A 71,613-nucleotide genomic window follows, 5' to 3' on the forward strand; every position below is an offset into this window, starting at 1 on the left:
CTCTCTATCCGGTTTCAAGAGTCTCCGGCGTCTGGGTCGAGGGTAAAATGAAAATCCTCGGTTTGAAGTTATGCCTTTGCACAATGAACAGGAATTCGTAGCAGAAAACCAGCATCAATAAATCAGTCCGGAAGTCCTGAGTTGTTGTATTTATGGTATTGGTAATGTACAAAAAGCTCAACTCCAGAGCCGAAAGCAACGAAAGAACACGTGTGGTCTGAATCCACTAAAATCTCAAGTGTGACTCATAAGGCCTTGGACGCTGCCAACGGTAAATATACATAACGAAGTCAGTTGATGAAATCTTATTTAAATTATATATATTTTTAATTTAACTGTAAACGTTACAACAAAAGCAACACAGGTGTATTTCTGTTTTCACATGCAGAAACTGGGTGCTGTTTTGAAAAGCCTGAGGGCAATCCTGTGTAGCAAACACTGATACATCACATCTTTTAAGAATGCCAGGCATTTGTGTGGGGTAAATAAACTGTGTATTACTGAAGCCCTGTCTCCAAAACACATATTCAAATTTAAAACTAATCTGTTCAAGAACAAAACATGCTTTTCAGATCTTATCATTATTTATATCTTCAAAAAACCTCCTGCCTGTTGGACCCTCTTTAACCTTCCTGAAATTTGAGTTTATGTAAATGTCCATGCAGTCACAGAGTAAGCCATTAGTAGCTACAACTGGGGAAGCCTGTAGCACAGGAGCAGGTCAGGGTGCGAGGGGTTTAGAAACACTCAGTGGGCATCATAATCCCTTTAAATGTGTTTAAACACGCAAAAATGACAAGACCAATCCAAACTGTCCATCACTGTCCATTGCACTCTAAATGATGAATATATTATTGATAAAAGTCTTAACAAACCTCATCTGCAACACAAAGTTTGAATAGAGATTAATTCATTGTAGAGGTTTAATATTTACAGTAGCGGGTTTAGAACAAACCCTTGCCAGAGTGTTTGAGGAACATCTAAAAAGCACACAGTGTCTTTTTGAGGTGCCAGTTAGAACTATCCCAACTGTTTGACTGGGGAAAAAACTTGCTTTCTCTTCTTCAGCAGTTTGACTAATGGGTGCTTTTCACATACTTTAAAGCCTAAATGTTTTTTTATACAACCAGAGTGTCAGGTTTTTCCTTTTTGTTGGATACTACCAGATGTATTTTAAATATTATAACTTCAGCCCTTGAGGTATTTACCAGTAGTCAGATGAAATAATATTGCATTCCTGAAGTACAGTCGGTTTCCAGGTGAAGCACAAAGCAGGGTGAGGTTGCCTGCAGTGGCTTGTTCTATTATCAGTCACTGATCTTCACACACCCTGCCTATTCAGAAGCTTCATATTCTCCTCCACATCTTCCCATAATACAATATACACTTTATTCTAACCGGCGCTGAGAATCAGCATAAACAAAGAGTAATCCAAAGAGGCTTTCCTCTTTTTCTTAAATGGCAGCTATTTCGGATGTGATCTTCAGTCATCACACACCCACAAACCTTATTTGCCAAATGACCACATAAAAAGAAAAGGATCATGTTTGTAATAAATTCATATTATAGCTCAATAAATGTAATTTGGGGGAGGGGGAGGGGTGAGGGGAGGGCAGAGCGAAACAGAATTTAGTCTGACAGGAAAAGCTACAAGAAGAGGAAGTGTAACACAAAAACCTGAGCTTGACTGGCAGAACTTGACAGCAAAGGGCCACTGTGGCCCTACATGCAGCAGCCATCTTGGTTTCCTTCCAAGCCACGCACAAGTGCCAAGAGATGAGGGCACAGGAGCCAGGATGTGGGCTGACTCAGCAGCATGGGTGGGCTGACCCAGCCTCTCCATATGCCTTGGCCCCTGTGGATAAATGTGCATCAGGGCATGTCTATCTTCATATATCCCCACTTAACCTCCATTGACTTACTGCAAGTTAGCCATTTTTAAATGAATCATTTCTTGTTAATTTTTGTTTATTATTCATTACTTGTGGTAATTAGATATGCACCATATGAAGTGTAATTCTTCAAAGTTAACTTCTTTAAATTCTGAAGAATAAAATGAAATTACCCATTATATTTCTGCATTTCAGCAACGTACTTGGCTGAGTAAGAAGTTTTCTTTCCAAACCTTGGGTTGAGTCAGGAATGAATTCCTTGAAATCCAATCCACGAAGAGCTAACTTGCTGAAATTTATCCCATTGAACTGCTTTCCTGGCAATACACACCATGCTACTTTCTCATGGCCAGGCAATTCAACAGCCAGATGCTACTCTTTTGCGCTAATCTCAGTGCGTGTTTTTAAACAGAAGAATAATTGGACCAAATTACAAGGCAAGTAGCGCGTTAATGCTCAGCTCAGTTGACCAGGAAGTTTACTGTCAGTTCAAGAACCTCTCATATCACACATTCTAGAGGCATTAGTTTCATGCCAGTCTAGTCAGTACAAGTACAGCACCAAATTAACTAGTACACATCTTACATAAAGAACCCTTACCAAAAAAGTAGAATACTTCAAAATGTATTTTTATTAAGTACACTTAAGTAAAGTTCAAGTAGATTTTTAGGTATACTTTACGTAGTAAGTATACAAACATCAGTGTACTAGTAGTATACTTTATACTAAAAGTGAACTTATAGGTATACTGATGATTTATTAATTAAATACTTGTAGTAGCATCTTTAGTACACCTTGAAGTATAGTCTCAGCAAACTACTAGTTTAGTAGATTTATACTGCAAGTATACTCGTAAGTTTTCTTTAAGTCAACTTTATATCATACTTTAAGTATACTACTATGTCCCTATTTAGGTATTAATGTGTATATATTTTGTTATATGAATATCTGAACATACAAAACATCAAAAGAAATAACAGGATATCTGCTTGTAAAAACAAACCAACAACAACAACAAAAAAATATTCTAGCTTCGTGTATTTTTTTTATAAACACTTGAAAATGAATAAGTTTCATAAATAAAAAATAAAGAAATAAACAACATTTTGAACAAAAAGCTGAAAAAAAGACGAATTGGATTCAGAATGAGTCGATCACCTCCACAAAGCTTGAAAGTCATTATTACCTCTTCATTGGTCGACATTTTATTCCATAACATTACACAGTTTTGATGCTGTTTTATGTTTGATGATCGTGTTAGATTACATGTGGAAGCATCTGTTGTTTCGGGTTCTTCTTCACTTGTGTGTTTTTTTTTTTTTTTTTTTTTGGAAATTCTGTACAGAAGATGTGTACTAGCGCCCCCTACCGCATAACAATGAAAACACAGATTCTAGGAGCACAATAGCTCAAATATAAGTAAAGTATACTATAATGTGATTTTAAGTATATTCCTGAGAGGTACATAAAGCCCATTTCTGAGAAGTACATAAAAAGTAGACTAAAAGTATACTTTCCTATTTTTTTCGTTTAAAAGAAGTATACTAATAGCACACTTGAATAAACGTATTTTTCATAAGTTAAACCCAAGACAATTTGACAAAAGTTAAAATGAAAACTGCTAAATCATAATTTAATTACAATAAAATGTTATAATTAGCAGTTAGAATAGAAACAGTGATAACTACATTCCTCTTTAGGTATGGATCTTTTGTTGTGTTCTGCTTGTTCAGAATATTAATAAAAATTTGATTACAAAAAAAAAATATATAATATATATATATATATTCCCTGCTGTGAGGTAAGAAGGAATGTTGGTATTTATCATTACCTGCCATTGCTTTATGCAAATCGCTTCTTTGCCTTTGGATTTTGAAAATGTTTTTCAGGGTCAGCAAGGTTTAGACACAGATCAGACACTTTGATTCAGTAGTTATTGTATAAAAAATCCCCAAAGAACGAATCCCCTCCTAAAATTATCAGGATCAAATGTAAAGTGTATAATATCAATTTTAAATGTTGATACACTCTCCTGTCCCAACTTTAAATGTGGAGAAAACTATAAATTAGCCTTACGTGAAAAAGTAATTGCCCCCTAAATTTTGCCACCCTTTGCAGCATCAACTGCAATCAAGCGTTTGTGATAACTGGCAATGAGTCTTTCACATCCGTGTGGAGGAATTTTGGCCCACTCTTATTTGCAGAATTGTTTTAATTCAGGGTTTTCAAACATGAAAGGACTGTTTAAGGTCATGCTACAGCATCTCAGTCAGATTTAAGTCCGGACTTTGACTTGGCCACTCCAAAACCTTAATTTTGCTTTTCTTGAGCCATTCAGAGGTGGACTTGCTGGTGTGTTTTGGATCATTGTCCTGCTGCATAACCCAAGTGCTCTTGAGCTTGAGGTCACAAACTGAGAGCAGGACATTATCCTTCAGGATTTTTTGATAGAGTGCAAAATTCATGGTTCCATCAATTATGGCAAGTCGTCCAGGTCCTGAAGCTGCAAATCAGCCCCAGACCATCACACAACCACCACCATGTTTGACTGTTGGTATAATGTTCTTTTTATGAAATGCTGTGTTGGTTTTACACCAGATGTAACAGGACACACACCTTCCAAAAAGTTAAACTTTTGTCTCAGAAGTCCACAGAATATTTGTCCAAAAGTCTTGGGGATAATCAAGATATTTTTTGGCAAATGTGAGACGAGCCTTTGTGTTCTTTTTGGTCAGCAGTGGCTTTTTGCTTGGAACTCTCCCATGGATCCCATTTTTGCCCAATCTCTTTCTTATTGTTGAAACGTGAACACTGACCTTAATTGAGGCAAGTGAGGCCTGCAGTTCTTTAAGGCCGGGACACACCAAGCCGATTTCAAAGAACTAGCGGCGACGAAAGCCGACGGTGTTGTCGCCTCGCGTTGGCAGTGTCGGACCAAAAAGCTGTGCTCGAACACACCGCACAGACTACAGCCGGGTTTGGGTTTTGCTAGTGAAATTTAACTCATCTTTCTAAGATAATGTGGTTAATCACAGTTCTTTCATGATTTAACAGGAGGGGCCAATTAATTTTTAGTGCCAGGTAGGTTTGGACAGCTTTTTTCCCTTAATAAATGAAATCATCATTTAAAAACTGCATTTTGTATTTAATTGCATTATCTTTGTGTAAAATTAAAATTAGTTTGATGATCTGAATCTTTTAAGTATGACAAATATGCAACAAAAAAAAAAAAACAGGAAGGGGTCAAAAACCTTTTCACGGCACTGTAGGTAAAATCAAACTTTTATTGAGTTACTGTTGTAAATGGAGCCTTCATTCAATATGAGTGTGCATGATTTTTTTTTTTTTTAATTCTAAAGTAGTGTTGATTTCTGTAGGGATAAAACATTTGCCTTTATGTACCCTAAAGGTACAATAACATGAATCTTTAGTACAAAGATTTTTGGGGTTCCAAAATAAATTTCTGAATCTTAATCATTTGAAGTCTTCATCTCACACTGATTGTACTTACTGTATTATGATTCCAAATCATCATTTCTTAATGCCTGCTGATCGATTTGTTTAAACCTACTGTAGGGATTGGCACTGAAAAAGGTTGGGGTTAAGGGTCTGTTTGTGCGAGAGGAGAGCCAGGAGGCGCGAGTGGGGGTTTTGGGGAAGCAAGGGTTATCGACAGGCAGGGCGCAACGAATAGCTGGCGCCAGACGAGCTCCACAAGCCTGGGGAAGATTTAGCACCAAAGAGAGCGGAGTGTCGCAGCGAGTGTGTGTGTGTTTGGGAGTGTGTGTGAGAGGGTCAGGCTCTGAATGCGGTTCTGTTCAGGGCAGATTTCACGGCTGGCTGATCACAGGCGTCCATGGCTCGACCCTCGCGACAGCTGCAAGGCCCTGCCGTCAGGCCCGCTCACCCCCTCCTCCCCGCTCCTGCACAAAGGGGGCCCTGCCTGGCCCAGAGCGGCCCAGCACGGCCCAGTACAACACAGCAGAGGCTGACAGGCTGCGGTCGCTAACGATGGCAACTGTGTGAGGTATGCATGTGTCGTGTCAGGGGGTTGCGGGGGGTGTCATGCTAATGGAGCAGGCAAGCAGGAAATAGAGTGGCCTCTCTCTCGCCCTGTCCAGTCCGAGGGGTTCCCATTCCTATGAGATTATTTGTCTTTCTTCTCTCTATTTACTTGGCCCATTTGTTTCACTAGCATTATCTTCTCTCCTTCTCAAATCTTTTCCTCAAAGACTTTACTCCATCTGCATCTCCTCGCGTCCATCCAAAAAAAAACTACTTATTCCCAATGCAAGGATGCTGTGGCCTCTACACAGGGGGGTTAAACTGTGTCAAAGTTCTCAGAAGACAGGCTGATGTCACGGACAGCTAGACTTATTGTGTCTCATTAATGGGGCACAGTACCGGTGAATGACAGGATGATAAAGATAGGGCATGAATGTCCAAAAGAATTGATAAATGACTCCGTGCAAACGAGTGGGAACCATCTGAAAACTGCTGACCATAAACTTTTGAACCTTAAAGATCTCATATCATATTTTTTGTGCACAAGGTGTATAAAGCTGAACTGTCATACACAAGAAACAAATAATTGTGATTAAAGTCTTCCTTTGAAAATTATTTAAAATATGAGTATTTCACATACAATTGCTGATCTTTCTTGCTTTGATAGCAGTTAAAAATTGAGTTTAAATTTTGCATCCCTTTGCTTTTTGACCTTGCATCTGGATGCTGTACATCTGGATTTGTTTGACTGTCAGTCACAATGCACTTGGATTCCAATCTTTTATCCTAAATGCATATTTTCTGTATTCATTTCTGCAGTTTTTTATTTACAGTTTTTTATTTATTTACTTATTTTAAACTGGAAGGCTTATCACCATTTGTCTGAACTACCTGAGGTGATATCAGCATCTGGAAAACAGCAAAGTACACATTTTCTACAAAGCAAAATTTGTTCCTGTGTGATCAGACAACCATCTCTTGTCTCGTGGTTATCACAGCAGCAAAGTTTTCCTCTGACCCAAAAGAATAACCCCTCTGACCCTTCAGGGTCACTAGGCTAGCCACCACAGTGTGCCTCAAAATACTGTAATGAGCTTAGACTGACCTGAGTTTACTGGAGCGCAACTAAACCACTAACAGCCTTAAACTGTTCTGATATTAGCATTACACTGAACAATCTCTTAGCAGGACGCAGACGGATTAACTGCAACAACCAGTATCAGCCCTGATAGCACTTTTTTGCATGAGCTAGCACATTTAATAACACCTCTTAAAGCACTTAGTCAACAATTAAGCTGCAGGGTGTGATTTAAACTGCTTATATATGCAATACATATTACATGCTGGTTTGGAAACCCATGATTGAGAGTTTCAGGAATAGTAACATTAGCCAACATGTTTCCAGAGCACACTTTAACAAACATACTCAATGTAGCAGCTTTATGCACCTCTGGATACAGCGCAAGTGGTTAAATTTGAGCTGACACATGCATTCCATACACCAGGACAGCCTAGATGGGCCGTGCAAGTGGAGAGAGGTGCAGGTAGCTGAGTTTCACTGCTCAAGACTGGGCTTATTGTCCTGTCTCTGTGGGAAAGCCACATTACTTCCTTCAAGGGCGATTAACAGGAAACTTAAGATGCTGTATCAATGACGCTTCTCATGTTTGCCGCAATAACACATAAATCTTCCTCTCATATCTACACACATGCACCGAAGGAGACATACACACACACCAGACGAAGACTAACTGTGATTTATCACTTGGCCTAGGTGTGAACATCAATTTTCTCAGCGCGGCCTACAGACGCGACCTGTTGCTTCTCAGCAGGGAGACAGATAATTAGCTCATTCTGATAGGGCCAAAGATGAGAAGATGCAAAGGCAAAAGGTCACCGCTGTGCATCTTTATCTCTCAAACAGACTGTATTTGCAGCATGGAATGGCTAAATGAGTTGTTTAGCCAGGATGCAAGAGTCAAATGTGAACTGCACCGGTAGGTTGTTACATAACAGAGTGCAAACTTGCAAAACAATGCAGAGAGAAGTCAAAGAGATTTTCTGTACTCTTTGGACACGTAGCTCTTGCTCAATTAATCAACTGCCGCCACACGCACCAAAACTTCTCAGTTTATTTAGAACAAAGGGAGCATGGACTGATTGGCGCACACTTGTTGCTCCGGGCACGGTGCATACCGACCTCTAGTGGTGGCCGAAGTAACTTAACTATGCTTGTGTGAGCCAGAACACTGTTGACAAGGACTAATGGCCCCCTTTGCAGCTAATGATGGAGCTATGTAGACAGCTGCTGCGCAGTCTCTTCAAATGCCAGCACTGACCCCGGCCTTTGAGGATGAGGGGGAAAAAAACTCTCTTTCTTATTTTTTCTTTCTCTCTCTCTCTCCCATCCCTGTGCATGAAAGTATCCCTCTTTTGCTATTCAAAGCTCATCACCCCATTCGCTTCCTTTATCTAGACCTGCTTCTTTTGGCTTTTTCTTCTTCTCACCTGTATGCAAATCGGCTAGCATTCTGTTTCATTAATCTGGGAGAGGTAGGGTGAGATAGCAGCAGATTGCTTCCGCTGCCGCAGAATGTTCAGCGCACTTTGGCCACAAGTTAATTTATTACTGGAGGGTTTGGAGCGCCTGGCGCACAGGGGATGTTTGTTAAAGATCCTTTTCACTCCATTCAGTCGGCCAGAGCACAGCGCTTTGAACCCCAGCTATTCCCCCTAAAGAGTGCCCATTCAGAGAGTGCAGGCAACCTGAGGAACGAAGCAAAGGGGCAGTTCTTGAGAAAGAGAGAGAGACATAGATGGAGTGGAAAGAAAGAAAGAAAGAAAGAAAGAAAGAAAGAAAGAAAGAAAGAAAGAAAGAAAGAAAGAAAGAAAGAAAGAAAGAAAGAAAGAAAGATGTATTTTATACAAAGGGTTATTAGGGCGACGCCAAGCGGAGGGGTCTTGTATTACCCTGAAGGGGGTTTATTTTGCAGTAATAACCAATGGGCTACACATTATCCTGGTTATTACATGGCTAAGAGACCACAAAATGAAACAAGACAGTCAACATCTTACAGTCACTAATACAGTTTAGTGGTTATTATGAAGAAAAAAATTTTTTAATGCAACAACTGACTAATCCATAGAGTCATACGAAAAATATAACTTACAAAATGGATTAACTGAAGTTGCAGTCCTGTCTTCTGATTGTTCAATGTGTTTCAGGAGTGCTGAAATCCAGTAAAACACCCGTTTACAGCATTGCTGTGTGGCACTCATAGCTGTTCGTTCTTGCACAGTACTGTTCTGTCTGGTCAGAGACTAACCCTGTAGCCGAATATGCCTATGTTATATAGTACGTTAAAAGCAGCACATCAAATGAGCAATATGTCATAATATGCAGTATTTATAAAACAATAGACGAAAAACATCTGAATGATCTACTGATTTGACCAAGATTCTAAATTGTGCATCCATTGGATACTTTACTGTACTATTTTTATCACATACTGTCTGAGTAGGTGCTACATTTGATGGACAACTTCGCAACCATTAAGAAAAGTAAGTTCTATAAAGTATGATTGCGAGTAATATAAAATAAATCTAGACATTCTACATCCCCCATGTTATCATTGTCATGTGACTCATAGCCTCAGTTGTGTCGTTTAACTCTTCTCTTGTGGCCTCATGGAATATTAAAGGTGGGGTAAGCCATTTCTGGTAGCCAATGTTGATATTTGAAATCACCTAAACAAACACGACCCTACCCCAAAAGGGTCTCGCTTGTATTTTTATAGCTCCGCCCCACACATACGTACGAACCCAGGCAATGATTAGTTCTGTGAAACAAAGACGGACGCAAGGGCACGACAAAATACTATAGAAGTCATTATAATCTGTGATGCTGTCTACTCTGGAAGCTGCGCGGTTCGGCATGCCAAATCCCAGACAGAAAACTGCTGCCGCATTCTATTTATGATGTGCTGACACATTTCAAATGATTTTCAACGATCGCTTTTCTTGTGTCCATTGTAGGCAGATTTTAGATGTTGCGGCGCAGCGTGTCCAGTGCTGGCACGGTGTTACTAACCTATCGAGAAGAACCAAAGCAACCTATGCATCCGATCACAGGCCTTCTCCTCCTTGAGTTCTCTCCAGCACTGGAAAGCTGATCCGATATTTATATAGGTATATAAATATAGGGTCCTACTTCTTTCCTTATCGTTCCGCAGACGTTTTCCTCTTTTGTTTTTTATCCGCCATCTCTATCTTTCTGTTGCTCAGCTCGGCTAATGTCCATCCTGTGCACTGAACGCTCTCTCCTCCACATGATGAGTAGACTCACCCCTTACTGCTGATTGGCTACAAGTCTGTTTTTGTACTTGGCCCCGACTAGGTTTTCTAAAGTGTTTTTGAAAAATTACATACCCCGCCTTTAAAGAGTCAATCAGATTTGCAATCACTGTGGAAATAGTAGGTCATCCAGGTACTTTTTGTGCACTGTTTTATAAATACTATGACTTTGGATATACACTCTTAAAAATAAAGGTACTTCACGATGCCATTGAAGAACCTTTGTTGTCTAAATGGTTCCATAAAGAACCTGTAGCATCTAAAGAACATTTCTGTTTCACAAAAGGTTCTTTGTGATGAAAGAAGGTTCTTCAGATTATAAAAAGGTAAGAAAGAGATGGTTCTTTAAAGAACCTTTGACTGAAATGGTTCTTCTATGGCATCGCTTTGAATCACCTTTATTTTTAAGAGTGTACTTGGATACCTGCATACTTCAATGCAGGACTTGAGTTTGAAAGAGTTAATTGCCAGTGGTGCATACTCAGTCATAGGTAAAAAGGGTTTTATCCTCTATGTTCACAATATAGCACAGCCTCTGATTCTTTGTTTAAATAGAATTAATATCAGATTAAAGGAGTAATTATAAAGTGGTCAACCAAGTGTGCTATCACATCATAAGTTTTTTTTTTTTTTTCAAATGCCAAATGCCTTTTCTTATCACTCCAATAGGTTTTGATCTGAAGCACAAAGACACACACACACACATACACACACCTCAGCAGCTGCTGTTCACAAAAGACTGGGCAGCAGGAGAAAGGTGTGGGTTGAGCTGGAGCTGAAGAGTGCTGAACTTTCTCTCTCTCATTGTCTCTTGCTATTTCCCGCCCTCCTTATCCTCGACCAGGCCAGAACAGGGAGCGGCTAGGTGATAAAGCGGCACCTGGCAGACAGGTGTTTGGGAGAGTCTGCCAGGGGTCGCAGGAGATTAACTGCCCTTGCTCACCTGAGCAGAGGAAGACAGGGAGCAGGTGCATCTGCTGGGGCTGCCGCGCACACTGAAAGTCAAAAGGGCCCCGCACGGCAGGGACAGCCACCTAATTACAGTTAAGGAGGCGTGCGGAGAGGGCGTTGAATTGCAGCAGTTGAGGAGAATAGAGGAGGAGCAAGAGGAGTGGATGGTCCAGTCTCTACGATTCAAATCGAGGACCCTCCTTGATCCAACTTGCATTGTGTAGGTGCAGTGCACACCTTCTCCTTTTCTTCGCCATGCCCTGCCAGAGGGTGAGGTTGGAAATTTCTTTCACTCCTATTACAGCAGAGCCTGGCTAGTTGTCTCCTTAATTACAGCTTGAAAAAAAGATGGCAAGGCTGGGTTTTCAGGAGCGGGATTCGAGGATGGGGTCCAGGTGCTGGGCGGGTGAGTGGAGCGAGCAGAAATAGAGGGAGGCAAGAAAGAGGGGCATCATTAGTGCTTAAAGAGGCGTTTAGCTGAATTTCCCGCCAAGGACAACAGAACTGTCAAATGCCCCTAAACAATGGCTTCTACACAAGCATTCATCAATACTTAAAACTTTATGGTGACATCAGTAGAAGCAAGCTGGTAAAAGATCAACAAGCTTGATGAGCTTAAACTTCTAGTCTTGCGAAACGGCACACAGTATGGCATAAATAGTACTGCCAGAGTACTATCAAGTGTGTTACTTTAGTGCATTTTGACATATTTCCGAGTAAGATTACTTAATACCCTCCAAAAAAGGATGGTACTTGAATTTATCCACTGTTTTTGTTTGGATTGTTGGAATTTGGAAAATTAAGCATAATATATCGAAATGGAGGCATGAATGTGACTGGCTTAACTGCAACACGGCCTTGCATACATCAGGAAAAGTGAGTCATTTCACATACAAAAGCATGTTATTACATCTTGAGTAAACATTATAAACTCAGCAGCTGCTTTTTCTACACTGTCCACTTTGGTTGTTATAATTGCGGGGCATCCTAGCATGGGTTCACGGAAAAGGTGAACATTTGACGAGGTTGGTTGTTTCAACTTCAGCTTGTTATGAAAAACATTAGACAAGCTTTGCAGTCTCAACACTATGCCTATGTAAGTGTTGCCAATGTTGAGTTGCCAGTCACTGAAAAAAAACACGATTAATGATGAAAAACTCATGATATCAAATAAGACCATTAAGACTGAAACACATTAACTTTAAAGATCGAGCTAGAGTGTAATTGTGCACTTCGTACTGATTTTTCATTATAGGTCTTTTGATGCAGCATGCATGTATACTGAACAAATGCAGTGTTTAACCATTGCAAGATGTGTGTTTTGTCCACCTGCTGTACCAAATATATCCCAAACCATAAATTTTGTGTAAGGTTATACCCCTACAAAAAATGAAACCAATTTAAATTGCAAAGGCAAAAATAAATAAATAATAATAATAATAATAATAATCTGATTTCTGCTTCCTGTCTGGACAAGGCCTTAGAAACGCATTTGATTTTTAATATGGGTGCTTCTTCAAAGTCCCTATCCCACTTGATGTCAGATTTTAATTAATATGGCTGGTGTAAATTTTTGCTTGAGAAGGTGGTCTGGAGTACAAATCATAACTTTGATACAATTTGCAGTTGCTATAAATGCAAAAGTGAGCAACTATGGCATATAATTTTCATCTTTGCACCTACCCATTCACACTTATTATAGTATGATCAATTCATTCCAAAAACAAACAATACAGACAATACAGCAAAACAAAAGTAAGGACATATTTTCCTCCTGTCTTCCATTTTTCAATCCACATAATCCAACCACAATCTAATGCCATTAGATGAGCCAATATTGCTATGTTGGATTTCTTAAACAAACAGAGCAATACAAATGCCACAAATTCATGTTTTGGGGACTCGCAGTCGACTCGTTTATAGTTGTCTCTGCAAGTTAAATTGTGAGAAAAAGGAACCTATACACCTAAAAGAAAGAAAAAAATGTTGACGACCCTTCATTGCACTCAGAAGCAGGTGAGATGTTCCTGCTGAAGGCCCAATAGAGATCTGTTGACCTAGCTAACATCAGCAGCCACAGGGGAAGTTGAAGCTAAAGGAATGCCAGCCAGGCTATCTGACAGCTGAAAGTTTAAATCATTGAACCTTATGAGATCAACACATGCTCAAGCCCAATTTCAATAACTTTCAACAATGCTGCAGATTTATGGATAAACTGAATGGTATTGTGGTCACTTCAGGCATGTCGTACCTCTATGTAATCATAATCGTCCTATGCATTTACTTCCTCTGAACACCAATTCTAAGCCATGGTGAGAACTGCGTTCTGACAGACTGCTGTAGCTGACAGAAATGGGACAGGACTCTTGAAATACAGCACTGCGTAATGAGAACTCTGTGTGTGAGAAAGTTAAGAATGCAGTGGGAGGCAAGGCCTTACAAGCTGCAAATTCCACATGCAAAACACTCAAAAGAAGTAGTAATGGGAAAAATCTCAATCATCAAACAAGCAGGTTGCAGAGACAAGATAAGCATGGGAAAACTAACAGACAGTGGCATTGCTCACATACCACTATGCCTGACATCACTTTTTACAGCTGTCAACATTGTCTGAACCTGTATTCCAGCATATGATGGGGTACCCAAACCTGTGACTCTGTTTGAGCTGATGAACCGAACGAGTGAAAAATAAAACACAAGACAACACTTCCACTTGAATAAAATACCGCCACATGTTGAGCTTTGCTCCTGGACATGTGAATTGGTCTACAGTGGTCTGGGAAGCTATCGTGAATATTTAGCTTATGAATTAGAGGTAGAATGGTTGTCTATACTTATTTTATGTATGAGGTGGTAGTACAGAAAAGCTGGATGGAAAATTACAATGACCCTTAGCTAAAACCTGTCCCAAATGTTGCTTAGTCTGATAGGCCTATGCTCAGAATGGACTTGTTACAACCGTATGTTGTATGCACTTCTTTTGTAGGCACTTCTAAGTATTTCTTTTAAATTAGTAATTACTTTGCAACTGCTAAAAACGTATGTTCTGCATAGCAGGGGAGAGTGGGGTCAGTTGAGCCGGTGGGTAAATTGTCCCACCCCCTGTATCTTGGCAACTGTACACTTTTACTGTCATGTGACCATGTATTTTGGAGTCACACATCATTTCTGCCCAACTATGAAAAGGAGAAACACATGAGAGGTACACGTTTACTTTAAAAACTTTTGGCTTGTCAAAGTAAACTTTTGTAATGCCTGTTACATCAAACAAATTTATCCAGGTCTAACAATATTTCTGATGTATATAGGTGATTTAGCTAAATATAAAACCATGCAAATCATTTAGCTAAATATTAGCCTTAATGGGTAAGCTAGTTTTTTTTTTTTTTTTTTTTTTTTTTTAAATGCCAGCTATGGGGCAAAGTGAGAAAAATGATGTGGTGTAAGTTGAGCCAGCACTTGAACTTGTCCCGCCATAAGACACTGAAGTTAGGTTCAATTTTTGAAGTATAATCTGTTTTTCTGTGCACCAAATCCTTCTCTGAGAACCAGGACATGATTTTCTTCACATTATAATCAAATATCTTTCCACCTGTAGTGCCTATATTGCCTGTTCAACATTGCAGAAAATCTACCATGCCAAGAATCTAGAGTTTACTCATGTTTTTGGGCAGGTTAAAATGTTATTGTTCAACTTATTGTTTCAGAAATGCAGATAATTATAGACTGACCTCATTTGATTGGTATTATTTGGTTTAAGTTATCTTTTAGAAAAGAGGTAAATTATCTTTCAAATTTCACATTGGTTTGATTCAGTCAGATGGTCAGTTTTGACCATATGGTGCATCTTGCACTGACTTGGGTCAACTTACCCCTAACCTGGGGCAAAGTGAGCCACAGGAACACTTTTTTATTAGAAGATTAGATTAGACACCATATTTTTAGACCCTTTGTCATAGATACATTCTTATAATTTAAAATGATAGCAAACATTCGGAAATTACTTTATACTTTCATGTACTTCTGCCTCATTTTCCCTTATCTTGAGGACCAACGTAAAAAAGTAAAATGGCTCATCTTACCCCACTCTCCCCTACTATGTGTGTAGTATGAATGTAATCATTGTAATCCACATGTTGTCACTGTCATGTGACCTACCAGCATCAGTTGAGTCACTTTAAAAATTTCACAAATCCTCTCCTGTTGCATCATCATGGGACATTTTGTCCAGGCACATTTTGACTACTGTTATATGAATACTAAGGATTCTAAGGATACATTCTACTCATACTATTTCCCACCTACTATGTAGTAAGGATGCCATTTCAGAAGCAGCCACAGACAATTGTATCAGTAGCCAAATAGGATTGGTCAGTAATGTTTTTAAGGCATGGCTTACCAAAGTGTCTATTTTAAGAATTTAACCCACTAGACCATCAAGACAATTTTACATAATTATCTGGGGAATGCAAACACCAGCACAACACAACATGTGCTGATTGAAAGCAATTTTGGTCACTTAAACGATCTGTACAAATCCAAAGATTTTGTAGTTTGGGGGAGATGGGGGTTGAAACAGATCAGTCAGCATGTGTTTGCGTTTGTATAACTAAGAAAGTTGAAATGAGGAGTTGAAACTTATTTTTTAAAGGTCATATGATGCGATTTCAAGTATCCCTTTCTCTTTGGAGTGTTACAAGCTGTTAATGCATAGATACGATCCTTAAAGTTGCAAAGACTAAAGTCTCAAAAGAGATATTCTTTAGAAAAGTTAAGGTTCGTCCACGCCCCCACATGTCTACGTCACTGTGTGGGAAGATTTGCATAACAACGCCCAAATGTATACGCAAAGAAAGGGGGCGTGATTTTTATTCTCGCTGTAGTATTGTTGCTGCCGCCGGCACCATGTCCTGGAAACACTATGTGTTTCGTTGTGATGCAACAAATGTCTCGTTTATAATGGGTTTTATTGTTTTAGTCTTGACGCGCCAGGACACGGCATCACAATATGGTAAGGGCCATAATGCTTGAGGTATTCGGCCAATCACAACGCACTGGATAGCTGGCCAATCAGAGCACGCCTTGCTTCTCAAAACGATGAGCTTTGTAAAAATTGGAGCATAGAGGAGCAACAATAATGTACAGTATGTGGAAAATAATTAGGTTTTTTTTTTTACCTTAAACCACATAAAAACATTGCATTACACCAAATACACAAAATAATGTTCTTTTTAGCAATGTCATATGACCCCTTTAAGAAAAATTCCTACTGAAGCATCCACTTGGATATGTAATTGTGTCACCCTTTTCACTCCTCATGAGTTTGTGTCCCTAAAGAAATGTTAATTTTTTTTTAAAATTAGGAGTAATCCACAATATTTATCACCTAAATTGGAAACAGGCTTTTTCTAGACCATTTATCTTATCTTAAGCCTTTATCTTGTATGATAAACATGTTTGACAGAAGTGCTTTTCTTGCTTGAGGGGGTTCATTTAAAATAGTGAATTTAGTACTTGGGCAAAAAGTTCTGTCACAGAAAATTGTTATTTGACAACTGAGTTGAAAATCTCTTTGGCATCTCCACACATTCCAGAGCAATATGGATCTCCTCACAGCTGACAAAGGCATTCCTTAGAAGAACAGCTTGTTTATTATTTAAAGCCTTCACAATCAGGCTGTGTAAACTACACTTTATAAAGATCAATAATCTAGTTTTGAATGTTTAAAGATATTTATGAAAGCGCTGCTATATAAGCAATTCTGACCACAACAGTCCTGCTTTTAAGTTTGACATTCTCACTGAAATAGAATTTGGAAGAATAATATTGAGTAAACATGTTAAATCATATAACCATAGTTGCTCAAATGGCTAGTAAAATAAGGTAGGGTACAAACATACCTTAATGATATATGGGGGAAAGTATATATATGGGGTAAGCTGTGCCACGTTTTAAGTTTTCAGACGTCTTAGAAATTGCAAAACAAACAGCTGACAGTTAGAAGGAAGCAGTTATATTACAGGGCCTGATATGATATAATATGACTGATACCCCACATTAGGGGTAAGTTGTGTCAAGTCAAAGGTTTGGGTAAAATAGTGAATGTGTGAACAATAATTATTTAAAAATAAGAAATAAATGAGAAAAGAACATGCTATTGCACAATTCAATTCACTGCACAGTAATAATAATAAAATAATAATAATTCAAGTTAAATGTTTAGACTATTTGAATGTAGTAAAGCAATTTTCAATCAATGAAAATGTTCTTATCAATACCTGTTTAGCCACTGACACAGCTTACCCAGAAGCTTCTGGCAGATTATAAAAGTGCTTAATCTAATAATTGATAAAATGATACTATAATTTACATGGTTTACGAGTTACATGTGAAAAGTTTGGAATAATGAACATTTTTAATGTTTCTGAAATAAATGTTTACCGAGACTGCATTTATTTGATCGAAAATACAGCAAAAGCAGTAATATTGTAAAATATTATCACCATTTAAAGGAACTGTTTTCTGTTTTCGTATATTTTAAAATGTAATTAATTCCTGTGATGGCTGAATTTTCTTTTAGCAGCAATTACTCCAGCCTTCAGTATCACATGATCCTTCAGAAATCATTGTAATATGCTGATTTGTTGCTCAAATATGATCAATTATAACTGGTGCTCAATTATTAATAATGGTTCTTAGTATTCTACATTTTGAAAACAGCTAATACTTATTAAAAGTTAATATTATTAGTATCATACTTTCCCCAAACTTTTAAATGCTAGTGTGTTAGTTTCCACCAAATAAATAAATAAAATAAGCAGCGACAACTCTTTTCAACATTGATAAGAAGAACATATGTTTATTGGGCACCAAATCAGCATATTATATTTTTGAAGGGTCATGTGACGGCAATGTCACATGAGTAACGGCTGCCTAAAATTCAGGAATTAATTACATTTTTATATATATGAATACGGAAAAGTTGTTGTTTTTTAAATTGTAATAATATTAGGTTTAATTAAAGCTTATTTTTTTTTACTTTTTGGGCATAAGATACTTCAAAAAACACAAACAAATCATTCCCATCTTTTGACCAGTACTGCATTTTTACATCCAAATAAATAAATAAAAAATGACCGACAACTTCAACATGCAAAAAGAAAAAATCCATTACTTTTCTAACTAAAACTACAACACATCTAGAGAAAAAAGTAAACAAAAAAGTGGAAGGGAGCTCTGTGTATTTGTTTGGAAGATGAGGTGAACGACTGTGTGTGTGGACCCGGTCACTCTGTGTGTTCAACACAAGGTACTCCGTTTTGGGAAAACATGCACTGTGTAAGTGGGTGTGTTTGTATGTTTAGCCCCCTAAATCAATGTAAAGAGAGTGTGTGTGTGTGTGTGTGTGTGTGTGTGTGTGTGTGTGTGTTAGAGCTGATTTACTTTTCTGGAGGCTGAGGAAGTCCATATAATCACCTGGAAGTTTCCAACTGGCCTATAAAATGGTCTTGCTAAATAGATTGTGTTGGAAATTAGACACTTATGTAAAGCCTCAAGCACATAGGCCTGTGTGGTCCTCTTATCGGGCTTATTACACATTTACTAAAACTAAAATTACCAAAAATAAATGCAACATTTCTCAATTTAATTTCTCATCTCATTTAACTTGATGTAGAAAAATAACTAAAATTAAAACTGAAATAAAAATGTATAAAAACATTAAAAAATTTAATCAAAAACTGAATAAAAACAACAAAATTACTAACATTTATCTAAAAATAAAATAATATTTTTGCTTCTTATATGTAATGTCCTCTAAAGTTGGTTTGATGTAAGCATGACACAGAAAAGTAATGATATAAACTAGATTTGCCTGTAGACATTTAATCAACATGTTGCTCTCAGAACAGAAAGAACACAATACAGTGGTGTAATTCAACCATTTAGACCAAAATTCAGTCAAATGTATTGACTGCAGCAAAACGCCATCTGTTGATAATATTGAAAACATGAAAAATATCGAGAAGGTCACTGAAGATATTACACCCAAAGAGAAGGTCACTGAAGATATTACACCCAAAGAGAAGGTCACTGAAGATATTACACCCAAAATGCAAAAAAAAAAAATCATAAAAATATGATTTTGCATGAAGAGAAGCCTAGATTGTTTGATCTGTTTTTGCATTGTGACATGATAATAATTCAGAAAGTTACTTAGTAAATTTACTATAATTCAAAATACTTCTATCTTCCTGTCAGGATGCAATGACTGATTTAATTCAATTGTATTTCACATTACAGTAATGCGAATCAATGTCCTTTGCTTTTTTTTATTTTTGGGGGGTGAAACATGATCTGGAAATTACTTGACAGTTTTTGAGAGATCTCAACTAAAATCTAACATAAATAAAAGCACTGAATAAGCAGAGTCAAAAACATAGAATCTACAAATCAATAAAAACACAGCTAAAACTATTTATGAGTTATGTCCCTTTGTTTCCATGATTTTTAAAACAATCTATAGATTGTTTTGTGGTTTGGTTGTAACAGGCTTAAAAAATAAATAAAATATGGATTTTGTGAAATGCACAACGAAAATTTTTTTTGTTTGTTTTTTAAAAAAAACCAAAGACTTTCAAACTCAAAGAATTAATTTCTTCCAGACATAGGGTAAATCAAAAACGGTGGTATTGATACTGTATCATGAACACTACTGTAATTTACAGATTATCTTGAGCATTAAATAAAAACGCTGGCGCTCCAGCAGCAGGAGTGATTTGAACTAAAGCTTCTCTATAAATTGAAGTCCCTCCAAACATTAATTGTGTGACGCTCTGTTAAAAACACATACATCCTTTCCCAGGCCAACCTGAAGCTACACAGATCCTATAATGGGAAACAGGCCCTCCAAAATAGATGGATATGTAAACATGAGGCCTACACAGATGTGATGGAGTCCTGGCGGATTCTGGGTGTTTTGGTGTAATTATGTATTAAAGGCGTCCCGTGAGGTGGAGGTGAGGGGGGACGAGCGTAGGGTCACCAGGAGAGGTGCAGATGAGGATGTTGTTGTAGTTGAGCTAGTAACTCTTCTTCTGTCGGCTCTTGAACATGCTCTCTGAAGATGGAGGAAGGGCAAAAGACCAGAAGAAAATTAGATATTTAAACAACCAAACTGTTAGTTCCCAGCATTCTTCTTCAGGCTCGTTTATAATTAAAAGTACTGCATAATCATAAAGTTCCCTATGGGCTACCCCGTCACATGGAAAGACTAATAACATTATTTAATACATTCAGTATAAAGATTTGACTAGTTTCAGCACAATAACCTTTTATTGGTTTGATCAAATCAGCAAAATCCCACATCTGTATCCCATATACTGTATGTATTTACGAAACCAATTTTAATACATTTACTAAATAAAATATGTTTAGCATTTTAATATTAGCAAAACAGGGTAACTCCAAGTCTAAGTCGTTGAATGTGTACCACAACCTATTTAATTGAGTAAAATATTCTGAGATTTATGATTTATTTTGAGAATGTATGGGTTTGTTTTGTACTGGCAGTGTTCTGTATAGATTATCTTCATCATCATCATCATTATTTTGTTCAGGTTTTATTCTGCAGATACCCTGCCTATGATCTTTTTTGCCATACATGACTGGATAGAAACATTGTTCCAGGACCAACAAAGGGTGTTGATCCAGGCAAATGACAGAAATATATAAATATCAGAAATACTATATATTAGGAAATGAAGATTTGTACTCGTATCTTAAGGAGTGATAAACAGCAGGATAAACCACCCCACATTCCACTAAATTAAATCATTACCCTTCCCTTCCTTAATCAGAGAGGAATGTGAGGGAAAGCTGTGAGGAAAGAGCAGAACGCAGCCTGAAATACTGAGCAACGGAGCCTCAGGCAAATTCTGTCAAGTATCGGAGCTAAGGTGTACTCGCTTGTGCAAAATTCACATGAAAAGTCACATAAAAGACTTCACATTATATAACGGAATAAATCACTGACAGGTTATAGGACTGCAAAAATAAATGCTTAAATACCAAGTGTTTTTGTAGTAACTTAACATTACCATTCATTCATGCTCCCAGTTTTCTGCATTCGTTCTACATCCGTGCTTCTATTTTCCACATCACTTAATACGGCACGACACCGTGAGATTAAAAAATAATGTGTCCTGACTACTGACAACACAAGCATTCACTTCAATGATTTACTGAATTTTGAATTCAAAAGGTAACGCTTTAGTATAGGGACCAATTCTCACTATTAACTAGTTGCTTATTAGCATGCCTATTAATAACATATTGGCTGTTTCTTAGTACTTATAAAGCACATATTCTGCATCCCTAATCCTACCCAGTACCTAATCTTAACAACTACCTTACTAACTTTTAATAATACTGAGACAAAAGTCGTAGTTAATGGTTTCTTAATAGTGAGAATTTGACCTTAAAATAAAGTGTGACCATTCAAGCTAATTTCAAATTTATTTTCAGCTCCATCTATTGAATTATCACCACTCGGACAAACATTCTGATAACTTGATGGTGTTCACAAAATAATTAACAATTGAATCTGAAACAGCTCTAATGACCATATCCTATTGATCCTCACGGATTCATTTTAAAGTTGAAATTTTGCAATTTTTACCGACTAATGGTCGGTAAAATTGTGCAACTTGTTTTCTCCCAGGTCTCTAGAATCACTAGTCAGGCGTCCATCCAAAGTGGCAAATTTAACTTATGCGCAAAATTGGAATATCATATAAAATATTTGCGAATAAGCACCGCTTCCATCCAACGAGTCAAAGAGAACAAAATCGGCACTTCCCGATAAACTGCCACTATACGCTCTAAGAAAAAATGGTGCTATATAGCACTAAAAGTGGTTCTTGGCTCGTAATCATAGGGAAACCACTTATGGTGCTGTATAGCACCACATCTTCAAAGGTGCTATACAGCACCTTTGTCAAATGGCGCTATGTAGAACCATAAGAGATGCCATATTGCTTTGTATTTCTTCAATAAAAATGGTGCTAAACAGCACCAACAGTGGTTCTTTGGCTTGTAAAGAACCTTTAAAGAGGCTTAACAGGTTCTTTGTATGGCAGTGATCCTATAAGACCTAAATCACCCCAAAGAACCGCTGAAGAACCATACAGTAAAGGTCTGCATTCCCGCGACTGTCCCGCGGGACCCGACCAGATTTCTGGTCAGTAACTCTGGTGAAATCTGAATGGGAGCGGGCGGTCTAACAATATCCCGTTCCCGACGTCCTTTCACTGCGGTCAGGCCAGCCTCCACTTTGAAAAACATGTTCATTCTAGCCGCCACGTTATTTTGTGGTGTGGTAATAGTGTGTAAAAACTCAGATCAAAGGAAAAGCGATCTCTGGCATTCATTTATTAAGCCAGTTTCTCTGTCAATAATGAATAAATAAATAAATACATTTTAAATAATACAAATGTTTAAAAAACGGTCTGATAAAATGAAAATGACTTCAAATGTTGAGTAATATTAAATGTAGAATTTCCACATAATATGAAAATAACTGATGAGAAATAACAAAATAAAAGCCTTTCATGAACTTGCATATAACCATATTTATCTGTAAATTCACATAGTTATAAAAAGAAAACTCCCTGTTTCCACAAAAAAGTTTCACTTTTGATTAATAGTACACCACTCCAGAATGTTATTTGCCCAATGTCAGGACTCTCTGATTTTCTATTAGAAAATAAATCTCATATATGACCAGTTTTGTCTTTGATTTTAGGTAGCTCTAAAAAGGACACTCCCTGTTTCCACAGAACAATTTCAATTCAGATTGACAGTCCACTACCCCAGGGTGTCTCCCAACCAGTTTCAAGACGATCTGATGTTGCATTACAAAATAAAAGCCCTCCAAAATCTCATATTCTATCTTTTCAGCGTATGAATTTGGATAGCTCTAAAAAGGAAACTCCCTGTTTCCACAGACCAGTTCCAATTCAGATTAATAGTCCACTACCACAGGGTGTCACTCAACCGATTTCAGGACGTTCTGATGTTGCATTACATAATAAAAGCCCTCCAAATAGTATTTTGTCTGTCAATTCTGATTGGTATAAAATGAAACTCCCTGTTTCCACAGACCACTTTCACTTCGGAGTGAGAGTACACCTGCTCAGAGAGTCACTCACAAATTGCCAGGACTATTTTATGTACAATTCCAAAATAAGCCCCCTAAAAGCTCATATTTAAGCTGCTTTGTCTACACTCTAAAAATAAAATGCTGGGTTAAATACAACCCAGTGCTGGATTATTGGACAGAACACATGCTTGGTTGTTTTCAACCAACAACTGGGTTAAATGTTTAACCCAAACTTCTGGGCAGTAACCCAACCGCTGGGTCTAAACAACCCAATCGCTGGATTCGTCCATATTTTACCCAGCGCTGGGTTATATTTAACCCAGCATTTTGTAGAGTGTATCTATATGGATTGGTTCAGATGACCAGTATACCTCCTTAGTGTCGCTTCCACAATGTCAGGATTATCTGGTGCAATATTACAAGTTGAAGTCCTTCAAAAACTAATAAGATGTTTTGAATAACAGTTTAGATTTGTATAAAATGGACACTCTGTTTCCCCAAACCATTTTCACTTCAGACTGATTGTACATCACCTTTCAGAACTGCATATCTGCGCTTTATTCAAACACCGGTAGAGCCTGCACTCGACTGTTATGCACGCGCTGCACGCATGAACCAGTGCTTCATTTTATTTGCGAGATCTGTGCAAGATTTTATTTGCAGCCTGCTCTGTACCGGTGGTGAATATACGGCCCGCAGACAGAACAGACAGGTTGTGATGAGTGACAGAGCAGAATAAAGATGGAGCAAAGTGTGGATGCGCTGTCCTTGAAGAACATTCAACTCAGTTTTGTTTATATTTTGCTAATAATTTTGAATGACAGATAATCAAATTTATTTATTTATTTTTCTTCTGCGACACTTTTCCTAGGCTACTGTGTTTACAGCAAGATGTTAAATGAATTTAGTATTTTGACAAGATGAATAAAATTATAACTGGCCATTTTTGTACAACCTACATTTTTTTCTGAGTGTATAACACTAAGAAAAGTAGGAGAAGCTAATGAATATAATAATTGTCTTATATAATAAATTACTTGTGCCTCAGAGCGAGCAGGCGAAACACAGTAAATGCGGCCATTGCTTTCAGAGGCAGATGCCTGCTGTTTGGGAATGCAGTCGTATAAGACAATTATACAGAAATACTTTGTTGACAGACTTTGCTCAGGGATTTCAGAATGGCCATAACATTTCAGATGCTATGGAACGAGATCGGTCCGCTGGTCAGTCAGGATTTGCTTTTTTGATGCACATAAAGGAATTTATTTGTCAAATGCATTTCCTTTCCATCTCCCATTATTCGCATTAACCCTTTTTTTTTAGGAATTAAGGCATTTTTAATCTAAATTCAGCATTTACGTCACTCATTTCTGATGCGATACTTCAAAATGTGCATAAAAGCACAAAAATTAGAACTTTTCAAAGGCTTTATTCTTACCTGAAAATAAGCTGTACAGTGCTTTGATAGGCAATTCTCTCCACATCTTCAACAGAAAGAGCATTACTGCGGTCCCACTTATAGGTGAAATTCTAAACAAAGGGGAAAAAACAAGGTTAACTAGCATGCGTAGAAACTAATTTTCTGCACTGTGAAGAAAAGCTCAGAATTTATTGATTCAGTTCATGATCTTATCATGACAGTAATGCTAACTAACAGGGTGTGCTACTACTGGTTATTAAGGTTAAGGTTAGGGGTTAGTATTGGTTTCAGTGTTGTACAGGCAATTAACACTGTCACTGACATGACCAATGAAATCTTTACAATCAGCTGCGGGACAGGGTGTGTTTAACTGGTTTGGGGGGAAAAAAATCATGCTATTGATCATTTGCTCAGTAGTTCATCAGATATCAGTCATAAAAATAGAACTATAACATATATATATTTTATTCTTTTGGAATAGGAAGACTAGGAATGTGTATTAATAAAGTAAATATGGTCAGTCTTGAACGTTTTACAGCAAAAAATCTACATACCTCCAAAATGAGGGCCACAAACAGGTTGACCCACATGACTGAAGATGTCAACCACCAGGTCACAAAGTACACCAAGGACCACCTGCCATGGAAGATTATGGGTACAAATTTACAAAACTCTGTTCAGTTAAAGCACAAGTGTTAAAGACAGACAGAGGAGTGTGTGTGTGTGTGTGTGGAGAGCGTCTAGCTTACTCTGTAGTGTATCTGGTGTATGCGTCTGTGAAAACATGCCAGTTATTCACCACCATGATGTTATAGAGAAGAACCAGAGAGGACTGGAAAAATATGACAGGAAAAATACAGTTACATTTATTTTTTTTATTAAATAGTTCAACCAAAAAACTATTTTCCTTAATTTTATGTAAGCTTAAACCTAAAACATATCAAACAAAACAGAACTATAATTGTCAATAAAATCTAAACTGTCACTTTCGAAAGTGAAAATAGTATTAAAATAAAAACAAATTTAAAAACACAATTTAATACTATAAACCTAGCAAATCTGGTCAAATCCTCTGACTACTTATTCCTCATACGTGCTTATCATGGCATTCTGGGAACTTGTTAAAAACAAAGTTCCCAGAGGCCTCTGTGCAACTTACGGCAAAATCATCAAAGTTGTTTGGCCAGTACTCCAGCTGTTCAAAAGTGCCACAAGCCATGCTGAAGGGACCATCCGTTTTGTTCTCTATGCTGTCGTTGGAGATTAGACTGAAAGGAGAGCACAGATGTAAAAACTATGAAAATAATAAGAACTGTTTCTTGAGCATAATTAGTATATTGCAATGGTTTCTGAAGGATCATGTGACACTGAAGACTATAGTAATGACTGCTGAAAATTCAGCCATTACAATAATAATTACAATTTAAAATGTATTAAAAATAAAACAATTATTTTAAATTGTAATAATATCTCACAATATTACAGTTTTTACTGTATTTTTGTTTCCTGTTAAATGTGCGAGTGATGAACAGTACCTCATGTTTGATGGAGGGGTTATAGCTCCCTGGAAAAGCCAGATACCAAGGACGGCAAACACATAGTACACCACCTGCATCAGAGAAATGTCCAAGTGAAGAGACCGTCAATACCATCAATCACCATCAATAATAAAACTACGAGTAAAAATAGTCTGTTCACTCACCAATAGAATGCCAGCAAATGCCCGTAAGTTTTTCACCAGGTCCACAAGAGTGCTGGCCATCACAGCCATCAACTAAAGCAAGCATATTAAGCATTTATTACACTTTAAGCATTTATTAGTGCTCTTTTAATGTCAGAGGGTATGACCAATTGTGCCAATTATATGAAAAAAACTTTAACTTTAATGGTGACCAGCAAAAAATATTTGAAAAAAAAATGCAATGGTGCACAGCTGTAGCATCATTTCTCCTTGTGTGCATTAAGAACCAAGGTTATTAATGTAAGGAGCCCACACCAACCTTGATTTCTGGAATTATTCTGAGGAAACGGAAGACAATCAACATGTTGACCAGTCGCACCATCTCCCACAAAGCCATCACATGTTGTGGAACTGGATCTCTGTTAACATAAAAGTAAAACATCACATTAAAGCATTTGGAGAAGAGATCAGGAGATTTGATCTTGAAATTGAGCACACTCACATGTCCTCATATGGAATCCTGTACGTGATAAATATGGATATCTGAATTGCCTGTTGAGAATAAAAGAAAAACACAATGTGTCTCCAGTTCCTGCCTTCACCACCTAAACAGCTATGTATGCCATAGAATTCCTAAAGATCATTTTAAATCACAAAAAAATGACACAGGAAATGTGTTACCAGAAGAAGAACAGTGAGGATTCCATCAAAGATGTTATTCCTGTAAGACAGGTAACCTCTCCAACCAAAAGCCACTATTTTCAGCAGCATCTCTATTAAATAGTACAGGATGAAAATACAGTTGAGGATCTAAAAGACATAAAATAAATATATTTACGTGAATATTTATAGAACCACACAGAAAATGCAGAAAACACATATCAACTAATACTGAAAAATGCTTTCTTTTACAAACAAACCAACACGGCGACATCTATTATTACGGCGACATCAATTATTTTCAGTGCATGAAACAGTCACCTCCATATAGAAGTTATTTTTCTCTGAGGCAGATTTCTCTGAATCCAGAACCAAGACAGTCTGCAGAAAAACAATAACAGATATCAGAGATGAACTTTAACATTCAAAGATTCGAAACAATACTCGGTTTGTGTTTTTTTGCATATGCTATCCACAAGATGGCACCATTTTGCCAAAAAAGCATCATGTGCTCTACATAGACTATGCAATCTATTTTTGTAATCTAAATTATGATTATGTGTTAACTGTAATAATACAATTATTAAACTTTTTTTTAATTATATGAATTGTAAGCATTTACAGTGAGTCTGAGCACTTTCCCATTTGTGGATTTCATATTTTTGTATAAAGTACAATCTGTGGTCAATGTTTAAATACATTTAATGACTTGTTTGTTTAAGAGTAAAGTGTTACACTTGATTATTTAATATTAAAACTTACATATTTCAATCCAATTCAATTTATTTTGGCATTTCTATCTCAAGAGCCCCTTGCAGCTCCATAATAACCACTAGGTGGTGAACAACCAATTTGGAAAACCCTGTTTTAGTATGTATACTGAATTCTGGAAAAGTATGTAATGTTCTTTATGTAGGGTGATGCATATGATTATCAAAGCAAGTAAAAGGAAATCGTTTTCTTACACAGATACAGATGACATTTGCCAGAGCAACTACATTCCCCAGCACAGTAATATATAAGTGACTGTAGATTTTCTGGATATGCTGTAGGACAGGAGAACTGTACACTGGTTTTGGTGGATGCTGCAGGGAAAAACAAAAATAGAAGAGTTAAAATGTCGGCTGACACCAAAGCTGAATTCAGAATTAAATTAAGAGTGTCTTTAGAAATTCCAATTCAACTCCTTCAGTTTGAATCTGAGAAAGTAAAATCAAATTTAAATGAAATTCAAAGAAACTCTGCTACAAGTGTGGTTTAATATTACACTCTATTTTCAATATGAATTGCCAATTAACATGATCAAACACAATGTGGGGCATTTCCTGAAAATGTATTATAATTCAATGTTTATATAAGAATTTTCTACATAATTTATATTAATTTTATTATATTTATACATGTTATATTCAATAATTTAATTTAATAATTAATGATATAATATTATTATTTTTGTTATAAGAATTTAACTTTTTTGTTTGGAACATAGTTGAAGCACATTTTTCTTTTTTAAGAATGCTCTCTTAATTGTATTAAAGCCAAACAAAATGAAGCAAACTTATAAGATGCCAACTTTAAACACTTATCTATTCGTGCCTGTTTTGTTGTCGTATTGGATTCATGAAATCTCATTTGGTGAGTTTTGCGAATTGCCATACAGCTGTCATTCTGATTCAAATTCTAACTCATAAAATGCAAGGGAACCAATTCTCAATTTGCCCAACCCTGCTATGCACTGTCCTAATGATTCTAATGCCAGTTGCACAAACTGTTCAAAAAGTGTGACTTCCTGAATTCAGACAGCAATGTAAACAGATCCACAAATGTAGACGATCAAACCTCTTTCATAAAATCCTTATCCAGCTCATTAAAGAGCCTCTGGAAGGCCTCGCCATTAATAAAGCCATCTGGGAACTGCTGAGCAGCCTGGAGGAAACAAAAGACAGGTAAAACAAACAACCATGTCACGCACTATTTACTATAACAAACTATTCTGCAATCTGTATTGACCTTAATGATAGCCTGCCTGCAGTAAGACTTCATGTGGACTCTATGCATGACCTGCAGAAACATGTTCACCGCCACTCGCTCCCTGAGGAAAAGTCATGTGACGAGACAGAGATATAAAGAGTGAATGTTTGCTATAAGGAAGAAACACTAAAGCGCTGGAGAGGACTGGATCTTACACATGGCCTTCAGACTGAGTGCTAGTGTGCCCTCGGCCTGGACAGCACAGCACCTCGAAAGCAGCCCGAATACCCAGACGCCTCCTGATTAAAGACGTCTGAACCGACATCTAAACACACAGACCATAACATCAATAATTAAAGGAACAGTTCACCTAAAATCAACATTTACTGAAACCTCGTTATGTCACAAACATGTATGACTTCACAAAACACAAGACGAATTTCTGTAGAATTTTCACACCACTCTTTTCCATACAATATTTAATTTCATAATTCCATACAAACTTTTATTGTTTTTATTTTTGGAGTTTGACGGTGGTAAGTTCTGTTATGTGGAAAAGAGGAGCTTGGGAATGATAAAATACATTCTATGCTCCATGGGAAAAACAAAAGTCATATGAGCTTGGAAATAATAACAAAATATAGATTGCTGAAATGATCCTTTAGCAAACAAGCAACAAATTCCTAAAACAATGTCTAATGTAAGTGCATCACTCACCAGTAAATATCCCCTGAACTGGTTATAAATAATAGCCGTCATTAGATTCATTAACAAATACGTTCCTGACAGGAAAAAAAATAAGAAATAAAAATGTTAGTGTTTAATGCAGGTGGAGAGTTGTGAATGCTAGTAATATTAACTGTATTTTATATAATACTACCAGTCAAAAGTTTGGAATAATTAAGAATTATTATTATTGTAATGTTTTTTTAAAGAATTCTCTTATGCTCACCAAAGCTGCATTTATTTGAATAAAAATAAGTTTTAAAATAAAAGAATCTGTAAAATAAAAAAATGTGTTAATTAAATTAAAATAAAAATTTAAATATCCATTTTCTAATTTTAAAATGCAACTTATTCCTGTTATGGAAAAGCTGAGTTTTCTTCAGCCATTACTCCAGTCCTCAGAGACACATGATCTTTCAGAAATAATTCTAAGTGAGTTCTTTCAGAAATATTACAAAATCTTATATTATTCAAAACTTTTGAAGAGTAGCATATATGCAATTGATCTGGATTACATAAAAACTTACCAAACACACTAAAGAGTATAAAAAATATGGAATAGCCACGATTCAGAGAGTATGCTGGAATCATGACTGTTGAGAGAGGAAGACATGTTGTAATACACACAGACTACAAGAAAAGGTGTAGGACACTTTAGGCAGTTTCACATTTAAAACGAATACAGACACCTGTGAAAGTTTAACAGAATGTTGTGACAAGTCACAAGACATCATGTCATGTGGTTAAAGCCAATGACTCATAGCCTCCATTGCAATGAGTCAAAGATGACTGAGAATTCGACACAACGGTGCCAAAATGTCATATGTCACTGACCATCTAAGACTTTACTGAGTCATTCAGAGATTATCCTGAGAGACTTTAACAGCATTTACAATCAAATGAAGACTTACCGTCAGGGTTATTGGCTGTCGTCAGCAGCACTAGCAGAGAAGACAAGGCCTTTGGCAGGTTTTTGAAGTAGGTTTCCCATTCTCCATTCTTCTTAGGGTCCTACAGAAACACATCTATTCAGTCGACTGTAGCACTTTGAATAAAAGCGATTCAATGTAAATGTAAAGATTGGATGATATTTGTTCCTTTACCGGCCAAATGACAATTACAGATTGCACATTTACGGCCAGATTAGCGCCAGCGCAAACCCTCCTCTGGCATTAAAAATGTACTGTCGGGATTTACTAAAGATGTGCAGTGAAACATTAGCATTGAAAAGGTGTGGACACAGTCATTTTTTCACTATTGCATATGCAGTTGTAAAAGCTTCCCTTTCAGACGCAAATTTTATGGGAAGAGAGTATTTAAATGAATCATGCAACATGATGTACTAAGGTTTGCGGTAGTCAATTTACCGTTTAAAAAAAGCATGTTTTAACCCATTTTGCACTTAATATGGCTGTGATTGCAGCTGCCATGTGGAAGCATTGCATGGTAGAAGGGAGAGATTTGTTTCCACTCATACTAATTTATTTTGAATGCAAGAGGAAGATGTAATCTGAACATATTGTATGCTAAGCAACATTTTTTTTTATTTGCTCTGCTTTTTTGCTAGCCTAATTTGTGCTGATCTTGGTAGATTACATTGTTCATTATGGAAATGAGATAAATAAATAAAGAGAATACGAGAAGACAATATGCTAATGTAAATGTCTAGAGAGCACACGAGTTGTATTAGAGCTTACAGCTTGAATAGCTTTCTTTCCAACCACTAGTATATGGAAATAACTTTTACTTTACCTCCTGATCACACTGCAAAAAAGTGATTTTCTTCCACAGTAATTTTGTGCAAAATGTCTCTTAAGTCAAGATACATTTACTTGCATTGACATACGAAGTCTGAAATTGATCTGAGTTTGATTAAAATATGCACAACATCTGCTAATGAGCTCAGAAAAATTCAACTTAATTCAAAGGGAAAAAATATTTCATACTCCATTGACAGATATTTGTTTTAAACAAGAACTTACATTTGCATGTAAATGTATCTTGACTTAAGACTGATTAGATATTTGAATTGGAAAGCAAAAACATTTTCACTTTTGCAATGTATGCAACATTTAATAAGCACTTCCCGCCCTTATTTAAGACTTTTTAAAGGCTTTTTTAAGTCCCACACAAACCCTGATTACATTTTTACATATTCTGAAGAAAGTTTTAGTGGTGCTTGCCTGTGCAAAAATTGTTGCCAGGATACTAAAGTGTTGTGGATGGATGCTGTGTGGTTTCTGGGGTATTCAGCATGTAGCTAGGTGGTTACAACGGTGCTCTATTAGGGTGATTTGCATGGTTGCTATGTGGTTGCTTACTGGCCCATGTCAAAAATCCCACATCCAAGTCTCTATATTCTGTTCTCTAGATATGACTCAGGTTTCCCCATCAACTTAAGTCTTTAGGAGTTTTTTGCCTGTTGCATTGTCTGCCCGGTAAAAATCTATTCTGTTGAACATCTCTCCTCAATAATCAACACTAAAGTATCATTCATGTCCAAAGCACAAATTCTAAGTATGAGTTATGTGGCTAAATGTAATACTTGGGGATAGGGGCTTATTTAAATCAAAAAGTGGGCCCATATAAGTATTCATAGAAGTTATCTAATAAGGATGTGATCACTTCTTACATCTGATTTGGCAAAGATCAGCATTCCTATCATGGTGAATAAGCAGATGTGTAACGCCAGAAGCAGAATAACACTGAAACAGAAAGAGAGAAAAACAGAGAGAGCAGATTTATCTGGTCATTTTTAAATTATAATATTAGAATAAAACTGCACACAAGTGAAGTGAAAATAAGGAATTAAATGGAGGCTGTTATGGGGAAAAACCCTTATTACAGAAAATATGTTATTACCTTGCTATTTCTGGAAGAGTCCTTTTGATACATTTTAGAGTTTTCTTCATAAGGGAAGAGTTTTGCAAGAGGAAAAATGGGCGAATTAGTCTCCTGACTCTTAAACTCTGTGGGACAGAATGGCAGGGAAGCATTACAATCAACGGACCTGATGCTGATTCAGACTGAGACATTTACTTATTTAAGATTATGAAGGAATAGACTGTCCAAACGTTTACATTTCATTTCATTTCCCTCAGGACATATGTGATGTGCTTATGCAAATGAAATTTGAGTGACAACGGAGGGCAAGATTTAAAATACAACTTAAATTTTGGAATCATAAATTAAGTTAAATAGAATTTTAAATTAAAATTTTAACTGCACTTTAATGAAGTTCATTTAGAATTAAAATTTACTTGCATTTACTATGCATTATAAGAAAATGTTATTTTGCCAATAGTGTTGGGCAGATTACATGTGGGGACTTTCGATATTTCATTTAATGAAACTACATAAAGAGGTATATTTATGTCATATTGCATTAATTTAGTAATTTATTGTCACATTTAACTTAATACTATTTCAATATTCAGTTTAATTTAATGCGTTAATTGCCATTTCTTTGTAATTATTTGTGGAATTTACTAGCAATTTCGAGTGAAAACATTCTACAATTTTTTTTTTAATAGTGTAAATATTGTCATATACTGTTATAGTGTAAAGAGGCACAATAAATAAGCAGCTTTGTAGTACAGTTCTTATAAACTCACCTCACTGCACATCATGCTAATACTCAACATCCAGTCAATAACTGATGCTGAAATCACTACCATATAACCAATCAGCCATTTGTTCATACGAAACTCCTCCCATCCTATCAGATAACTCTGCAAAACACACAAAACATCCAATATGTTCTTTAATATAATATTAAGCAACTTAAATCATATTACAAAAGAGGTCTGTTTAACTCCGTCATATGGGCTTGAAAGACAAATAATGACAGAATGTTAATTTTTTGGGTGAACTACCCGTTTAATGCTATCTCAATAGTCAACTGAATATTTCTGGATTTCTACCTTCACAGTGACATCTAGGATGAAGATACAAAGGCAGACCATCTCAATCCCCTCCGTCAGTCCACAGGGTGGCTCCCAAGGCTTGGGTTTGAAACGAAGGTCCGAGGTGTAGGTCAGAGAGGAGGGTTTCTCAATGAAAGCCAGTCCCAATACAACAGCAATAGTGAACCCCAGACCCCTTCAAGAGAAAGAGAGAGTGTGGAACTGATGCTGACAGAGAGAAACATAAGCCAATAACCACATAAGCAGCTAGGAAAAGGAATGTTGCAGGTCCAGTGCAACACAATGTGTCATGCTATTAAGAAAATTACTGTCACAATCCTTTTTTTTTTACCCCAAAAATATTCCTGCTAACAGTTACTAATAAACAATAAAGCATTAGAAAGCAGTCACCTGTAGACAGGTATCAAATTGACTAATGTTATTTCAGAGACTGTCTGCCGTGAACACACACCCGGAGCAGTGGGCAGCCATTTATGCTGCGGCGCCCGGGTAGCAGTTGGGGGTTCGGTGCCTTGCTCAAGGGCACCTCAGTCGTGGTATTGAGGGTGGAGAGAGCGCTGGACATTCACTCCCCCACCTACAATCCCTGCGGGCCCGAGACTCGAACCCGCAACCTTTGGATTACGAGTCCAACTCTCTAACCATTAGGCCACGACTTCCCTTTTGCTTTCCCTTCATAATAAAAAACTTCATTCAAAAACTGCATGTTGTGTTTACTTGTGTTATCTTTGATTAATATTTAAATTTGTTTGATGATCTGAAACATTAAAGTGTGACAAACATGCAAAAAAAGAAAAAATCACTTTTGCACCCCCCCCCCCCCCAAAAAACCTTTTAAAATGTATATATATCTGCTAAAACTTGTTTTGTCAACTTTTATGAGCACCACTCAGACCTTATGTCCACAACCCAATAAGTATTGTTTTCACCAGTTGAGAACCACAGATAAAATAAAAATAAAAATAAATAAATCCTTAGATAAATGTCTGCTTGCTTACCACTGACAAATTTTGGAATAATACCATCTATATAACCGTAAGGACCCAGAATCAACCCTGTGATTGATGGATCGATACTGTGGGAAAGAGCACAAACAGGGAAATCAGGGAAATCATTCAATCAATATAAAATGAAAAAGATGATAGAAAAATATAATAATAACCTGAATCGCATCTTCAATAAATACAACTGCCTGCTGGATATAGAGGTCTGCATCTGCATCTGTCAAAGGAAAAACAAATAAACAAAAAGATAAACCAAAAGTTTTAGTTGTGAATTTTATGCGTTTGACTTTTTTTTTTTCTTTTTTTTAATTAGCAAAAAAGATCCCTAAAATGTTTTGCATTGGCGATCCTGTAATATTAAACAAAGTTAAACTATTAAATTCTCTGTAATCTAAACCAAAATATAGTGAAAGATATTTTTGCTCCATAAAAACCATTCCTATATTGCACTCGCACTCGCAATTTAACCACTCGCGGAGCAAAATCTGGTGCAAAATTTACAGGAACATTCTTTGACCTGTACGGAGTTGAACAAATATTCTGATTGTAAAACTATGCGTGTATGCATATTTTTAAGTGTCACAGGATATTCAGGAGCTGCCAAACCTGAACTTCTCAACAGGATATGAGCCAGCAACTCCAAACCATTCTTGAGTGAAAACACCAAAGAGCTACTGAACGTTTCATTTGACTTGTACTGGAGATATAAAATAACTAACATGAACATATTTTACTATATTACTACATATAACTAACAGCAATATATGTTTACAGCATTTATTAACCTTTGTTGATCTTAATTAAAAAAAGTCAATGTTAATGTTAGTTCACAGCATATCTATTGTTAACAGATACAACGTTTGATCGTAAAAATGTTTTCATAAATCTTGCGATACAAATTAAATAAATGCTGTAGAAGTACTGCTACAGTAATTGTTGGTTCATGATAACTAATTTAGCTAACTAATGTCAACAAATAAAAACTTTTTTTCTAAACATGCCCAAATCACAGACTAAAACAAACTAGTCAGTTTGTTTCCCTTCAGATTACATTGACATAATGTTCAAATTGTATTTTGCAACTTTTTTTGTAACAAGTCTGAACAAGATTTTCAGTCATCCACCCATAACAACTTCAGCTGCTCCAAATTTCTGCTAAAATGTGAAAACTAATATTACATTAACTGTAAACAATAATGCATTTTCAGTATGTCTTAACTACTGCTTGTAATTTGATACATCAATCAGCAACTTATGAAGTCAGAGTAGATGACCTGCAGAGGCAACGAGAAGACAATGGTGTGTTTGTCTGACAGCAAAGACAGAAACCAAACAGAGGCGAATGAATATGATACCAGCCTCACAAAGACTTTCACAATCTTTAGACTTTAATGAAGTAACACACAGAGAAAGGGAATAAACAACAAGACAGCAGAGCAAAGGTTAAGGGAAAGTTTTAAAGGCAGGACACTCAGGTCAGGCTGACAGACATAGGTACCTTCGTGCACAGGGTACGAATCGTCAGTCACTGAATAGGACAGTCGTCTTGATCCTGGCGATACTTCATGTTGATAATGTTCATTATCATGAGACCCATAATCACCTGAGCCCCGGTTAATGCTGCCAGTCAGTAGCGGCTCTTCTACTTCCATCTAAGGCTCCAGATATTCCAAATAAACAGGGCGTTAAAGATATCAGTAGTGACGAAGGACAACGAGTCTTCTGCCCATGTCTGTAAATAAAGAGACAGTCTTGCTAGTAACCAAAGTGGAGACGCACTTGTTTTTATTCCCACGGTACTGGGTCGGTGTTACAGTAAGTAAATGTAACATTTCAGAGAGAGCAACAGTGCTCGAAGTGTTTTTAGGAGACGGCAACTCCTCCTATATCCGCTGCTCACTCACTCACTCAAATGAAACTTTCTGCTCGCTCATGTCAAGAGCGCTGACTAGTAAGTTTCATTTTAAAGAATCGGTTCCAGTGATTCTTTATAATGAACCAGTTCACCCTCCAACAATTCACTCGTTCAATCATCACCCAACATACGTTTTAGTTGCATTCTGATGTTTTTCTATCATTTTTAATATATTAAAGATCATATAGAGCTCGTCACATACTAAAGTTGATGGTGTTTTTAAAGGCACTATGCGAATCGGTTCAAAAGAATCATTAAAAAGAATAATTCGAAAGAAAAGCACTATCCTCTGCTGCTGGTGTAATGTTGCGTTCCGTCGCTCAAAGAAACGTCCGCCTTTGTTTATAACGAAGGCTATTTTTAATCTAGGTAACTGGTTGGGATTTATGAGCCTAGTGTTCATTTTGTCCTAAATTTTCCTTCGAGTTCATTTGCGTCATGAGCTGCGAACGGATTGAGCAAGCGTGACACTCTTAATACGGGTTATAATGAGAACAGTTAAATGGCAGATGAACTAATCTCCCTGAAATAAACTCTTTTTTCTTCTCATTTATAAAACATTTGTGTGTGTTTAGACCGTTTAACACATTCAAAGAGGAAGTCAATTCTCTAACACCCAACTCGTCCACATCCTCTCATGCTTTCTGCCTTAAGACAACTTTAAAGTAAAATCTCTTTCAAATCTACATTTGTACGCCATAATGAATAAAATATGAAAATCACACTTTTATTTTGTTTTTAAATTGATAATCAATTAATAGCTTTTTGTTGTCCTCAACATCACATTCTATCCTGTTAGTCTTTGAAACTATAATATCTAAACAAAAAGCCACTTAAAATAATATATTTTTTAGGAAGTGATATGTTTGGTGGGAAAACAGTAACCAGCGGCTTTTCAACAACACAGACGACACAGCATTAGCAAAGGATTAAAAAAAGAGGATTTTTTTCATTTATTTATTATTTTTTACATTTCAAAAATTACCCTCAAGTTAAAAGCATAGTTCATCCCAAAGTGAAAATCCTATCATTATTTACTCACTCTCATTTCATTCCAAACCTGCATGACGGTCTTTCTTCTGTGCTTGTAAAAAAATAAGATATTTTTAAGAACAACCATGTCTATAAAAAGAAAGTCAATGGTAACCAGAACCAACATTCTTTAAAACAAAAATACTTAGAAAGAAAGTCATACAGGTTTGGAACAACATGAGGGTGAGTAAATAATGACAGAATTTTCATTTTTGGGGTGAATTATCTATTCCTGATTTCTTGTGACTTTGCAGATAATCAAGCTACAATTTAGAAACCTTAAGTGCCTGAGCTTTACCAAAGCATACTATATGAAGAGCATAATCCTTTTTGTAGAAATATATTATTATATTACAGAGTTCTGTGAGGAATGACCAAGTCAAAAAATGCTGCAGTCATTTAATTTGCTTGGTTATAGAGTCATTTACACTACACACTTGAGCTGATCTGGACAAATATGGTTGTTATGGCAAAATATTCAATGAAAGATTATGAAAGTGAAAATAACAGTACAGGATATCTTCTTTAACAGTAACTGCATATGAACAATTTCATATGTATTGTTTTATTTTTTTAACAACCATTACCATACAGAATATCACTGGTCACAAACCTGATTATTTGCATTATCGTGTGAACATAACTGAAGACATCATTTAGGATTTATACAGCCTAAGAAAAACAATAACTAGAATAAGTTGCAGTGCATATGCAGCCAAACAGAAAGAGTGCAGAGAACTGTTGAGCGCTCACTATATCATCAGCGGCCAAGACAAATCTTTGGACCAAGGATCAACGGCGTCTGATAACAGTTGTACATACGCCTTTCATATCACTCCATCATAGCCACCTATACAACAGAAAAACAGAATGCATTTTATACAAATAGAAAAACTACATACAGACATCTTCAAGCAAACATTCACACACACAGACAAAATTGCTCTGTTGGCTGTGTTGTTTTTGTTATAGCTCTAATTGACTTCCTCTTTTATTTTAGCATCCAAATTGCTTGCATTTCTCTCAAAGTCAGCTCCCTCATCTTCATCCTGGTTTGTGTGTGTCATCATCGAATGCAAGATTCAGAATACAGAAGTAATGGATATAACTGATACGACACATTCCCTGCTTTTAATATCTGAAGAATTAATGCAGCAGGACACAGCTGATCACTTAGAAAGACCTGTGACGCAACTGTTCCAATACTTATGCTCACATCAGACAGAGGGATGAAACTGCTGATCTTCTTAGCTGGTAAAACATCTATGTGTTGAATCACCCAATAATAAATTGTGACATTCTGTAGTTTTGTCTCATATTCATCTTTTAGTCATATTGGTAAATGTCTTGACTTCACAGCCAACAGAGCAATTTTGTCTTTACTGTTCCGATACTTTTAGAGGGCACTGTATATATTTGTGTAAAGTTTCAATATTAAAGCTTGAATTACACAGCCCAATGAAATCACATTGTTCTGTAGATTTGCTGACCTCATTGTCTATGCAGTGGAATTGCCAAATCCACTGTGTGTTGTAAAGGAAAGGACGGAGGTCAAAGCGGTTGTCATCTGGACTGTAGTTTTCAGCATGATAAGAGGGTGTTACTGTTGTCATCTTATGTCTGTTGATTGAGTACATCCTAAAGAAATGTTTCACTTTAGTAGCCACCTGCAAAAAAAAAAATGGCATTTGCACAAAGCATGGCATTACCCTACTGGTCATAAAATAATGGTGGAGAATTATCTGCTTTTAAAAGTATCAGGCACTATGAGTACTGTATGTTTAGGGCATGTTTGACCTGCAAGGGAGAGAAGGTCTCTTTCCATGAGTGAATCAACTTGCAAAACATGCTGTACGGGCCACACTTGGAGATCTTCCTGAGTCTGCCAATCACAGACAGCTCCGAGTAGGTCATTCCCATGTCAGCCTGTGGGAGGGAGGCACAGAAACACATGTGAGCTGTAAAACTATCTGTCTGCATGCACACAGTGATGGAAAAAGCACATAAGGGCACAGCAGCATAGTAAACATGCCCTATAAAAATAAGGACATCTTGAACATGTAAGTGGAAAACAAAAATAAATAAATAATAATTAAAAAATAAATACATAAATAAAACAACATTTTATATATATATATATATATATATATACACACACACATAAATTAAAAATAAATAAAATACATGTCCACAGTACTTTGCAAAAATATCAGACATCAAACTGGTTCTCATTTGACTCAATTACAAATCCTTACAAATCTTGTAAATTTATTTACTAGATATATATGTATAAATGTATGTATAAATATAATGTATATTTTTACTTCACCTAAAACGGAATAATTGAAATGTCATAAAATATAATATTAAATAAAATATTCAAATGAAAAACAAATTGAAAGTCACTAATTAAACAGAATTTTAATTGCTATTTGATCACTTTGCCAAAGTTGATTCCATCCCTACCACTTTTTAAAAGCCACTAAAAAGTTAGCTGAAGCCACGTGAGCATACAACACGCAATAATCATCTCCAATCTGTCATTGTTTAAAATTTAATTATATACAGTGCCTTGCGAATGTATTCATACCCCTTAATTTTTTTCACGTTTTGTTATGTTGCTGCCTTATGTTAAACTGCTTTAAATTACCCCCCCCCCACATCAGTCTACACTCCATACACCATATTAACAAAGCAAAAACAGAAATTTCACAACTTCGTAATTTATTAAAATGAAAAAACTCAAACAAATACATTGCATAGGTATTCATACCCTTAACTAAATATTTAGCTGAAGTACCTTTACAGCCTCAAGTCTTTTTTGTTTGATGCGACAAGCTTTGCTCATCAACATTTGCCAATTATCTGCCATTCTTCTCCTCACCTCTTCACCTCTCAAGCTCTTTCAGGTTGGATGGGGGCAGATGCACATTTTCAGGTTTCTCCAGAAATATTTAATTGGGTTCAAGTCCAGGCTGTGGCTAGGCCACTCAAGGTCATTCACAGCGTTGTGTACAGTATAAGCCACTCTTGCTGTGTGCTTAGGGTCACTGTCCTGTTGGAAGGTAAACCTTCTGCCCAGTCTGAGGTTCTGAATGCTCTGGACTGGGTTTTCATTAAGCTATCTCAATATTTTGGTGCGCTGAGCTTTTCTTCTACTCTGATGATTCCCTCATTCCCTGCTGCTGAAAAACAGCCCCACAGCATGAGGTTGCTACAGCACACTTTACTCCTTGGGATGGTACTCTGCAGGTGATGAGAAGAGCTGGTTCCCTTCAAACATTATGTTTAGAATTGAGGTTCATCAGACCAGACAATCTTGTTTCTCAGAGTCTGAGGGTCCTTTAGGTGCTTTTTTTATAAATTCCAATTGTGTTTTCTTTTGTCTTCACTGAGGAGAGGATTGAGTTTGGCCACACCGCCATAAAGCCCAGATCGGTGGAGTGTTGCAGTGATGTTTGTCCTTCTGTAGATTTCTCCTATCTCCACATATCATCATGGAGCTCAACTAGAGTGACCATCAGGTTCTTCGTCACCACTCGAACCAAAGCCCTTCTCCATCAATTGCTCAGTTTGGCCAGGAGGACAGCTCTAAGAAGAATCCTGGTTGTTTCAAACTTCTTCCATTAAGGGTAACGGAGACTACATGCTTCTGTAACCCTTCAATGAAGCAGAATTTTTTTCTGAACTCTTCCCCAGATGTGTGGCTTGACGCAAATCCGTTTCAGAGCTCTACAGACTGTTAATTTGACCCCAGGGCTTTGTTTGCTCTGATATGTATTATCAGCTGTTAGACCTTTTATTAAAACGTGTGTCCTTTCCAAATCATACCCATTCAATTGAATTTGCCACAGGTTACCTTCACTCAAAGTCTAGTAACACCTACAAGCAATATGAATGCTCCTGAGCTAAATATCACCTGTCCCAGGTATTAGTACTTATGCAGTGGAATCATTTAAGTTTTTTATTTTTAATAAATTTAGATATTAAAAACCTTTTTTTTCCTTTTTTGCTTTTCCATTATAGTGTATGGAGTGTAGATTGATGTGGAAAATTTTAACATAAGGCAGCAACATAAAACGTGAAAAAAATTGTGGTATGAATACTTTCGCAAGGCACTGTATGGAACATGAGACACAATTGCACCATCCAGTGATTAAAGTGAAGTTTACATACATACATATTTACATACAATATACCAGAAGACATTGTCTAGAAATGAAAAAATGACATGAATGCAAGCCAAGCTGTAGACTGAAATATCAGTAATGGATGCAATGCTTTTGGATTATGTTTTCCCATGACGTTCTAGATTTTAATGTATAATGACAACAAGAATTGCTTGTGATAATTCTGCTTTGTGTTTTAAACGGCAGAAATCACATGATTGCAAAGAAAATATTTTCATGTGAAATTTGATCAACTTGACTGAGAAGATGGCTTAGGAAAATACACAGCCTACTGCAGGAGTCATATGACTGTCAAACAGTATATTGGCCAGTTTAAATATATTTCAGACAGACAACCATTTTACTAGACAACCATTGCCACACACAGTTGTGCAGAGTCCATTGCACATCCCGTCTCAATCAATCACAATGACTTGGTAGATGTGGTAGTATTCAAGACCTCGTTTTTTATCAGTGAATGAGGTTGACAATGTTTACCTCATCAGTCTGGACGATCTTGCCATCAGTCAGTGGCTCAAGCTCTGCAGTTGGTGGAGCATCCAAAATGCTGTACAGCAGATGGGTACCAAATCAGCATATTAGAATGATTTCTGAAGGATCATGTGACACTGAAGACTGAAAAATCAGTGTTGCCATCACAGGAATAAATAAGTTAAATAATAATAACATGTATTCAAATAGAAAACAGTTGTTTTAAATTATAACATATTGTTTTTACTGTATTTTTTGATTAAATAAATGGATTACACACCTTATGAGGGCAGTGAGCTGGAAGCGTTTTACACAGTACTGCAAAAAGCACTTCAGGTCCATCTTACTAACACCTCCAATGGGATTGATATCAGCACTGGAGCAGTCATACTTTGTGAAGTATCCAGTCAAGCTGCAAAAAGACAAAAAATACTTTCTTTTAAGCAACCTTCATTACTATTGACAGTTGGATACTGAAAGAACATGTAAAGACACACCTCTCATCCACGTTTGCTGAACCAAGAACTAAGAGACCACCAGGTTTTCCCTGAGCCCACAGACACAGCTGGGCAAAGAGGTAGGCCAAAATCATCCTGATACGAGCCTGTATTGGAGTAAACATACACACACATCCATCATGCACATACATCAGACCTTTAGATTCAAAAGGATCTGCAGTAACACTTTACAGTAAGATCTCATTTGTTAACATTAGTTAATGCATGAACTAAAATGAACAATAAACAATATACTGTATTTTACAGCATTGATTAACCTTTGTTAATGTTAGCCAATTTAGTTTGTATTAGTTGTAAAATCTTAATGCAGTATTTAATGCTGAGTAATTATCAAACTAATATTAACAAATGCTTTAGAAGTCTTGTTAATTGTTAGTTCAGACAATATTTTGGAAAAGCAAAAGTTTTTAGTAATCAATTTAGTAACCAGGAGTTTGCACGGGTGTGTTAGGGGGTCTGCAAAAATGTTGAGTGGAAAACATAAAAGATAATTATTTAAACAATTTTGAAGTCTGCCAAAGTTAACATGTTACGATATTAGATGTTTAATGCAACCATTTTTAATACATTTATAAAAAACTGATATTACCATTTTATTTTGCTTTATAAAGACAAGTTGGGAATCACAAGACTAATCATGATTATTTTGATGTGTCTAGTTATTTCTTTGCAAACTTTTGTTTAAGTGGTTAAATCACTTTTAAGAGCACATTATACCACTTTCAAAGCTGTGACATGATAAATGTCTTAAATAGGTTCTAATCAAGCATTACTTTGCCAATCTAAAGCACAAGCTATTTTCTTGGAAAGAGTTGCATAATGTTCCTATGTTAGTTATGTTTTAAAGTAGTGAAGGTAGAACCCAAACTCAGCAAATTTGCAGGTGGTTTGACGCTTAGGGTGACTAACTGTGATATTATTCTGTGAAAAATGTGGTGGTTGTGTTACAATGCAAGCATACATTTGCAAACCGCAATTTAGCATCACTTTGACAGAAACTGCTGTCTCAAGCCCGCGCTTTTGTGATGTCATGGCTCATGTAAAAAGCATATAAAACAAATCATAAGCAACAAGTCGTATCAAAATGCCCATCAACAACTACATGTTACAATCTTAGTATTGCACATTCCGTGTTTTTGCGTAAGATGTTTTTTTGTGTGATTTTGAGACTTTCATGGTGGTCAACCAAAGTGTTTTTTTTTCTGAAAATGTTAAGTATGTATTCTTTGCGAAAATATGCAATAAGTCACTAATACAAAATCATGCATTTATTAATAGCATCAGTGTCTATTATGTACCTGGACGTTCTGCAGTGCCAGGTTCTCTCTGGAACTTCCTCCATTAGCACGAAACTGAGGCCACTTCCCTGTGACCATAGAGAAGATTCCCAGCATGGCTTTTACTGCCATGTCAATATTGATATTTAGGTGATTGCTGAGAAGAGAACAGATAACATTTTCATATAAATTACTTAATAAATGAATTTTATTAAAATAGAAAACGTTTATTTTCATTTGTAATCATATTTGACAATATTACTGTTTTACAGTAATTTCAATCAAATAAATGCAGCCTTGGTGAGCACCAGAGGCAAATGTTTAAAAGAAACATTCAAAAATGTACTAGCTGCCATGCCATCCACTGACCTGCCGATCTGAGCAGCGAGGTCTTTGGCTCTGTTGCGGGTGTCCTCAGAGGAGTTTTCACTAGCCATGTAGCACGTGGTAAAGAGGCGTCCACACAGCTCACGTGGGTCCTCAGGCCTGTAGGACGAATCGCTGACCACCCGCTGTACATCCTCCAGCACCTGAGAATCTGAGAACAGTGGGAACATTTTTAAAGTATAAGCTTTCAATTAGCTGGTTGTGTGTGTGTGTGTGTATTTTGGACTTACTGCCCTCTTTGACAGCTTGGCAGATCTGCACGCACATGGAGTACACGATACAGGCAGTGGATGAACTATCCACACCACCGCTAAGGGGAAGAAGGAAGCCAGCCTAAAAACAACAAAACTCACAAATCTCATTAGCTATAGATGTCCTATATCTTCACATTCATGACCATAAAATCATGGTCCTATATCTTCACATTCATGACCATAAAATCATAAATAAAGATATTTGCTTAAAACAATGGACAAGCACTGAGTTTTATTAAATTGTATAAATGAATGTAAACATTCAAATTTACATGCACAATAGAATAAAACAAACACACACACACACACACCTGTCCACTCCTCCTTAAGTAGTCCCATAACCAACAGGCAGGACCAAGACTGAAAAAAACACCCAAAATAAACATATAATAATTGATTTTATAAATGTGCACCAATACAATATATTATTATGTGGGTATTACACTTTTCCCTTCTCCCAGTTTCTCCTCTTTATGTCTGAATCTTTATTTCCAAACAGAGATGATACAGCCAGGAGTAAATTAGTGTCACAAGGTACTGTTAAACCTCTAAAGTAACAAAAGTAGTCTCATTGGACCAGAACACTAATTTGGCATGTTACAGGAACATTTTAAATCACTTTGCTTTAATCACTCTTAGTGAATTGGCTGCTCTTTAAGTCATAACTGGGTTTTCAGGATGGATGTTAACACAAATGGTCGATCTGTTTGAGGGTGTATTAATGTGCAGCTCCACTAGAGAGCAGCAAAACAAGTCTGTTGATGCAATATGAAAATGAAGTCTTTCACAAGTTAAAATGCTTCTACTTTGTATTGTTATTTTGTAATGTAGAAACTGTAATTGGAATTATTATTATTTTTTTTTTTAAATGCAAATTATATTATTTGCATAAGAATTTGAATGAAAAGCAGAAGTGAAAAAAATATAGAAATAGAATCTTCAAAATGACTCTTCTTTTTACATCAATATATTATATAATCTTTTAAAGTGTTCAAAAATCATTAAACTTTCTGTTTGTTTCTGGGATTTTCAATGTGGTCTCATTATGTGTGTACATTTACTTAAGTATTTAAATGTAATGAGTCTTTTACTCACCCTCAGGGCACCAAAGATGAGTTTGATTCTTTACTGGAACAGATTTGGAGAAACTTAACATTACATCACTTGTTCACCTCTGCAGTGAATGGGTGCCGTCAGAATGAGAGTCCAAACAGCTGATAAAAACATCCCAATAATCCATAAGTAATCCACACAACTACAGTCTATCAATCAATCCATGTTCTGTGAAGCGAAAAGCTGTGTTTGTAATAAACAAATTATGTTTTTTACTTCTTAAACCATTGCTTTAGGCTTAAATATGAGGTCTCTATCCATAATATTGCTCTATCCAAAGAAAAATTTGCCTCGCATGAATATTTTTAAAGATCAAGCACCGTTTACAAAAAATTCCAAAACAATTCTAAACAAATATGTCAGTGGATTTTGATGTCAGGAGATTACTTGTGTTATCATGGAGTGAATTTAAATTAAAATGGTTTAAAGTTAAAAAGCATTAATGGTAGATTTTTTTCTTACAAACACAGCTTTTGACAAGACATTAACTGATGGACTGGAGTCGTCTGGATTACTTATGATGTTTATGAATATTATGATGTTTTTATCAGCTGTTTGGACTCTCATTCTGACGGCACCCATTCACTGCAGAGGATCCAGTGGTGAGCAAGAGATGTAATGTCACATTTCTCCAAATCTGTACAGATCTGTACAAACTCATCTACATCTTGGATGTCCTGAGGGAGAGTAACTTGTCAGCAATTTTTTATTTGTGGGTGAACTTTTCCTTTAAATGTATACATCTAGGTTATTTGTAGTTTCATTTTTTCCCTGTTGAAGTTACCTGATCTCTTCTTCTGGTAGGTGGAAAACCCACTCCACAGGCTGATGTGTGGGCAGAAACCTGTCATCACAGTCAGAAAGAGAGAAGTCTGCTTTGATCCTCTGATAAGGTTTGTGCTCGTAGTCCTGTGCAGTAAGAAAAATATTTAAAGCATGGTTTGTAACTTCAAACTCTGATGTCTTTTAAAGTTGCTCACCATATGTGGGTGACACCTCTCTCCTCGATAGCTCCGAACATCTTCCAGATCAAGAGTGGCTGTGACAACCTCCTGCAAGTCAGAAGAAATCTGACTGATCAAACTGAAATCTTCAGCATGTTAATCACAGTCACTTGGGTGAGTTTCAATATTCAAATAAGTGTGAATTGGCACATACTACATCCTCAAGTGAGAACTGCGCTCCTCTGGCAACAATGTCTCCATTGATGGCAATCATAGCACACCCGTCGTAGTACAGGCGGTCTCCATCACAGCCCTTCTGATTGGCAAATAGATAGATCCCTCCACTCTGAAACAAACATATTCTATATATAAGGCTCATTGTCAACACTATCTTTACAAAGGCCACTTGAAAATAGATTCATTAATATGTACTGTAAAAAGATTGGAATAATTCATGTTTCTGAAAGAAGTCTCTTATTCTCACCTATCTATTTGATCATAAATGCAGTGATAATAATATAGTAACATGTCATTACTGTTTATACTGTAATATGATTTAAATCATTCAGAAATATTAATACAATCTGTTTACCTTAGTGGTGGCAGATTTGACCAAGTTCACCCTGTGGTCAGCCTTACGTAGCTCATGGTAGCTTGCAGAGGAGTTGGTAAAGATCTCAATACCATCTAAACCCATGTCAACATGTGGACTAAAAAAAGAAGTAAAAGAAAGTTTAATTTCTCAAACAAAAGCAATTATGGAACTACATTCACATTTTATTTCACCAGATTACAGCATAACATAAAAAAGCATGTCTACATGTCCTCTGCAGGATATTAGGAAAGAATTTAAGACAATAATTTGCCATTCATATAATATTGATGAGATGAGCATTACCTCCTGGGGTTCCACAGCTCAGCACATATCTCACTCCCTATGCAGGTGTCCTTAGTGGACAGCACCCCATCTCCAAACGGCACTGTGGTCTATCAATGAGGACAGATGAGATTATTATTTATGCCAAATAATGTGTCCCTGCAAATATACATATACATGCAAATATACATGTAGAATAAGAATAATTAAGAATATAATTATTTTTGTACTTAATTTTATTTTTTTCTGCTAAATATTCATGGATTCTTTCATGAGCACAAATTAAAAAGAACAATTTTATTTGAAATATAACTTTTTTCTAACATTGTAACATAATCAACTGTCAAAAATAATATTTTTTTGTTGTGCATGTTGTGTTTACTTGTGTTATCTTTGATTAATATTTAAATTATATGCAAAAAAATAAAAAATCAGGAAGGGGGGCAACACTTTTTCACACCACTGTATATATTATTATTTTTTATATAGTTTTTGATCAGGTTTCTAAAGAAGCAACTCAGCAAATTAATAATAAGAACCATTATTAATAATTACATACCGATAATAATTGAGCTTTATAATTAGGTAATACAAGGCAATAATATTTTACCTGCCCTGTCACATCTTGGATCATTCTGGGTAAGAAGTACTCCTCAACATGTCTGCAACAAAATTAATTTCATATGTGACCTATCATTTATCACCGATTATTAAAGACTTTGCTATGCAAATGATCCCAAGATTGAACCACTATATCATGGAATATACCTGGGTCGACTCCAAGGTGAAAACCATCGAAATTCCCTGTTGTTGCCATAATTGGCCAAAAGCATTTTAGGACGAATTAACAGTATCTTTCTGTCAAATATAAAACAAAACATGTTATAAGATATTATTATACATATATTTTTACATTATTGTAATTAACTAATCATTAAGCAGTAATGCAAATGCTTTATAATGCTGCACTTTAGTCAAATCTTACTTGTTTAAGAAAATGACTCTGCAGTTGTATCGAACATTGTGATGCATAACAGGCCTGTGTAAAGAGCAGATAAAAGTGAAGGTAAATGCATTAGAAATCATATACATTTTATATACAATATAACCTACATTCCCACATCACAGATGATATCTTGGGTCAAAGGAGATTCCAAGAGCGACTTCAGAACCTGGAAACAATGGAGCAGGGTGTCTGACTCGTAGAAATGATCTGCACAGCCGTACCCACTGATGTATATGAAAGAGACCACAAAATACAGTATCATCAGTTTTCTCATTTTCAACATTGAATTTTAGTTGGTTTATATTACATTATATTATGAATGCAAATATTCCAATAATGCACATGTCCTTATTCTCAATTGTGCAAATGCATCACATATTTGTTGAAATATCTACAGTCTATGAATGACAATATTACCAGATTTCTAGCTCTGGTCCCAGTCTGTACTTGGCTCCTTTCTCTTTGGCTATCTCAATACCTGTTTTTGGAGAAAAGAGATGATGTAAAATGAGGCGAGGTCACTTTAAGATCATAAGACCTTTAGCACTATTAGTTACTGCTACTGGTGACAAATTGCAAGTGAATAATAAACTTACTTTTAAGTATTCTTGTCAAGTTGCCTTCAAAATCAAGTGCCCACTGATTTAAGGAGCAAGTCGCTAATGTAACCTTGCGACCCATTTTGCACAGATACAAATGATTTAAAATGTATCAAAACAACTCTTGACAGCAGCCGTGCAACAGTACTCAAAACTTTTATTTACTGTAATTCCATTTCCGGTCTGTACGATTCTGCACTTCAAAATAAAAGTAGACGTTTAGCGTAAGGAAAACTATTTAAAAACTCAAACATGTTTACCGTAAACTAATAGCAGAGACACCACTTTGGGACAAAGTTTGAGGTTAAACATTCTTTGAAAAAAAAATGCAATCTTTGCTATGCAGACCTATAATTATTAAACTATCAAGACAACGTCTACAATGACAACGACAACGTCTTTTAATTTTATTAATTCACCTTTAAGAATAAATACATAAAACTGAGTCAAACTGTTTTTCAATGCTATAAAATAGCAGAATAAATTTGAAATAAATAAATAATGACTAATAAATGTAATGTTGCCTTTCATTACAATTTGTTATTTTACGTTCTAAAGTAATGTTTCTTTTATTTATTTATTTTTATGACAATTATGCACTTATTATTAGCTTTTACTAACAAGTGAGGTGTTTTGTCAACTAATTTTCCAGTGAACCAAATAAAGCTTTTACGTGTGTTTATGAAAAGGTTGGCATTTTCCTTCCAATAAATTATTTGATAAATGCATTGTTATAGACTGGAGAATTGCCATTGTAATGTACTTCTCATTTAAAGTAAGTGCGTAAATGTGGTGCAGGTGGATACTCTTGATGAAGACAGCAGGACCCATGGGCTGAGCTCATCAGGCGCTCATGGCTTCAGGTCTCGGTTGTCCAATCACTGACACGAGAATGCATTACATCTGTCTCTGATTGGATGTTTGGTTCACCTGTGGGTGGAGTCAGAACTCGGCCAGAGACTCCCCTTCGCTCGTTACATCACTGTGAACATCTGGGCAGCATCACTCCTATGACTGTAAGCATTTTTTAAACAGTTGCTTTTATGTATTTGAAATCTACATTTTGCCACTTATTAAAATGCTATATTTATTTTAAGGCAATATTTCCAGCATTATACATTGCATGTGCAGTTTATTGAAATCTCTATTATGCGTTTAGTGTGCAGCACTTTCAAGTGCAACTTTGTCAACAGAAAATAATGATTCTTTGAACTGTGGCATGAGTGCATTGTAAACTATATGCATACTTGAGCGAGCTTTTTAGTATCTGCATCCTGCTTAATTATGGTATCGGATTGGGGTAATTACGACTATCACACTGCATTGGGTTTGATGTGAGGAAGTATATGTTAAGACTGGAGTCATATTTCCCTTTAAACTGCTTTATATCGCATTAAGCTCAACGAGCACATTTACTTTGGCAGGAGAACAACTGCATGATTGGGTGTTTTTGGCCACTTTTAGCTTTTAGTTTTATCAAATAAATTATTACCATTTGACAACATTAGAACATTTTTACACTGCCATTTCCACCACAACTCAAAAAACATATGGTGTTATCTATGGTATAACTAGCATTTTATGTGTCCAAATTGATTTGATAAAACCACAGCTTGATTGTCAATAAAGCACAATAAGAATATATATTTTGGTGCCTCCTATTTAATCTCAAACATTAAAATAATTAAAATGTTGTAGTGGAAATGATGCCATAACTGAAATTGATTTTGATTCTTTGTTTAGATTATCATAGTTTTCTGCATAGTATTATTATTAAGTAGCACATTTCTCTTGGTGTTATTCAAATGCATATTCGTTAATATGCCTATAATAAAAGACTAGAAGAGTTTTCTGTGGACTAAAAATCCATAAACTGGAAATAGATTGATGCAGAGCATCTGTCTTTGCATAAGCACACAATTAACAACCTCATATCAGTTGGAAAGATAATATTATATGTCATAGCAAGGAAACAAGCCTGGCCTGGTTCTGAGATTATATATGATGAGTTATGTTATAATCATTATTTAAACCCATGAACTTATCATATTAAGCACATATGTAACACCTAGATATTCTGTTTGCTATCTGTTATCTGCAGTGCACTTTGTTCTCCTCTTATGCACTCATGCTAGAGACATGTTTATACCATCTCAGAGGTTATTTTTATGCCCTTCTTCCCAATCTAACCCTCTCTTTCTCTCTGCTTTTTAAACTTCACCCCCTCAGACATCATGACAACAGCTGACGCTGTGAGAAAGCGCCATAAGGCCAGCTCCAATGGAGCCCGGGCAGGGGTGAAAGACCAAGCGAAGGAGCCGGTTCAGTGGGGAAGAGCATGGTAAGCCACTGCACTGCTCTGACTATACAGCCAATGCACTGCTGAAGTCATTCAGTCATACACGAAACATTGTTTGATCAGGTTCAGTATTATAAGTTAAGTAAATAACTGATGAATTTTATTGGATTAAAAGGTTTAAAGTACTATTTCTGTGTTCAGTCACTAATGCTTGTGTGAGCCACTCAAAAACTCAGTACAAGTACATCAAAATATTGAGAAAATCACCTTTAAAGCTGTCCAAATGAAGTCCTTAGCATTGCATATTACTAATCAAAAATTAAGTTATTAATTAAGAAATTTACAAAATGATTTTTGGCATAAAATAAAAATCAATAATTTTGACCCACACAATGTATTTTTGGCTATTGCTACAAATATACCCCAGCAGCTTAAGACTGGTTTTGTGGTCCAGGGTCACATATTTGACTTTACTTTTAACTCATATTGCTGATCTGTTGGACTCTGTAGGGAAGTGGATTGGTTCTCTCTGACAGGTGTGATCCTGCTGCTGTGCTTTGCCCCCTTCATCGTCTTTTTCTTCATCATGGCATGTGATCAGTACCAGTGCTCCATCAGCCACCCATTACTGGACCTCTACAATGGTGAAGCCACCCTGCTCACCATCTGGAACCGTGCCCCTTCCTTCACATGGGCTGCTGCCAAGATCTACGCAATCTGGGTCACATTTCAGGTGTGCAGAATTACAGATGAATAATGCGTAATAACATTTATAATGAGAAATGTTTGAATAGTTTTAAGCTTGACTTGAGAGATTTGGTTGTGTCTACACTAGGTGGTGCTGTACATGTGCGTTCCAGATATCATGCATAAGATTTTTCCAGGTTATGTGGGAGGAGTGCAGGACGGTGCCCGAACACCAGCAGGTAAAAAATACATAATAAGGACAAACATATACATAAAAAAAAAAAACAGCAAATTCACTCAAATGACTCGCTATTGATTTGTGTGGTGTAACATATCTTTAAAACCATATTTAATTCATAATGTGTTGCTCTCTCTCAGGTCTGATTAATAAGTATGAAGTCAATGGTTTGCAGTGCTGGATAATCACTCATGTTTTATGGGTGGCTAATGCTCAGTACTTCCACTGGTTTTCACCAACCATCATCATTGATAACTGGATCCCTCTCTTATGGTGCACCAACATCCTTGGCTATGCCGTGTCCACTTTCACTTTCATTAAGGCTTATCTGTTCCCTACCAACCCAGAGGACTGGTGAGAAAACACGTTCTACATTCTACACAAAATTCTACACAAACAGTTGATTTTTATTCAGCCTAAATAATGACCACAGGATTACAGTTACTTTTCAGTAAGAATTTAATTGTGATTGGTTAATTAAAAAACAGGTTTTATGTTTATTTTCTTTTTTTCCCTTAAATGTTTCTGTCTGTTTATTACATAACATTTTCTGGTTTCAATATTACATTAAATGTGGAAAAATATACAGCTGTGGTCAGAATTATTGGCACCCTTGGTAAATAGGATCAAAGAAGGCTGTGAAAATTAACCTGCATTGTTAATCCTTTTGATCTTTTATTTTAAAAATTAACAAAACTCTAACCTTTCATTGGATAATGAGAATTTAAAATGGGGGGAAATATCATTATGAAATAAATGTTTTTCTCAAATACACATTGGCCACAATTAACAGCACCCTTTTATTCAATACTTCTTGAAACCTCCATTTGCCAGTTTAACAGCTCTAAATTTTCTCCTATAATGCCTGATGAGTTTAGAGAGCACCTTACAAGAGATCGGAGACCATTCCTTTACCCAGAATCTCTCCAGATCCTTCAGATTCACAGCTCCATGACGGTGCTTCTTCTCTTCAGTTCACCCCACTCATTTTCTACAGGGTTCAGGTCAAAGGACTGGAATGGCCAGCAGAAGCTTGGTTTTGTGCCCAGTGACCCATTTTTGTGTTGTTTTTGAGTTTTTTTTGAGGCCAGTCCCATTTGAAGTTCCAGTCGTGTCTGATAACTGAATATGCTGTAGTTTGTTTTTGGATGAGCTAGGAGAATTTTTCTTGAAGCCCTCCCAAACAACATGTGGTGATGTAGGTGCTGTTTGACAATTAGTTTTAAGGTTTTCTGACCCCGAGACTCAACTATTTTCTGCAATTCTCCAGTTGTGTTCCTTGGAGAGTCTTTACCCACTCAAACTCTCCTTCTCACCGTGCATTAGGACGATATAGACACACGTCCTCTTCCAGGCAGTTTCATAACATTTTATGTTGATTGGAAATTCTTAATTATTGCCCTGATGGTGGAAATGGGAATTTTCACTGCTCTAGCTCTTCTTAAAGCCACTTCACTAATTTGTGAAACTCAATTATCTTTTGCTGCACATCAGAAATATATTCTTTGGTTTTTCTCATTGTGATGGATGATTAAGGGAATTCAGGCTTTGTTTTCCCTCCTATTTATATTTCTGTTAAACAGGAAGCCATGGCTGGATAATTTCATGTTCATAATCACCCTGGAGTGCTTTTTGTGAATATGAATGGGAATATACTTCAGAGATATTTTACTCATATGAATTTCTAGGGGTGCCAATAGTTGTGTCCAATGTGTATTTAAGAAAAACATTTATTTCATAATGATATTTCCCCCATTTTCAATAGTTTTTTATTTAAATGAAAGGTTAGATTGTTGTGATTTTTTTTTTATTAAAAGATCAAAAGGATTAATAATGCAGGTTTATTTTCAGAGCCTTCTTTGGTCATATTTACCAAGGGTGCCAATAATTCTGGCCACGACTGTATGACAAGATTCATTTTTTACTTCCCAAAATGCTTTAATTTTAATAGGAGTGTGTTCACTTTATATACCCACTGTAGTAACAGTGGCTTGGCCCATTAATTTGGCTGAAATGACTGAAAACAATAAATGAAAGTGTAAACTGTCTTGCTTTCATTTGAACTTTTTAAGTGCCTAATTTAATAAATATTGTAAATAATAATTAATACATTTACTTAATTATTTTACTTTTAACTTTCACCAATTATTTTATTGTTTCTTAATGACAAACTATGTAGTGATTTTTGACTCAGTAGTTTCCCATTGGTCTCAAAAAAGGCATGAAGTTTGTTTTATCAGACTGTCCACAGAGTAAAATGCATGTACACTAAATGGTTTTGTCTTGTTCTTGTTTGATTTGCAGTAAATTCACAGGCAACATCTTCTACAACTACATGATGGGAATTGAGTTCAACCCTCGTATAGGAAAATGGTTTGACTTCAAGCTTTTCTTCAATGGCCGGCCGGGTATCGTGGCGTGGACCCTGATTAACTTATCCTACGCTGCTAAACAGCAGGAGCTGTATGGTTATGTGACAAACTCTATGATCCTGGTCAATGTTTTGCAAGTGAGTCATGTAGCCACTAGGTGGCACTATAAAACAACTTAGTAGTGCTTTACTATTGCATACACTGCCTAGATTCAACAACTTTAGAATTTTCAGTATTGATTCATAAAGTGTTTTTCATTTCATTCATATTATTCCCTTCACTACATCATATCACAACCCTGACCCTTTTCTTCTCTAAGGCCATATATGTGTTGGACTTCTTCTGGAACGAAGCTTGGTACCTCAAGACTATAGACATCTGCCATGATCACTTTGGCTGGTACCTGGGCTGGGGAGACTGCGTGTGGCTTCCTTTCCTCTACACACTACAGGTGTGTATCTGAGCAGTATATGTGTTGGATGTGACATCTACAATACTGGGCTCACTATTTTACCTTGTACACAGCTTCATTGATTTCAGTAGGAGTAATGCTGTTTATGTCATGTTCATGTTCTTGTTCTTTAGGGCCTTTACTTGGTCTACAACCCCGTCCAGCTTTCTACGCCTCATGCCGCAAGTGTCTTCATCCTGGGTCTGGTGGGCTACTACATTTTCCGCTCAACCAACCACCAGAAAGACCTTTTCCGTCGCACAGAGGGTAACTGTACAATCTGGGGTAAGAAGCCCACCTTCATCGAGTGTTCATACCAATCTGCCGATGGCGGGATTCACAAGAGCAAACTGATGACCTCTGGGTTTTGGGGGGTGGCCCGTCACATGAACTACACGGGCGACCTGATGGGCTCACTGGCGTACTGCTTGGCCTGTGGTGGCGAGCACTTGCTGCCTTATTTTTACATCGTCTACATGACCATCCTGCTGGTGCACCGCTGCATTCGTGATGAGCACCGCTGTCGCAACAAGTACAGCAAGGACTGGGAGCGCTACACCGCAGCCGTGCCCTACCGTTTGCTGCCCAACATCTTCTAGAGCGTTCTGCCATATCCCAGATTGCTTTTCAACCATGTACAGAAAAGCAGTTTATCTTGTTATTTGATGTGGCTGCACATGCTTATTTTAAACAGTTGGCTTATTAATCTTTAATTTTTGGTAACACTTTGGTAACAGGTGTTCTTGTTACACGTTACATATACTTGCTGTTATAGTAACACTTAATTATGCATAATTACATGCAAGTAACCCTAATCCTAACCCTAACCAGATAGTAACCAGATAAGTACATGTAGTTAGTTATTATTACTCAGTACTTAAATGTATAGTTATATTGTAACAAGGACACCTTAAAATAAATTGTAACGCATTTTTTCTACAAAGATTATTTTGCCTTTTAGTGAGTGTGAGTGTGGATGTGCTATACAGGAATATATAAGTGCAAGATTATCAAGGTGACACAATGCACTGCATTACAGAATGACAGTTAAAAAATCTCCTAAGATATTGTCATAGTGTTCCTGCCTTTGAAAAACCTCTATCTTTTGTTTTGGTGACAAAAGTCTATAAATCCAGAAATGCTCAGACTACAGCATATATTTCTATTCATATCTTTTCTACCAGACAAACTACTGAAATAAAAGTTTCCCACTTTGTCTTTGCTTGTTCTCCTGGTGATGTTAATGAATCTAAAGCTGAAAAATGTTTGTAGTGCAAGAAAAAACTGTGTGGTAAAGCATTTTTAAAAAATGTAATTTGGACATTAATTTCACGTAAATTAATTTACTTTTATAATATATTACAATTTAATTAACTAAATAAATTAAGGAAATGTGCGAACATATTAATGACTCTAAAGCTGAAAATTGTTAAAATTTGTGTGGTAAAGCAGTAAAAAAAACTAAAAACTAATTTGGACATTAATTTCATGTAAATTAAATTACTTTTAATACAATTTAATTTAATTTAATTCAGGAAATGTGCAAATAACAAAACAAAAAATCTAAGAAAACCTGTGTTAAAGTACACATCCTCACTTTAAATTTAAGGATAATGATACACCGCCAGCAGCAGGAGGAGTCAGAGTTTTTCATTCTGAACAGCAACAGGCCTGACAAGAACATGCAACGACACAAGAGGAATATAAAAAGGGTAAACCACATTATGAGATTCTTCACACTGACTATAATGGACATAAGCAAGTTATGGTAATCAGATTTGCATTGATTTCCCACTTTTTTCTTACAAAGCTAATGCAAAATAATAAAGAAGCCATTACAATATGCAAAATGGCTGTCCAGAGGTTGATAAATGGGAGTCGGAGAGAAAGGAAGACAGAAACAGTTCAATGAAGTAGATCTGCATTTGCATTGCTTGTGGCGATTGTGGAATGTCTTAGTTGAGCAGAGGACATTAGTGTACATGGATAAAAACATACCTAGTACACTGAATGGCACTGTCTAATGCAAGCTTTTGTGCACATTTAGGTTTAAGAATTTGAACAGCTAACCTAAAGTATTACTTTAGAATGTAACTCCTGCATCATTTTGCAATTAACAATACTTCAAACCATGTGGCTCGTTGAAGAGAGTTGCCCTTCGAATGCCCAATTTGATGCCCATTTATTTTTGTTCATAAATAAATACATATATGACTGACCAATGAGAATGCAGTTACCATCAATACCCTAGAAGGTTCAAAGGCCTCGGCTGTTTTTTTATTTCTTTATTTCCTTGTTTTTATCTGACCTACAAATTGCATTGAGCAAAGGTTATCTGCTAGAAAGATAATAAAGAAAGAATGAAACTAGGGTTGGGTTTTTGGTGCGTGGGAGTTTACACAACCTTGTTAGTGGTTTGGCTTAATTTCAGAGAAAAATAGAAGAGAGAAGTGATCAATAAAAATAGTTTTGTGTACACGCTCTGAAAATTTTCCCACACAGATATAGCTGGTGTAAGAGAAGGCATTGTGTAGTGGGTTTTATGTGACCTTGAGGAGTCAACACACACATAAACACAAAAATCCCCTCGATCTCCACCTCTGCCGTATTCACATGTGACAAAGCCTTAATCATAAGCTGACAAGTGGCGTTTAGATGCTCCCACTCTTCCATCATGCTTTGTCCTCTCTCTGTGTGTGTGCTTTGTCAGGTGCGAGCTCTGTGTCTGTCTCTTGAGGGATGATCAGAAAAAGGCAGACTAAACAAAACTGACACCATGACCCCAAAGGTCACCAGACTGCTCCTCTCCAGCTCCACCCTGTGTTAAACAATACCACACATGAGAATGAGACACTGCAGGCCTCATGGACAACAGTGGACAGTCTATGTGTAATTGTTTCTCACAGACAAGATTAAAAAACCAAAGTCTGTCATCATATATCAGCGATTTCAATAACATTTCTCATTAAATAGTTTGATTTCTCATCAAATTATTCAACAAATGCTCATTGGAAATATGTCCCTTCGGCAAAGTTTCTGCAAAATGATTTTGCATTGCTTTGTACATTTCGTGACACTTTCCAAATGAAATATCCAGTGAGTGGCACTACAAGCATCTTCAGTTTCATCCAAAATAGATGAATCTGGCAATGGTTTATTACATTGGTTGTTGCACTTATGTGTAACAGCAGCTCGGGAAGGAAAGATACAGTTAGTGGTGCCAAAAGGTTAATCGTGTTTGAAAACATCACACCTCCTACATTGAACCTAATCAATAGTGTTAACATAAGAAAACATGAGATAAAAACATACTTAGTTTGCCTTTACCGTTCTTTCAGTTCTTTGACCATGTTGAGTTATTTGACAGATGTTTCAGTGTAGTGTTATCACAATACTAGAATTTCTATCTTCAATGCAATACCATGAAAAATATAGATATATGATACCATTTTCAATACCACTTGAAAAAACTGGCACAACATTAAGGGCATGAAATTTGATAGTTTTATTAAAAGATAAACAAGCATGTAACATGATAGTGAGGTATATTTTTACAATAATAAAAACTTCATGAGGTAGTAAAACACTGGAAAAAAAACTTGTTTACTATAAAAAATAGGGTTTTTTTCTTCCCTTTTTTTTTTTAATGTAACTTATATGAGCGCCATAGCCACATGTAATACTTGTTTCATACTCCTAGTCGGAGGGCGCCCTCATGCAGAAAGTCCAAATATGCCTCACTGAAGTAATATAACTGATGGCCTTCCAGGAAATCCCTACAAAGGCATCCAGCTATGTTGCTGAATAAAAAGAAGATAGAAACGCTTTGACTGACCAAATCTTCAGTTCATCTCTGGTATTTTCATAAGAAGAAAGTCAATTTATAATGCATAACGATTTACTAAAACATATTATTTGTAATCTACAAAACACAATTGTGTTTTTCTTCTAAATTTAATTTCTTGCCTTCAATTTATTGTAATTCTATAAAATGTACAATCTGCCAGATTAAATAGGACAAATGTGAACCAATCAAGTACTTGAAATGTATATTTTTATTTTTCATTTTGAAATAACTGAAATTATAGTTTCCAGCATGTTTTGTATTCTGGGGAGAGTAAAAAATATTTAAATGAACTGTGTTTGTGTTTTTGAGCAAAACAAGACAAGGGGAAACACTTACACTCTTACACTGAGTTACTGTTGTGGTGAAGAGTTTTGTGTCGAGTAATGACAGTATTGTGTATTGATTGATTATGCTGCTTTAATTATGGAGCTGATTTAGCAATATGTGCTGTTGCTCATTAAAAGTTTGCTGGCTAGCTTGTATTATCTTGTAATTCAGTAATATATATATATGCAAATAATAATACTATGCATTCAAACTTGAATGTATTACATTTTGAGAGCCATATAAAATTGCTTTGAGACTACTTAATTTGGTCACTTGTGTGTTTGCTTTATTAAGTCTGAAGCAATGTACATGATTAAAACATGTAAATACAGCACTCTTTTTTCAGTCCATTGCAAGTGCTGTTCTGTACCAGGTGAGCTAACGAGCAAGTTTACTATGTCAGAAAAGCCATTTATACATTATATGGAGCTGGTTATGTGATGCAGACATCAAAATGTATTAGTTTACAAATCATACTCAATGTTAAAACTTTTTGAGATCATAACATAGTATTTTGCAAGGAATGTTTCCTTATTAATCTGATTCTATTAGTTAATAATCATAATTTGTGTGACAAGGGAAAAAGGTTGTTGCTGTTTTACTGCATCTGGTGTTAATTTTAGCTGGAAACTGCAGTGAATTGTACTGTGTGTATAGGTAAGTTTTTGGAGTTTTGTAAAAATGTAGATAGAGGCATGTTTTTCAATGAGACTATGTTGCAATTATCTGAGCTATAATGTACAATCCACATTCATTTTGTATTTGTATTGTCCTGCTACAGGGAATGGCACTAACTGTCCCTTTTTTTCTTTTTTGCTGCTTGTCTGAAATTTGTAAGAAAATCAGGTAGAACATCTTACAAAGTTGACTTCAGTTTACTATATTAGGTAATATATATATATATATATATATATATATATATATATATATTGACTACTGATCTAATCTGGTGTTTCCGAAGAATGAAAGAGTTCCTGAGACCTCAGTTATGTGTAATGAGCGAGGCTCTTAACCCCTGGGTTGCTTCGGGCGGATTTTCCCTACAATTAACGCACTGAAAACCATTCTGGATGTAAAAGCATCTGCTTGAAGGCTTAAGTAACTAGTCAAGTGTTTTACGCAGGAGGCATTTAGCATGGAATGTTAGTGGGTCAGTAAACTAGTAACCCAGAGATGATGTCAGACGATAATAGATAGGATCTGTAAGGAATGTGTTGAGCAGGACTCAGATAAAGACTCTGCCGCCTGTATCATCCAAGATTGTAGGATACAGTGGATCACACTGTTGGCTGACGCACTGTCGCACTCATCTTTGGAAATAAATAGTGCGAACAGGTGAGTGTAAGCTTCTGTCACCATGGTGCATTAAAACACATCATCATATTTCTAAAAATAAAAAAAATGCTTGTAATTTCCTGTCACACACATTGCACACACACACACACACACATGTTGGTTTTTGTGGTTTATGGGGACTCTCCATAGGCGTAATGGTTTTTATACTGAACAAACTGTGTGTGCTATTGCCCTACACCAACCCTACACCTAAACTTAGCCCTCACAGGAGACTTTGTGCATTTTTAGATTTTCAAAAAAACACCATTTAGTATGTTTTTTAAGCCTTTTGAATTACGGGGACATAGGAAGTGTCCTCATAAACCACCTTCATATTGTAATACCTCTGTCATACCCATGTCATTATACAAATTTGTGTCCTCATGAACCACGTAAACATGCACACACACACACATATTTAGATTGGAGGAAATAACGTGTGTATAAAATGTATGTATATAACATTTATGACACAGGAAATCCATTTTACCTGTGTCTATTAGACTTTATAACAATAGCGTAGTTTACTGTGCAATATTATACCTTTATTCATATAGCTATTTATATTTTGACATTTTATTCTTATTCCTTTTATATAGAATTCTATTTTGCATTTTTATTTTGGTGACTTGGAGCTGCGGTAATGAATCCAATTTCCTTTTGGGTATTAATAAATTATATAATAAAGAACTGATTCTGATGTAGCCTATAAAAATATTCTGTCTGTGTATATAAATTACATTTTAATTAACATTCATTATAGATAGAAAACAATGACAGAAATCTTATTTTTGGGTGAACTATTCCTTTAAGTAGCACAACTATTTTCAATATTGATAACAATAAGAATGTTAAGTGAGCACCAAATCACCATATTAGAAGGATCATGTGACTTTAATGGCTTCTGAAATTTCAGCTTTGCCATCACAGGAATAAATTACACAAGAAAATAAGTTCAAACTGAAAACTTTTTTATTGTAAAAAATATTTCACAATACTACATATCTTATCAGGTAAGTGTTGCAAATGTCCAAAACAGTCATGCAGTGAGAAAAAAATAATAATAAAATGATAAATATCTTAATCTATTATAATATCAAATAAATACAAGCATTATAGTATTTACATGAGTTATTCAACAAATAATCTAGTTCACCATCATAATTATGTCCAAACTGGTAGTGCCATGTTGATATGCCCAAAAAACATACTTTGGTACATATTTTAAGTGATGTCATGCACACCGCGCATATTCCATAACACATTTATATAAAATGTCCCCTTTCTAACCCTTTGCAAATGGCACCTACATGCACAGCTGATTCTCATATGGATATACGGTATGTGTGTGTGTGTCTGTATATGGAGGAGTGACTCTTAACATTAATTGCTGTGTTAAACAGAGGGTCACGTTCAGGGTGCAGTCAGTGGGAGTTTGAGTATTTCTGTCTTTTTCCATACCGCACACTCTTTATCACTCCTTCTATATCCCTCCCCTCCCTCCATCGCTCTTTCTCTCTCTGATGGGAACAGGTGGAGAGATTCTTAAGGGTTATCGGCCAGCAGTTGCAGTGGTGACTGATAGACATATTTGCATGGGAATGAAAGGGGACTGTTGGGACAGGCTGTGTGGGTGTAATGGTCAGCTGTCCACATGAGCTAGCGAGAGAAAATGTAGCTCAGACTGAGGCCAGGCAGCCTTGTCGAGGCTGGCAAAGGTAGCAGGCAGAAAGGTCAGACGGGCTTGTCTTTACACCTCACATTCCAGAATAGCAGACTTTGGCTGTGATCCTCTCTGTGTGCAGGAACACAGAGCAGCTCATAATAGTGTTAAACATTTAACAAAATTAAAATGTGCTGTTAGTTTACTCACCCTCAGGCCATCCAAGCCATGTAGATGACTTTTTTTCTTTAGTAGAACAGTAAAGAAGATTTTTAGCTGAAACTGTAGTCCTTGGTGATTCATAAAATGCAAGTCAGTGACTGTCTGTTTGCTTAAGAATAATAATAATAATAAAAAAAAACATATCAGGGAACACAAAAATAATACTTGTGGGTCTAGAAGATATATTGAGGTCTTATGAAGCGAAACGATCAGTCAGTGCATGAAACTGAAGATTATTTACAATATTGTTACCTGTAATCCATAGCCTTTCCACAAACTGGTTCTTTCAGACAGTTCATATCTATGAACCGGTTCAGTTCACTAGTTCATTTATGTAATCATGCAATGTCACATTTATGCAATTATGTTATTAAAGCATCCAATAATGATGTGAAAAGTGGATTTTTTTTTGCAAAAGGATAGTATAAATTCAATGCAATAACTGACTTAACATCTAAACAAACAACAATTAACACATTTGATTCATTTTTATAAAACATTGAGAAAACCTATAATGTGCACATTGTCATGTGAACAACCAGACAGTAACTACACTGATTTAAGTCTATATTAGTTGTAAGCCATTTGTGTTTGAATAAATAAAAGGATTGACTCATCAGAGTCACTTGTTGTCATTTGTTCAGAAATCAGGCTACACTGGTTCCACTGGATGTTTCTGATTCACTAAAAAAGAACCGACTCACAAGAGCCACTCATTCAGGAACCGGACCATAAATGTTATGCTGTATGTTTTTATTCACAAAAAAAGTACATGAGTCTAAATATACTAGAAGAGTGATACTAGAGTGGTCACTAAATCACTTGAATGAACCATTTCTTAAGAATCATTTGTTCAGATTGGACTGGTCACGCTGAATAAGGTTCTGGCTAGAAGGGATAAATTCATGGCCAGAAACTAAAAATAAATGTAATTTTCTACCTATTAGATTGTGTTTTATTAAAATCTACACCTACACCTACCCCTACCATAAACCTACCCCTTCCAATAATGCAAAAACAGTAATTAATGTACAATTAATTAAAAAAATTTTAGAAACCTAATGCTATTCAATTATTTTTTTGCCATTCAAGTCCATCAGAACAATATAAATGAAAAGTGCATATGTAATCACAAATGTACACAATATTACAAAGAAATGTTCTGTTTCACCCAGAATGAAACACAAACGGAATCCAAGTTAACCATCAAATAAACTTAAATGCACCGTAGAAAGATTTGCACAATCAGCATCAATAATCGCAAACCTAATCATGTCTGCCCATTAGCCAGAGGGTAATATAATAGAAAATGTTGTTAAAACAATGACGTTGGTGCTGTAAAGTCCCATTCGCTCAACGCTCTTTGACTTGAGCCAAACCATTAAAACTCACATGCTAGGGGCCCATTACAAATCCATAACCCAGACTACACCCCTCCTCCCATCCCAGCATTATTCTCCTGACTCAGCCTTCTCCGTTCACACAAACCTTCCTCGCCATTGTCATCATCCCCGTCATCAGTGCTTTTACAGGCCTGGCTTCCTCTTCAGTTCCCATGGTGACTCTTAACTGTGTGAGCTCAGTACCCATTCTGAGACCTTTTATGAATCCGCTCTTCCTACAGGAATTAATATTTTTTTGCTCTTCCTTTTCTCCATCAGTGTTGACTTGACCCACTTTTATAGGCCTGAAATGTGTGAGAGAGAGAGAGAGTCCAGGTCGTCCTGGGAGAGCTGGGTTTACATTTGTGAGTGAGAGGAAGGAAATAAATTGAGGGAAAGTAGTTAGAGGATCTAAATAGACTGTTGAGCAAAGATATATGGAGATTCAGAGAGCAGAATAAATAAACTGAGAAGAAAAGAATTAACTGCTAAACTGCAAAAAATCTGTATCATTAATCAATTATTAATCAGTGTATTTTACTTGTTTTCCATCAAAAAGATAAAACTGACCTCAAACCAAGATGTAAAAATGAGTTACCTGCAGCTTGATAATAATATAATTGCAAATAAATAATAAAAAATCATTACACAGCTACTTCAATAAAAGGTCATTAAATTATTTTATTTAGTGGGTAGTGTATATATACACTATATTGCCAAAAGTATTGGGTCACCCCTTCTAATGAACATGTTGGACTACTTTAGTCATTTCCATGAGTACAAAGCTTAATGTTAAAGTATATTAATGATATTCTATGGAATTGTGTGCTTCTAATTTTATAGCGAAAGTTTGGACAGGACCCTTTTCTATTCTAACATGACAGTGCCTCTGTGTATAAGGCACGGTTCAAAAAGAAATGACCGATTGAGTCAGTGTGGAACAACTTGACTGGTCTGCAGAAAGCCAAGTCCTGATCCCAGCTGAACTCCTCTGGTGTGAGTATATATGCAGACCTAGAGCCAAAAACTCATCACCAAATCTAGATGAATTGGCCATAGCCTTAAAAAAAGGTCATGTGGTGCGACCATGATTTATATTAAAATTAAATAATTTCCTTAACATGTTTAACCTTTAAAAAAAAAAAAAATCAGTAATTAAAGTGTTTAGAAACAAAATATTTGCATTTAATTTGAATTTTTGTAAATAATGATCTCTTCTTTTTGTTCTGTAATTTCAGAGTTGCCTTCTTAAATGTAGTTAACAGACTTATTTTTCTTGCAAATTGCATAAAACTGATGAAAATGTTTTAAAAAATACCATTCACTTAAGCATACTGTAGCAGTGATTCATATTTCAACCACAGAAATTAGATATTTTGTTTTTATTTTAATACAGTTATTGCTATTATTGGTTGCACCACATGATAAGTGGTTGCTCCAAATGACAAAAATACCTTATATCATTAAAAATCTATTTAAAAGACGTGTGAAAAGTACAGCTTGTGGCAATAACTGCAGGCATTTCTTTAGCCCCAGTTATTTCTGTACTTTGCCCAATATTGGCTGCTCAATTGACCCTTTGATTAGAGTTTGATTAACAGACAGTCTGACATATTATAAAGCCGAAAAACAAACCAGACAGGGGAGTAAATTAAGGTCGGTGGGCTTGAATTTGAAAAATGGTGTGTACTGACATCTTTTCACAGTTGAAACAAGATACCTTCTGATGTTCATTCATGTTTATTTTGGGTTACACTTTATTTCGATAGTCCACTTTAGAAATTCTACTAACTATAAGTAACTTTGTAACTATATGTCAACTAATTCTCATTAATTTGCAACTACATGTCTACTAACTCTCAGTAGGGTAGGTTTAGGTTTAGTAGAGTAAGTTGACATATACTTGCAAAGTTTCTTATAGTCAGTATGTTGTATGTTGTGGACCCATCAAAATAAAGTGTTAGAAGATATTAAGCAGACTACTAATACTCTAATGACTGCTAGTTGAAATGTAGTTGCAAAGTTACTTACTGTTAGTTGAATGTCTAAAGTGGACTCGAAATAAAGTGTTAGCTTATTTTGTGCTATGACTAGTAAAGATAAAGAGATGATTGGTTCATGTGCCGCTTGAAATTAGGCACTACAGCGATCTGTCACTACATATTAAAGAGCCACAAAACAGTATTTTTTGTTTGAATTTCTTTTAAAATAATGACAAAACACTGAGGCTTTGTTTCATACTAAAAGTAACCAGCTCTGTCTTGTCTGTCAGTGTCCTCTTTGCACCGTGATGTTTTTTTCAATGCGTGAGAACATGATTTGGCATAAAAGTGCCATGGTTTGTCGCACGTAGCAACAGTAACTAAGGGGGGTGAGTCTTTGCAAAAAGGTCAATTTAGAGTAGGGGGAGGGTGCTGGCTTAGGTTCTGAGATGACAACATGAACATCTTTCTTATAGTAGAAAATGACTTCTGGAGTTTGTGCTAGAGTGCAGGGTCAGAATTAACATGCTGCTATATACAAATACACACACACACGTATACAACTTGGATGCCATCAAAGGATTTTTATCCCTTATATAGTATCTAGAACATCTTTTTCACGTGATGTATCTTATGAGTAAATAGCATGTAAGATATGCTGCAGTCTGTCTTCATTTTGCTGTAGAGCAGCAGTAAAACCACATATTACTGAGAGAGACCCTCGTAACATCATGAAAGAGGGAAATCCCATCCACAACACAGAGCCTGGCTTTGTAAGTATTCCAGATCGGCGCCGTCTTTAAAGGTCTTCTGAAGGACAGCCAGAGCAGGGATGTACTGAAGATTTATTCGGTGTCAGGCAGAAATATAACATCCTCCAGCTGATGACGCATCACACCATCAATCAGTCAGAAGTCAGGCTGTGATTGGTGCAGGATGCAGACGGGGGAGGGGTTTGGCAACAGTGAGCCCATTCTAATACGTAATCAGTCAGATTTGACTCTGCCCGTGCTCTTTACAATGCTGCTGTTTCTGGATGCTCTGAATGCCAGCGGCTTTGAGATGCCTGCCAAGTGCCAGCTGCAGCTTTGAGTGACGTGCACAAGCCAGAACAAGCCAGCACAACCTAAAGACTCTGTCTAATAATGGCTAATAATGAAATGTTTTTGCTGTATTACGTCATGCCAATTTAAAAGTATACTAAGTAATTTTTGCTGAATAAAGCAACAGTGGTCCTGGTGTTTATACTCACTGCCTGTGTCCCAATGTGCATACTATCCACCATATCTGCCCTAAACAGTATTGAAAATTACTAATATCACATAGAATTTAGGACGGATAGTATGCACATTGGGACGCAGGGATAGGCTACGCACATGTGTGAATGCAGCATCACACAAAAAGCAAACCTTTTGGTTGCAGGATGTCATGGCATAAATACAGTTGCCATCCACTAACATAAATAATTTATTTGGAAACCAAAATTGTTCAGCAACAGTGGCTAAAATGAATGGTATTCAGTTGGTCATGTGATCTCAATATGGCAGCCACCATGGGTGGGACCACTCAGATGTACAATACAACTTTTTTTTTACTTTAGGCCACTGATATGGAGTCTTCATTTTGTGAAATTAATTTCTTTTGGTCTATGTTGCCGAAGTGAAAAACATAGTACCTTAAAGAATCTGGTAAAATGGTAATCAAGCAACATAAAATGTTTTGCATGCAGTTTGCACTCTGGTTTACTATGATGAAAATGCATAGTATGAGTGTTGCTCATTTTTTTCACGAGTAAGGCCCCTTTCCTTGCAGTCTTTCTCTTTCTCAGGGTCTCCACCTCACCAGGCTTCAAAAAGAAAAGACTTTCAGGTCTTTCTGCCCTGTCTCATAGCATGTATAAACATTCTATAGGCTACCTGCCATCGCTTTTGAAAAAGAAGTACACTTTAGCATACTTATTTTACGGAAATAATACTTAAAGGGGTCATCGGATGCTAAATTCTCTTTACAAGTTGTTTGAACAAAAATGTGTGTTGGAAGTGTGTACACATGAGATTCCTGTCCGAATGACATAGTTCTGTACAGGCCCCTTCCATGATAGTTGATTGACAAGACCATCTTACTTTAGACCTGCCCTGAGTGAGCTGAGAGCTGTCTGCCTCTGGTGCAGGGGAAGACAAGATATCTCAGATTAAGCAATTGAGGTGTTTTGATGTTGGATGTAATAATAAATATAGCAGTCGTCAGTTACTACCGACATCTGAGCCGCTGAAGACGCAGAGGATTAACGTTACTTTCACTTTTAAGTGAATGCGCAGATCCCCGATCTGCCTAGATGCATCTATGTTCGCACGAATCATTCGTGATCCAGCTTCATCTACAGAAGAAGTGAGTATAAGGGTTTAGTATGCGCCATAGATATACTTAGATGGCTCATTATCGACTGTTTCTATAGGCCGCGATATGTAAGCCATCCGCCAGGCTTTCATATCGCGGATGGCTTACATATATCAACCTATCTGGAGCAGTCGAATAGGGAATCTACACATATCTATGGTCTACTTGTCACTCCACGGAAGAGAGGGGCGGAGTCAGCAGAGCTCACTAGGATTTAAAGAAACATAGACTAGATCAGTGTACTGAAGACAGAGCTGATTTTGACAAGGTAAAGAAGGTGTTTTTTTTACACTACCATTGAGAAACCACAGTATGTTACAGACCTTTCATTAAGACCCTAAAGAATCATATCAACTTGTGTAAAGAAGTTAAAGTAACTTTAAAGAAGTTAATGTAATGAGCATGTAATTACTGAACATAATTTTTGGACACTTAATTAAAAGTTAATGAAATTAAATGAAAATGTATCAGTTTAAATGTATATTAAATTAAATTAGCTGAACTTTAGACCCACTTAAACAGAACTTGAGTACATCTTCATATGTAATTTTATAATTACTTCTATTGTCTTTGAAATAAGTGTAAGTGTACTGCTGAATGTACTAACAAGCATTAATGGCAAACTAAAATATATTAAAATATTTATATATAGTAACATATGATAAAGTTGCAATATTTTTAAATATATTAATTTTAAAGGCAATATTGAAAATAGAATGTTAATCAACACACTAAAATAAGTGAATTTATATAAAGCACTAGAAAAGTTTGATAAAACATTAATTTCAAATGTACTTATAATACAAATTTTAATTTGCCATTATTACAAATTGCACTTTTAAAAGAATGCATTTAAGTGTGTTAAGACAGTCATGAGTGTACTCTTAAGGTCCCCTTTTATTTCTTTAATATATAATCTACGAGTACATTTAAAAAAAAAAACCTGCCTTTAAGATTTAAAGAACATTACACATGCATATTAAATGCAATTAACTGCACTTCTTTTTTTACAAGGGATGTATTTTAAAAATCAACACATGTTTTGATGATGCATTAAAATGGGGTTTCAGCTAAGCCAACACATATGCTACAGTACATATTTTTAGTCATATTTCCATGTTATCAAACACTATTGCAAGGGACCCACACAGGATATATAGAGACCTTTTTCATGAGAGAATTTTATGAGCATGGAGGAGAGTATGGCTTCAAACCACGTGCCACATGAGAGTCTCAGTGACACACAGCAAAGGTGTGGCCTCCATAAAGAATATACGCTTTGCTGGACCCCTGAGACTTTACATAAGTACTCCTTTAAGTGGAAGCATTAATGTGGGTTCAGAGACTACGCCTCAATACCTCTTACACTCTCGGCTTGTGTGTGATGTGGAACACTGATGTGAGTCTGATTTATGAATGGAATTACTGACACCAGAAACTGAGGACCCACAACACTCATATGTAGATGTGTTCGCTGGTCTTCATCACATTATGACGCAGTCAAAATGACTGGCTTAACGATCTCACTCCTTACTCTGGTTTGGATCAACAGTTATAAATGCTTAGAACCCACTAAAGTTAAAATTATATAATAATTTTACAGATAAAAAGTAACCACAAACCTTAGATTAAGTCAGAATGTGCAGAACGGAACCTAACAGGTTAAGAAAAGTAACTTTTTATATCACAGGACGTGTAAATATTTGCTGTGATGATTTTGATTATACAGTAATCATGTATAATGAATGTAAAATTTACAGAACTAATAAGTTTAAATTTGGCTTTTGGACACAAAGGTCAAAATTATAATTTGGGGAGAAATCCCATAATCAATGCAGTGAATTTCTGATCAATTGTTGCATACATATTTGTACCTACAGCTCAAGTTTGGTACCTTAAATGTACATTGTACTTAAAGGGCACATAATAGAACCTGATAGGTACAAAAGTGTACCTTTTGAGAGGGTACAGTGACAGCATTTGTACCTTTATTTTTGAGTGTGCACGCAACCTGCTTACATAAGCAGGTTGCTTAATTTCGACTTATTTGGGGAAGTCGTGGCCTAATGGTTAGAGAGTCGGACTCGTAATCGAAAGGTTGCGGGTTCGAGTCCCCGGCCGGCAGGGATTGTAGGTGGGGGGAGTGAATGTCCAGCGCTCTCTCCACCCTCAATACCACGACTGAGGTGCCCTTGAGCAAGGCACCGAACCCCCAATTGCTCCCCGGGCCCCGCAGCATGGCTGCCCACTGCTCCGGGTGTGTGTTCACGGTGTGTGTGTGTGTGTGTGTGCATTTGTTCACTACTCACTGCTGTGTGTGTGCACTTGGATGGGTTAAACGCAGAGCACCAATTTCGAGTATGGGTCACCATACTTGACAATACGTCACGACTTAATGGCTCTAGCATTGCATATCACCATGCTACATGTATATTGCATATTGTACTATCAAGTTTTTCTGAAAGGACTTTTCAGAGTAGGCTACTATAAGAATAAGGAACAGCCTCTTCTTCACTCCAATTGAAGTGTTTTCCGTCACAATTTGACAAATTTTAAGATGCTGAAACAACTGTTTATACAACTGGCAGTGTATCTAAAGGCAGCAAAGAGTGGTGTTAGCCCACCAATAAATTACAAGCGTGAAATGTACCTTTAGCCGGGGTTAAAAGTGAGGTTTAGAACAATGATAACCCAGGGTTAAGTGCAATGTAAAAAGCCCTTATGTGTGCATATGTGCATGGAGCTAAAATTCCTGGGATAATGTTCTAAACTTTTCCTAACTTTTCCTTTCTCATCCTCTCATCATTGCACACAAGAAGCAGGCGGTGTGGGAGATATAAGCTGTATGTTCCATCAATCTGAGTTCCAGTGGAGTATTTTTATTGCTGTAAAATGTGATCCGCGTCAGGCTTTGACAGTTGCTATTGTGGCATCTCTCAGTCTGTTTACTAGTTACCTCTATTAACAACAATAAGCCAGGGAGGATGGGGAGATGTGGATGTGTCTTTGTGTTAGGCCTATATTTAGCTATAATTTGCGTAAAATCCATGCAAGTGTTTTTTTTTCTTCTTCTTTTTTC

At 36.3% G+C, this 71,613-nt stretch overlaps 3 protein-coding genes across 6 annotated transcripts; 1 reads left to right on the forward strand and 2 right to left on the reverse strand.

Annotated features, from left to right (window-relative positions):
* Positions 1–19,054: 19,054 nt before the first annotated feature.
* LOC306880462 (two pore channel protein 2) lies at positions 19,055–36,686 on the reverse strand. Of its 2 annotated transcripts, none has more exons than XM_079433983.1 (25): positions 36,248–36,686; positions 34,908–34,966; positions 34,744–34,820; positions 33,743–33,920; positions 33,434–33,550; positions 32,682–32,788; positions 32,452–32,524; positions 30,731–30,830; positions 30,347–30,412; positions 29,811–29,875; positions 29,309–29,418; positions 29,133–29,214; positions 28,962–29,048; positions 28,088–28,207; positions 27,444–27,503; positions 27,144–27,272; positions 26,965–27,014; positions 26,782–26,881; positions 26,484–26,555; positions 26,317–26,390; positions 25,941–26,049; positions 25,531–25,613; positions 25,336–25,417; positions 24,800–24,891; positions 19,055–20,319 (listed from the first exon to the last, which is right to left on the reverse strand). In XM_079433983.1, exons 1-25 carry the CDS (start codon positions 36,399–36,401, stop codon positions 20,241–20,243), a joined length of 2,325 nt encoding a protein of 774 aa, XP_079290109.1. In that variant the 5' UTR covers positions 36,402–36,686; the 3' UTR covers positions 19,055–20,240. The 2 variants fall into 2 exon arrangements, with proteins under 2 accessions (XP_079290109.1, XP_079290110.1); XM_079433984.1 differs by having other exon boundaries at positions 36,353–36,659.
* An 897-nt stretch (positions 36,687–37,583) lies between these two features.
* Positions 37,584–49,527, reverse strand: nadsyn1 (NAD synthetase 1). 3 transcript variants are annotated; one of them, XR_013785108.1, is made up of 22 exons: positions 49,330–49,527; positions 49,151–49,211; positions 48,841–48,957; positions 48,713–48,766; positions 48,496–48,585; positions 48,338–48,389; positions 47,749–47,837; positions 47,443–47,560; positions 47,065–47,196; positions 46,887–46,958; positions 46,691–46,815; positions 45,105–45,153; positions 44,770–44,872; positions 44,522–44,690; positions 44,174–44,309; positions 42,855–42,961; positions 42,638–42,769; positions 42,364–42,433; positions 39,494–39,622; positions 39,187–39,363; positions 38,450–38,546; positions 38,224–38,368 (listed from the first exon to the last, which is right to left on the reverse strand). XR_013785108.1 is itself a non-coding variant. In XM_079434595.1 (21 exons), exons 1-21 carry the CDS (start codon positions 49,412–49,414, stop codon positions 38,529–38,531), a joined length of 2,085 nt encoding a protein of 694 aa, XP_079290721.1. In that variant the 5' UTR covers positions 49,415–49,527; the 3' UTR covers positions 37,584–38,528. The 3 variants fall into 3 exon arrangements, 1 of the variants encoding a protein (XP_079290721.1); XM_079434595.1 differs by having other exon boundaries at positions 37,584–38,546; XR_013785109.1 differs by having other exon boundaries at positions 38,224–38,546; positions 42,364–42,501.
* A 763-nt stretch (positions 49,528–50,290) lies between these two features.
* On the forward strand, positions 50,291–56,601 carry LOC306880014 (7-dehydrocholesterol reductase-like). Its single transcript, XM_079433278.1, has 8 exons — positions 50,291–50,348; positions 51,562–51,673; positions 52,142–52,364; positions 52,467–52,557; positions 52,697–52,910; positions 54,861–55,065; positions 55,248–55,379; positions 55,514–56,601. Exons 2-8 carry the CDS (start codon positions 51,567–51,569, stop codon positions 55,976–55,978), a joined length of 1,437 nt encoding a protein of 478 aa, XP_079289404.1. The 5' UTR covers positions 50,291–50,348; positions 51,562–51,566; the 3' UTR covers positions 55,979–56,601.
* The last annotated feature ends 15,012 nt before the right edge of the window (positions 56,602–71,613 follow it).

Source organism: Barbus barbus (genome assembly GCF_936440315.1).
Source record: "Barbus barbus genome assembly, chromosome: 2".
Classification (NCBI taxonomy): Eukaryota; Metazoa; Chordata; class Actinopteri; order Cypriniformes; family Cyprinidae; genus Barbus; species Barbus barbus.

Excerpts from the sequence above, each read along its gene's own strand:
- LOC306880462 (XM_079433983.1), bottom strand. The coding sequence starts at position 36,401 with ATGGAAGTAGAAGAGCCGCTACTGACTGGCAGCATTAACCGGGGCTCA. Across the intron at positions 33,921-34,743 it reads TATTCCAAAATTTGTCAGTG|GGGTCTGGGGTTCACTATTG; the intron begins GTAAGCAAGCAG and ends TTTCTCTTGAAG. Across the intron at positions 28,208-28,961 it reads ATAAGGATTTTATGAAAGAG|CATCCACCAAAACCAGTGTA; the intron begins GTTTGATCGTCT and ends TTTTCCCTGCAG.
- nadsyn1 (XM_079434595.1), bottom strand. The coding sequence starts at position 49,414 with ATGGGTCGCAAGGTTACATTAGCGACTTGCTCCTTAAATCAGTGGGCA. Across the intron at positions 45,154-46,690 it reads CTACCAGAAGAAGAGATCAG|TCTTGGTCCTGCCTGTTGGT; the intron begins GTAACTTCAACA and ends TGTTTTTTTCAG. Across the intron at positions 44,873-45,104 it reads ACTTAAGGAGGAGTGGACAG|GCTGGCTTCCTTCTTCCCCT; the intron begins GTGTGTGTGTGT and ends TGTTGTTTTTAG.
- LOC306880014 (XM_079433278.1), top strand. The coding sequence starts at position 51,567 with ATGACAACAGCTGACGCTGTGAGAAAGCGCCATAAGGCCAGCTCCAAT. Across the intron at positions 51,674-52,141 it reads GTTCAGTGGGGAAGAGCATG|GGAAGTGGATTGGTTCTCTC; the intron begins GTAAGCCACTGC and ends TGGACTCTGTAG. Across the intron at positions 52,558-52,696 it reads CGGTGCCCGAACACCAGCAG|GTCTGATTAATAAGTATGAA; the intron begins GTAAAAAATACA and ends GCTCTCTCTCAG.